The sequence below is a fragment of the Elgaria multicarinata genome, chromosome 8, assembly GCF_023053635.1.
Source record: "Elgaria multicarinata webbii isolate HBS135686 ecotype San Diego chromosome 8, rElgMul1.1.pri, whole genome shotgun sequence".
Taxonomy (NCBI): domain Eukaryota; kingdom Metazoa; phylum Chordata; class Lepidosauria; order Squamata; family Anguidae; genus Elgaria; species Elgaria multicarinata.
Window position 1 is genome coordinate 62,565,183 of NC_086178.1, and position 72,089 is coordinate 62,637,271.

General features: G+C 43.3%; 1 protein-coding gene across 2 annotated transcripts; it reads right to left on the bottom strand.

The window, feature by feature from the left end:
• Positions 1–6,120: 6,120 nt before the first annotated feature.
• Positions 6,121–56,514, bottom strand: XPNPEP1 (X-prolyl aminopeptidase 1). 2 transcript variants are annotated; one of them, XM_063132619.1, is made up of 21 exons: positions 56,437–56,514; positions 50,122–50,221; positions 44,593–44,713; positions 38,656–38,719; positions 34,918–35,022; positions 32,275–32,367; positions 30,074–30,217; positions 29,687–29,782; positions 27,463–27,544; positions 24,198–24,408; positions 23,461–23,550; positions 23,119–23,169; positions 20,494–20,552; positions 19,329–19,406; positions 16,759–16,830; positions 12,246–12,306; positions 11,964–12,033; positions 10,738–10,911; positions 10,205–10,281; positions 9,411–9,509; positions 6,121–7,327 (listed from the first exon to the last, which is right to left on the bottom strand). In XM_063132619.1, exons 3-21 carry the CDS (start codon positions 44,707–44,709, stop codon positions 7,199–7,201), a joined length of 1,872 nt encoding a protein of 623 aa, XP_062988689.1. In that variant the 5' UTR covers positions 44,710–44,713; positions 50,122–50,221; positions 56,437–56,514; the 3' UTR covers positions 6,121–7,198. The 2 variants fall into 2 exon arrangements, with proteins under 2 accessions (XP_062988689.1, XP_062988690.1); XM_063132620.1 differs by lacking the exon at positions 50,122–50,221 and having other exon boundaries at positions 56,437–56,512.
• Between the last annotated feature and the right edge of the window lie 15,575 nt (positions 56,515–72,089).

Consider the following 72,089-nt stretch of genomic DNA (forward strand, 5'->3'; position numbering starts at 1 on the left):
GGCCGGTGGCTAATATCCCTTTCCTGGGCAAGGTGCTTGAGCGGGTGGTTGCAGGACAACTCCAGGCACTCTTGAATGAAACGGATTATCTAGATCCATTTCAATCGGGCTTCAGGCCTGGTTTTGGAACAGAAACTGCCTTGGTCGCCCTGTGGGATGACCTCTGTCGGGAGAGAGACAGGGGGAGTGCGACCCTGTTGGTTCTCCTGGACCTCTCAGCAGCCTTCGATACCATCGACCATGGTATCCTTCTGGATAGGTTGTCTGAGCTGGGAGTTGGAGGTACTGCGTTGCAGTGGTTCCGCTCCTACTTGGATGGCCGATTCCAGAAGGTGGTGCTGGGGGATTATTGCTCTGTGCCGTGGCACCTAAGCCATGGGGTTCCACAGGGCTCTATCTTATCCCCTATGCTGTTTAACATATACATGAAGCCGCTGGGGGAGGTTATCCGGAGATGTGGACTGAGGTGTCATCAATATGCGGATGATACCCAGCTCTACCTTTCCTTTTCATCAAACCCAGGTGAGGCAGTGGCTGTTCTGAACCAGTGCCTGGGCACGGTAATGGACTGGATGAGGGCTAACAAACTGAAACTCAATCCAGACAAGACGGAGGTACTGTTAGCGGGTGGTTCTTCTGTCCGGCGAGGTGATGTTTGCCCTGTCCTGGACGGGGTTGCACTCCCCCTAAAGGATCGGGTCCGTAGTTTGGGGGTGCTCTTCGATCCAGAACTGTCACTTGAGGCACAGGTGAACTCAGTGGCAAAGAGCACCTTTTATCAGCTCAGGCTGATATACCAGCTGCGCCCTTATCTGGACAGAGATAGCTTAGCTACAGTTATCCATGCTCTGATAACCTCTCGTTTGGATTACTGCAATGCGTTATACGTGGGGCTGCCTTTGAAAACGGTCCGGAAACTTCAACTGGTGCAAAACAGGGCAGCAAGGTTATTAACAGGGACTGGCCGGCGAGATCACATTACGCCAGTCCTTTTACAACTTCATTGGCTGCCAGTCCAGGTCCGGGCCCAATTCAAAGTGCTGGTATTGACATTTAAAGCCCTAAACGGTTTGGGGCCAGGTTATCTGAAGGAACGCCTCCTCCCATATGTACCTACCCGGACCTTAAGATCATCTACAGGGGGCCTTCTCCGTGAGCCCCTGCCAAAGGAAGTGAGGCAGGTGGCTACTAGGAGGAGGGCTTTCTCCGCTGTGGCACCCCGGTTGTGGAACGAGCTCCCCAGAGAGGTCCGCTTGGCGCCTACACTGTACTGCTTTCGTCGCCAGCTGAAGACCTTTTTATTCACTCAGTATTTTAACACTTAATTTTAACTTAAATTTAAATTTTACTGTTTTAACTCTGTATTTTAATCCTATATCAACTTTGCTGTGTGGTTTTATCCTGGTTGCGCTTTTTATACTGTATTTCGTAATTGTGTTTTAAACTGTTGGGTGTTTTACTGTGGTTTTAATTTTTGTGAACCGCCCAGAGAGCTTCGGCTATTGGGCGGTATAAAAATGTAATAAATAAATAAATAAAATAAATAAATTGAGAGCCTTATCCACCGTGAATTATTTATTCATTTACTGACAATATTTGTGTACCACTCCTCATCCAAAGATTTCAGCGTGCTGAACAGCAGAATAAAAACAATTAACACACACACACCCTTAAAAGTTTTCTGAGAAGTAAATCTTGCCAATTACACTAACACACAAGTGCAGTTAGGACCACCCATGATTTGTTGCATGGGTATCCAAGTGAAAAATCCCTGTCATCATACAGTATGCTGGCAGAAGTTTCTCTCTGAACTGAAATTTGGCAGACACAACAAGTGAAGTTCTTATCTCAGTGCCCAGGGAAGTTATGCAAGTTAAGCTGATGGCACTGAAATGAGGAAAACACACCCTGGGGAAATGAATCATTGATAGAAGACCCTAAATATTAATAAGATACAAGAAGAGAGGATTCTTCATTCAACTTTGCACTTAGCTCAAATGCCTGGGTAGATTGAGACTCTTGCCTGCTGGATGAGCTGTTCAAAGCTATTCCAGCATAGCTTTGTGTATTGAATAAATGCAGATCTTTCCAAATGCCGAGTGGATTATTTATTCAAATCACAAACACAGCAACAGTGCTTTAGCCAAAGTAAAATATATATCGTTCAGAATGCACTCTGGCTCACTCAAAGCTTGCTAAGGCGAAGGGGCCTATATGAGCGGGGTCAAAATAAAATCAGAAATAATTGCAAAGCATCTTAGGATTCCTCATCACCAGCTGTTCTTCGATATTCAGAGCCATATCAAATGCGCTTTGATGCAAATCCAACCTCTGTGGTCCAGAGCCATTGAGCTGTTTTTCAGCCTACATTTGTCCCACACTCTGTTTCTCTGCTGATGAGGTCAAAGGAGGCGATTTCTCAAAGCCACTAGAAGCAACGTTAGCCTAGGGCTGTCCCACTACATTGTTCCACAATTATTATTTTTTAGAAGTTTTGAAAATGACAGAGAAAGACACAAACAAAAAGAAAACAAAGAGAATAAAGTCACACAAAATAGAGGGGAACCACCTCTTTTTTTGGTTAAATACGTAAATGTATACTTTGACTTCAAATAGTCAATAGAGGAAGGTTTTGTTTTTTTTTCAAATCCATTTTAACTGCGAAACAAATAGGAGAAAATGTGCCAGATTCCAGAATTTCACTTTTACATTCAATATACCTTTAGAATACAGCTTTATTTGCTATACAAATTATATAAAGAGAAAGGGGGAGCATACTTTTTTTAAAAAAAAGAGATGTAAATAATCAAGAGCATCTCATGGGCTTTCATGATGCAATGATCCTTTCTTGCTACTCCTTTTTATGGTCAGAAAAAAAATTAAGCGAGAAAGTACTATCTCCCATTGTCCTAATAGTGCTGTTCGCATGACACAACAGCCCACCGTGGGTTATTTAACTCATAGTGAGGCTATGGTGCATATGGGATCCATGCAGCTGGAATTTTGAATATGCAATCCCCGCTCAAGGGTTATCGTGTCATGGAACCCAGCGAGCGTGGCTTATCTGACAGCTAAACAAATTTCTATAACTGTCTGGAAGTCTAGGGACACTGCTTCCTTTCTACACCCATGCATTCTGACAGGTACTGGCAGGGTACTTAACAACTCTTGTATAATCCTAAAACAGACCATGTTTAACCCTTGCATAACCCATGCTCACGGAGTTTGCATGACATGACAAGCCCCAAGTGGGGGTTCCATATGCAACCTGGTGTCTGCAGATACCATAGCTCATCATAGATTAAATACCCACTATATTTTGTCTGGCAGAACACGTAGGTGAAGAAAAGAGGCAGCGACTCTAGTCTTCCAGAAGGTTTAGAAGGTTCTTCCTGTTGCATGGAGAGAGATATTTCCGCAGGTTCATAACTAGAAGAATTTCCACTGAGCCAAGGTTATGTGTGGCACCCCTGGCCATGCAATTATAAAATAAATAAGCCAATGTTTTTATAGCACTTTTATAGTTCTTTTTGTGCATAAATCTATATGATAAATTAGCAAAAACAAAGTCCTTCCACCCCCACCCTCACCCCAGAACTCCTTCTCCTCACCCACCCTCACCATTATATCAGTATGCATCAATTGCAACAACCCAAATTTTGAAAACTTTTAATGAGAGAAGAAAAGCGAAGTGAATTTTTCAATCTGAACTGCTTTCAGTGCCTCTGGAAATTCCCAGAGGACATAGAACAGCGAGGAGATAGGCCCTGGTTTTAATTGTTGTATTAAAATTCTTCCAAGCTAGTACACAACCATTAAAAAGGCAAGTTAATTAAAATGCCAACAGAGTTCCTTTCATACACTGTGAAGGCTCCTATTATGTTTTCCTCATATTGCTACCGTAACTTCAGTTGGACACAGAAGTCTCCCAAAAACTTGTGCATATGACATTCTCTTCTTTCTCCCATAACAATGATTGGCTTCCAATGGTTTCCAAGGTGCTACACTGAGTGACACCACTGAGGTGGAAGGAACACCTGCTCCCCTCCCACAGAAACTGTGAGAATCAGAGAATGTCTCGTACCCAAATCCCTCCCACCTATGGAGGAAAATAGAGGATGCTCCATCATGAACATTCTGAGGTGGGGACAAATCCTGCCCTATCCAGGCATTGGTGACCCATGTTTGAAGGCAGATTTTGCCCTATTTCAGCATTGTTCCTCATTTCAACCTCCTTTACTTTCTCCCATAGAGGGTAATGGATGAGATTCATCTTATGGGTTTTTCCAATAAGAATTTCATTTTTATCACCATCTGAGATAGTTACAATTGTACAATAAAGCTGCTTCCAGATGGAGTGCTCCTAACCCTACCAATCAAAGACATTGGGCCAGTTCACACAACAAAGTAAGTCATCATGTCTAATTTAAGCCACAGTGGCTTATTTAAATTGCAGCTTGTGCCTGGAGTGATTTCCATAATCACCACCCAGGCAGAGTTTGTCATATCATCCAAATGACATGGCAGTACGGCTTGTTGGAGAAGGAAACAACTCTCCCAATAACCCATGGGAAGTGGGTTTCAAATGGACGACCATGTCATCTGAACCCCATGTAAAATTCCAGGAATTAAGGGGGGGCAATGGGCTTGTTGGGAAGTACCCTAAAACCATCTGCTTTAAGTGCCTGTCTCAGTCTGATTATGAGCTTTCTTCGCACAAAGTGACTGAGCCCTTTTTAATCATGCGGCAACTCTTCTTTCATATTCCACAATCCAGTCTGGATTCTGCCTTAGAAAGTGATGAGTTTAATATTTGTGTATACCAATATGGATATTACTCTTTCAGGAGAACTATCGTTCCTTTCTGCTTAAAAATCACAAACGTGTTACCACCGCTGGGGGCAATTAAAATTTATTTATTTGTATAGCGCGGAATAGAATAGAATCTCTCAGCCGTGATTTCCAAGGATGGAAGATGATTTCCAAAGACCAAAATGGGACAAGATTTAGCATGGGACAACTTCTTAATGACTGCTATAGCCTTTTCTATTTTTTATTAATGGCACTGAACCTTGAGTAGTTTGTCTGGAAAATCTTGTGTTAGGTGCATGTTTTATTAAGAGCTCATGAAAAATATTGTTTGGTTGAAAGAAGAGGGATATTTGATTCACCGCTAGCTCAACAATATAGGAAACCCGTGGCCACATGGAGCACAAAAGGAGCAGTGGTGCACTGGTTTGAATGTCAAGGTAGATGGGTGACCTTGGGTCTCAACTTAACATCCTTCAGAGTTATTATGAGGATAAAATGGAAAGAAAAGGCAATCACACAATCTCTTTGGAGAATAGTGAAGTAGCCATGTTTGGAAGAACAGCTGTCTTACATTTTTGTATTTAAGTTTTAGATAAGGAAGGGAGGATATTAGGAGGTTAAAATTTGCCTTCTCCAATTTATGGAGAAGAATGGGCAGGGAGATATTGGTGCCGAACTGTGATAATTGAGGCTGCAGGCTTGCACTTACTGCTTTGGCAATGCAACCCTATGCTGTTTGCTCAGAAGTCAGTGTCTCGTTGCATTCAATAGAGGAAAGGGGGCAAATTATGGCCCTCCCTTTAAACCTACTAAAATGGTAGCTAAGAGCCCCATCACTCTCAGGTAAATAGGTTATGTGCATAGGATTTCAACCCTAATTACTCTTATGAACCCTAAGGAGACTTTTCTCTGACACACCTACACGCTATCCCATGCATCATTTTGAATAAGAAAATCTTCTCTGCCCCCTTCCTTCCAATTTTGCAGACAGAATACATTCAAATTTGTCCAAAATGCCAAAGCCTGCTCCAATTGTAGGAATTTGGGATAGTTTCCCCCCACCCCACCCTTATCAGAGAAACTAGGGAATGAACACAAAAGAAGTATATTTATTTGCCCTTAAGACTCTTGCTTATGTGAAAAGCAGAAGTGGTGGTGGGGGAGGGGTGCAGACATGGGCCAAGCTATGTAAAAGCTTCACTCAAACCTTCAAGTCTCCTTCACATTTTCCATTTTCCCCCACCCAGCACCAGCACTCATGTTTGCTTAATGCACACTTCCAGAAGCACACGCACACCCTTGACGGGCTCATTTTGTGTTACATTGCACGCTTTAATAAGGCAGGTATTCATACATAGGTCCAAAACAATTTCACAAGAAGCAAGTTACGAAGTCAGGGCCAGTGCACAGAAACAAGCACCCCTTTCCGTGACTTATTGCTCTTTGACACACAGCTGCACTTGTGAACTGCATCCATTGAAAATCATTTTGTCTAAGGGTGAGAAGTAGAAATGACACGAGGCAATCTGAATGCTCTTCGCTGTGGCTGCAATCCTTTTGGGAGTAAGACCCATTGAACACAGTGGGACTTACTTCAAAGTAGACATGCACAGGACTGTGCCGTGTGGGTGTTTGATGTGTGATGGATGTTTCAGAGATGCAAGGTACCACTTGATGGTGCAGTCTCCAAATGATAAACACGCCCACGTGAACTCACTCCCAGCTGCATTTCTTAAACAGCGTGGAATGCAAAAAAGCAAGTCTTCGAAACCTCTCAATGGATGGTCGTGATGACACCTAGATTCCATACGGATGACTATTTTACCACACATCTGCACCCTATGCACAGAAACACTCTTCTGTTATCACTTGGCAGGATCAACTTATACCATAATAGGTTCTCCAACTCCCAGCTAGTTTGGTCAGGCGTGAAGTTCGCATAAAACAATGGAATCCAATCACCTGAATCAGTGAATTTGAACGGTGACCAGGTGTCCTTCCCCACTGACCCACCCTCTCTCCATAAAGCAGCTTTCCCAAACCTGGCCATGCTGGCTGGGGCAGATGGGAATTGTAGTCCAAAACATCTGGCGGGTGCCAGGTTGGGGAAGGCTGATGTAAATACGTCGTTTTCATAGCTCTGATTTTATTTTTGTTCATTATCGAGAAAGAGTCCCGAGGGAAGAAATCCTCCCTCGAAATTTCTCCCCCTCCCCTGGCCCTACTGTCTCTTCTATTTCTCCAGATCGTTATGAAAGTATTTTCACATTCTCCCCCAGCCCTGCACCCTCCGGCATGGTACCAAGTATAATATTGTAAAGCTGAACCAGTCCTGTGCTTGCAATTTCAAAAAGGAATTACTTAAAAAGAGACCCGAACACTGCTGTTAATGTATTTTGGAGATTGGCTCCGTTTCCCTAATGAGCCACTGGAGAGCTTCATGGCGTCCTTGTCGTTCGAGTTCTGCCCCGACCACTTCTCTGCATTTTCTGTGGTAGTCATTCACCCAGTCGCACTAAAGGGGTGGGGGAGAAACGGAAAGGAAGAAAAAGGGATGCACCTTCATCTCCAGCCATCACAAATGTCATGTGGAAAGGAAAAGGGATGTATCTCACACCATGCAGGGGCCTTTTATATAAACCTCAAATAGCTGAAGTGCAGAGCAAATGCTTGAGGCCTTTGTTATATGTTGCCAATGAAGGGGGGCATTCAAAAGCAGCTGGGGACAACATTGGGTCTGGTCCAATGGCGTGCTAAAGGACAAGTGGGACCGGCAACAAAATGCTGCAGTGCAGAGCACTCCTGTTCACAGTTCCAGTCAGGCAACCCATCCTCCATGACAGTTTTTTCCCCAGCAAAGTCTCAAGAGACACGGGTTGCTGCTGTTCCACCGAATTTCTAAACACAGCCTTCCCATAAAATATAGGAATGTCAGAACTTATTTAGTGCTAAAGAGGTCGCATGAATCTGAGTTCATCAGTTGAAAAATATTCTGCTGTTCGAGTCACACTACCTGTGAACAAGTGGTTCTGATGGTCATTCGGCTTTGATGACAAAACTTACAGAAATTGGATATTTATATGTCAGGGAGCAATGTCCAGAAAGCTTTGAGAAACTCTGGACTCTATTTGTTCTATGTCTCACTATTTTAACATGCCCCCCCAACACACGCACGGCATACATAAAAGCAGTAAAAAGAACATTTTAATTATATAAAAGCAGTGACAGATACTTTCCACTGCTCACATAAAGAATTAGATCTATGATTTACACCTGAACTACAGAAAGACTGATTTGTTAGGATGAATTTTGTGTCTGCTATGTATTTTGTTTTGAATGGAAAACTTGTCAGTGTTGTATCTTTGCTGTGTCTTGTAACAAAAGGGACTTGTAAAAAAATATTGTAAAAAATATTGCAGTGTGAAGCTCTCCTGCAAGCCATACCGTCCTCCAAGGTACTCCATTCCATTCCTTCACCACCACCAGCCACAAGTTTTTCATTTTTTTTATGCCCTAACAGTCAGTCAGCATTCTGCATCCACTGAGCATGCTCAGTAATCATTGGACTGTTGCAAATTTTGGAATTTTTGTATGTTCACCACTTTGATACCTCTGTGAAAAATGGTATATAAATTTGAGCAATAAAAATAAAAAAAATAAAGCTACTCTAGCCCTGCCACTCTGAACGAGGTAATTTCAGCCAAGCTGAATTTCAAAGCTTGGATGAGATGGCTTCAGAATTCCACTTGACATATATTCAACTAGTCTGACACGCACAGAGAGCATCTGCACACTAGTATTTTATTACTCAGTATCATGAATTTCTTTATACACACAAAGGTGGCTGCTGTGGTTTTCTGGGCACGAGGACAATGAGGAGTCCATTGGTCTCCCCCCTCCCAGCTGGCTCCCCCCTCCCTCCCAGCCTCTGCCCCCCCCCCCCCCACACACACACACTCGCCTGCCTGCCAACTTGCGGGACTTACCTGAGATGCCTGCACGTGCCAGCGAGCTGCCTGGCCTCCTCTACACTAAACTTCCTTTACAACACTAAGTGTACGGCAGCCCAGAAAGGCGGCCGGGTGGCTCGGCAGCACACATGGAAGCCTCGGGTAAGTCCCACGAGTGGGCAGGGGGCAGCATCTGGCCATTGGGCAGAAGCAATTCGGCTGCTACAGCAATATGTTTCAAAGCCAGCTGTATCAGTTGTGTTTATCGTGTTGCTTAGCAACACAGCACAAAGTTCTTCTCATAGCTTGGAACCTCCAGCATGCCACGCATTGCCATAGCGTTTCATAGAGAGAGAGATTCCGGAAAGGTCTATAAATCTGGAATTCTCCTATTCATGCAGCTTGCACTCTACCCCGAAATAACCATTGTGTTACTTGCACCAGCTTCCATCCAAGTTTGATAAGACATGATTATAGCATTTCCAGATATATGTAAGGACTGAGATGGTTCCTGTCTGGAGAGCTTTGGCTAGTGGGCAATACAGAACTGTAATAACTAACATGAGAGGGCAAAAACCAAGCCCTCTGGATTTCAAAACTTGTGGTAAAGGCTGAATAAGACACAGTGCCATTTATTATCCCTCTTACCTCTTTTTGAGTCAGCAAAGGAACATGTATCATTTTGGTCTGGATCGGAACCAGGGTCAAAGGTTCAAAAGTCAAACTCCCTCTGTTACTGAAGTTATACTGTGAGGGAGAAAGTATCCTGGTCATTGGAGAAAGTTGATAGCTGAGCAAGAATTTCCTATAGGCTTCACATAAAGGGTACATTTTGGGAGAAATTTATTAAGCATATCTTATGCGTCATTCATGCCCTTACAGAATTGCCCTTGGGGCATAGGATTTAATTTAGAATTCCCCTCCCCACCTTTAAAAAAAACTTCCCAGCTGAGTAAAGCAACATGAAAGTAAGGAGATGGGTTGATTTGGGCCATGCTGCATAAAAGCTTTGTGCAGCTGTGACTAAGTTTCCATTAAGGCCATGCATAAAAGTCCCTTTTGACAGCAACCAGGTAAGCTAATGTGAAGATTAAAAAATACTTTTAGAAGTTGTGCTTCATTTCCAAAGAAACAACCACCAGTATCATCTGGGAGAGTAGGAGAATGTCAGGAAATGAAGTATATCTACAAGTATATCTTCCTGCTAGCATAAGGCCTTTCACATTCTGTTTAGATGCAAGGAGCATGGCTTGTACCCTCTCGGGTCCATTTACAAGGGGAGCCCCTCAGGAGAAGTGCCAACTAAATTATTTTTCACATCCTATACTATTACCAATCTTTTGGTTTTAGCTTTTTAAATGCAGCGTTTGAAAGACGTCACACCCAAAGTCACCGCAAGATGGCAGCACTGCTCTTTTTGGGCAGGCTAAGAAACCACTCACCTTCGTTTTAGCAGGAATTACAATGACAACGTTTTCTATTCGGATCCCAAAAGAGCCATCCTCATAATAACCAGGTTCTGCAGAGACAACATGATCAGGAAACACATCCAGAAAACAAAATTCCTACAAAAAGCCAACTTCTTAACACAGCCTTAAGAAATGGCTGGCAAAGTCTAGCTCTAGACTTTCAACCATCATCCACCACCAACTGACTTAGCCTTTCATCTGCAATATGACAATAATACAGAGGTACCTTATAGGGCTGTTACAAGTAACATTGAGATATTGTGCGCAAAGGGCTTTGAACACTCATAAGCACCCTATAAATGCTAAGTATATTACTGAGATTTCATTTGTGTGGAAGTAGTACTGAGCTTCCTGTTGTTGCCTGTCAACAAACTGAGTCAAAGTATCACAATGCCTAAAGTTCTTGTATCAAGAAATAATCCAAAAGTCAAAAAGAAGCACGAGACAGTTACTGAAAGAATCCCCATACTGGTTCATGAAACAGTCAAAAAGGATGAATAATTTACCATCAGAAACTATCATCCCAGCTTCCAGAGGTTCATCTGCAAAGGTTTTATAGCTAATGCCACATGGACCTTCATGGACATTTAGGAAAGCGCCAACTCCATGTCCTGTGCCATGCAGGTAATCTAGGCCTTGATCCCACAGTGCAGACCGGGCAAACGAGTCCAGGAGGTGACCTACAGTTCACAAGAGAAAGGCACAGATTCACAACAGATAAATAACCTGAATAGGTTATCTGGGTTCTTACTGCACCACAATCAAGAAAATGAATCAATGAGGAAAAGAATGGTGCTACAAATACAAACCATTTTTCATTTTTTATTTTTTAAAAAAAGTAACACCCACCCCCAACCACTTTCTTCCCTGTACTCCTGAAGTCTTCTAATACAACCCTGAGAAAAATAGTCACACTTAACTTAATTCGTTGTAACAAACTTGTCCCACTAATTGATTGATTCTTCTAAAAAATATTTTAAGGTACCCTCCAAGGCAACTTATATAATAAAATTCAATACAATAAAAGTTTTTTATATATATATATATATATATATATATATATATATATCAGTAAACACCAGTGATAGCAATGGGCAAACATATCATTGCAGCTAAAACCCAATAAGAAAAAAGCCACAGAAAACAAATGGGTCTTCAGAGCTTTCTTAATGCCCTGCAATGACGGGGCCTGGCAGACCCGAGATGGCAACATGAGATTCGAAAGGGGGAGGGGAGGCGCTTGCCCTCATCTGCCAAGGCTAATCCATGTCTCACCTCACCCTGGAAATGGATATTTTTCAATTGAATTAATAATAATTGGGGGCAAACATGTCTGGTATTTTGTCACAAAGCTATTGCATAAGGGCATTTTTAAGAGTTCCTCATTGACATTCTAAGTCAAGGTCAACCAAGTAGTGATTGCTGCTTCCTCTGGCTCTCTTCTTTTGTCTGTTGCTGACCAGTACACAATCTTTATTAAACACCCTGGAACTCATTTTCAGATGTGCAAGGGGGGTCTCCTCCCTCCTCCCTTGCATGCGATGCTAGTTGAGAAAGCTTACAAAAAACAACAAAAAAGACATTTCATCTCCAGAATATTAAGCCACATCCCAAAAACATCTACCCAATAATGATCACCATAAGAAGGACAACAAGTGAACAGCAGAGGCCATTACAGCATTATTTTCGATGCTCACTTCAACAGAAAATGAGGAAAGTGAAAGCTACCCACCTTTGGTCCCATTGGGGAATACCGCTGCACTGACAGCTATGTGGCCCTTCAGCACATAGGTAAAACACTCCTGTAAAGTAATGCAATCAATAAATAAAACTCTACTCTGTTAAAAACTAATTGCCAAAACAATCCATTGATGATGTGAAAGAAACAAGAAACTGGATACTTGATCATCTCACAGCCCGTAATATTAAGTGAAATTTGAAAACACACCCACCTACTGCACTTACTACCTTCTTTCAAAAGCTGTTCTCTCTAGAGGTATGAATTATTGCATACCTTTTCATATGCTGATGGGGCGCCAAAATGCATAGTCCTTGTCACATCTGTGGTTCCATCTCTGAGAGAGAGAGAGAGAGAGAGAGAGAGAGAGAGAGAGAGAGAGAGAGAGAGAGAGAGAGAGATGAGAACAAAACACACTAAAGAAAAGAGAAGGTGGAAACATCAAAAAGGTGAACATGTGTGTCAAGCTCTGCTCTGCTTGGAAACCCCCATCATCCTTGACCATTGGCCAGAGCTGATGGGAGTTGTAAATTTCTTAAGAACATCTGGACAGCCACAGGTTTCCCAGCCCTGGCATAGCCTAATGAAAGGAGGTACTCTGCGAACTTCTTCAAACAGTGATATGCAATGGATAAGACTCAACAGGAATGGACATGAGAATCACAAGCACCTACAGTATTCCTGAAGTACAGGGTTGCCTTTGCAATGCTGAAAAAGAGTACTGGGCCATAAGATTATCTCATGGAGACACACAGCAACCTTTGTGCCTTTACTAAAGTTTGCAGAAGGGTGCACCACTTAACCCAGCAAGGAACTCTGGGCTTCCCCTTCTTTTTGAACCTAAGGTGCAGAAATTCAATGGGCGAATGAAGTAACAGTCCACTGGGAAGCTGGCTTTGTGATGGTTTTATGCTGGTTATATACTGATACTGATATACATGTTTGCATTTTATCCATTCATAACTTTTGTGAATTGCCCAGAGGACCTTGTTAATAAGCAGTACAAAAATACTGTAACTAAAGACAAGGAAATAGAAGTTTTATGGACAAATGGGCTATTTTAATTATGTTTTGAAACAACAAAGTTCAGTGTAAGGTGAAAGTTTTAGAGTTGTTAGGATTATTGTAAAACGGGTTATGCAAAGAAAATGGATTAAGTTATCAGAGAAGATGGAAGTCAATGTTTTAAATGGAAGGAAGTTGGAAGGAGGATTTATATTATATAATCTTATTTGCAATATAAATAGCAGTAATTTTTGTGAACTGCCCAGAGAGCTTCAACTATTGGGCAGAATAGAAATATAATAAATGAAATGAAATATATTATATTAATTTTGTTCATTATTTGAAGATGTTAATTGGAAAGCATATATGTGATTCATAATTATAATACAGAGCCGACTTCTACAGTATAGTACCCTCCAGATGTTTTGAACTTCAATTCCCATCAGCCCAGCCAGCATGAACAATGGTCAGGAATGCTGGGAGTTGCAGCCAAAACCTCCAGGGGGCCCAACTGAGGAAGCCAGATAAAGATGGAGGAGCAGGATAGGGGGCAGTGGTTGTAGTAGCTGTGCCGTCCACACTGTTCACAAGAGCTCTCCAGGGTAGTGACTCCCAAATCTCTAGCACACATTGTTTTATCACCCTTCAGAGATAAGGTATCAGCTGGACTATGGACTCCCAAACACCACCCAAATCAGGGTAGGTATATTTCCTGCCACAACTTGATATAGAAATAGTTTTGCTAATTCATTTTAAACATGCTTGGGACTTCAGCTTTTTTAAATATCAGTTTCCAAAACCTGGCTGCAGTCCTGCTCTAACTTGCCTGCCTAAAATAAGTGTTCACACACTGCAAGGCCACCAGAGAAAAATCAAGTAGAACTGGCAACTCCACTTCAGAGGAAATGAAGTGTATTCGAACAAATCTATTTTGTCTCCCTCTGGCGTTTCTGGCATCGGCGTCCCCGAGTTCCTCCTGCGCTCTGCTTGTGGAACATTCCAATCTGGATAACTGTCTGCATTTTGTTACTGGGCAGGCCAGGCCGCTTGGAAAGTTTAGGTACAAAGGATCTGGCTTCAACGCAAGAGATTGTACGGAGTGACCTTCAGCTCCCTGCTGGCTCTGCAGTTGTAAGCAATGAAGTCTTTGTATGTGAGAATCAAGGAATGTGAGACTCTCTGGAATGTTATAGTTCAGAAACGATACATTATTTGGAAGTAAGAATATGATGGATTTTCTAAAGGATGAGAAAAGCAGGTTTCCTTATGTTGAACCAACAGAAACTGGGGGAACAGTTCCTGTCAGACCAGAAAAAAACCAAAACAAAAACAGGACAATGTGCCTTGTATAATTCTGTGCAAGCAGCACAAGCCCAGAACTCAACATTCCCAGTACGACAGTGAAGAAGGCTGGGCTGAGGGCATTTTGGGCAATGGCTGGTGAAATCTCCAAAACCACGGGGTAGCCAAGTAGTATTTCTACTGATCCATCAGCACTCCTGTATAACCCCACCCTTCTTCCATGTCAAAAAGAACTGAGGAAACATTCACGTTTTCCAGAATTCAAGTTCTTCAGGCTGGATGTTAAGCAAAACAACAAAAGAGAAGAAAAGAGAAGAAAAGAGAAAGCTGGGCCCAATCGGGGGGAAACCTCAAAGTCTGCAAGATTTGTGAACTGCCCAGAGAGCCTCAGCTATTGAGCAGTATAAAAATGTAATAAATAAATAAAAGAGATGGAGTTGAGGCAGTGTTTATGCAAACTAACAGTGCAATCCTGTGTCTGTCTACTAAGACCCAAGCTTCACTGAGTTCAGCTTACACTGTATGTGGTGAAAAATTGAGGGATCTGGATGTCGTGCGAATCCCCAGATTATTCCATGCTTTGGAAAATGAAAAAAACGCAATATACTCAGAAGCTCCATTGACATTAAGAACGTAAGAAGAGTCATACTAGATCAGACCAAAGGCCTATCTAGTCCAACATTCTGTTGACACATTGGCCAAACAGTTGTCTAAGGAAAGCCCACAAGTAGGACATGAATACAATAGCACCCTCCCACTCATGTTCCCTGGCAACTGGCACACAGAGGCATACTGCCTCCAATACTGGAGACAGCATATAGCCATCATGACTAGTAGCCACTAATAACCTTGTCCTCCATGAATTTGTCTACCCCCTTTTAAAGCCATCCAAGTTGGAGGCCATCGCTACATCTTGTGGTAGTTTAACTATGCACTATGTGAAGAAGTACTTCCCTTTGTGAGTCTGCAATCTCCCATCACTTATTTTCATGAGATGACTTCTGGGTTCTTGTATAAACCTGCTTACTTTCTCTACACCATGCATAATTTTGTACATTAACGGAAGTTGGCAAGAGCAGGAGAACTTCCCAGGCGGATTATGAGCAAAGCCCTTCCTCTGGAGTCCAGGCACTCTGCCCTAGCACATGACATTAAAAGTACACAAATTAACTTTGCAACATCAGCCAGTTTAGTCCCACTGTCCCCACAAGTCTGGAAAATATCATGGATGGCTAACTCATTATACTCAAGTGGCTGCTTCTCATTGTGACACGGAGGAAGCCGATAATTAGGCTACCCAGGAAGAAGGATCTCATTGTACAAGTCTTATCAAAGAACGTTCACTATGTTCATATTCAAAGGGCCTATTACGAATGCTGGCTAACAGAAATCTCTGAAGAAACAATTCCCTTCCAAAGGGCAGATCAGGTCTGCTACATTCCTTGCTGAACAAAATGCTTTAAATCTGAAGGCTGGTGGAAGTGCAGCGCCTAAGAGACCGAGCTGCAAATCCGGACGTCCCCAGTTCAATCTTCCCTCTGCCATGAATTCATTAGGCAGCCTCAGGCAAGCCACACCCTCTCAGTCTCAGTCTCCTCCCCCTGCAAGTTGGTTACCTTACGGGGGTTTTGTAAGGTCTATGACTAGGTAAGTCATGTGAAGTTCTCTGAACTTCACAAGAAGTTCAGGGCAGGGCCATGGCTCAGTGGTAGAGCACCTGCTTCGCATGCAGAATGGAACAAGTTCAATCCCTGGCATCTGCAGGAAGGGCTGGAAAAATTCTTGCCTGAAATCCTGGAGAGCTGCTGATAAATCACTGTCAACAATTAGAGGAACCAAGGGTTTGACTCAGAGATACGATTCACACTATCAAACAACCCATGGTTAACAAACCATGGATTATATGTGAGCACGAACAAGTGAACGTACTGCCTCTTTCGCTTTACTAAACATGGCATGATGTGCGAATCCCGCACTCTGAGTTGCTTAGGGTTAAACAACCCAGTGTTTGAACCCTTCCATACCATGGAACTATCGAATGTGCTTGACTAAAACTTCCATCATCCTCAGCCAGCTTCATTCTAGCCCTTAAGCAGGACAATGATGACAGCACTCTACTGCCTTGCCCGAATTCTTGCAATTATCTTAAGCATTCCTTACTTGCAAGACACATACACGCGAGAAAGAAGTGGGGTCTCTGTTGCTAGTTGGATACAACATTGCTGTGGCAAGACTGGATCACGTCACACACCATATACTTCAGCTCTCACCATGGAAACCCTCCTGTGAAATGCCCACTAACCACTTAAGCGATCTAGCTGCCTCGACCCTTGTGATATAGGGCGGGATACAAATGTTTTAATAATAAATAAATAAAAATAAGTTTCTCCATGTTTAGTACAGATCTGAGGTGGGATTTAATTTAGCACAGGTTTACTGATTTGAAGGAGACTGTAAGCAGTAGAAGTGATTGCCCACTTACTTGTACTGAGCACCAGAATCCAGGAGGTAGATCTCATGCAGGGACAAAGTCCTGTTTGTCTCAGGAGCAGGCCTGTTCAATAAAACAAAGTTATTGCTTCAGCTTTACACCACCTTTGCACCGAAACCAACAAGTGAAAACAAAACATCTTAACAAGATACAGCTTACATTATGTAATTAGATTGTTAACTTTGGGCCGAGAGCATCTGTCTTTAGCAAATGTTTGCGTGCTGAAGCAAATCAGCTGCCCAATTAGATTAATATCATGTGCTCGACAGATGTGTGCTTCGTACTTTTAAACATGTTGAGTTTTGCATGGCATCTCAATGTCTCTGGGTGGAGGAACATTACAGCAAAAAACCGGAACACTGGAAGGGCTTATTATGTCCATCAGTTTTCCCCAACCTGGTGCCCTCCAGATCTTTCAGACTTCTGATCAAGCCCAACCAACATGGCCAATGGAAAGGAATGCTGTGAATTGTAGCCCAAAACATCTAGAGGGCACCACATTTGGGGAAAGCTGATCAACATCACCATACTCATGTCTGACTCACAAGTACACACAGGGGTTGCTCATGAGGAATCCTATTCTTGAGGCATGTCTCCCATGTATGTTTTATGATCTGTATTAGCTGCCAGTCCATTCCCAGGCCCAATTCAAGGTGGTGGCATTAACCTACAAAGCCCTAAAAGGCTTGCGGCCAGGTTACCTGAAGGACTGTCTCCTTCCATATATAGAATCATAGAATAGCAGAGTTGGAAGGGGCCTACAAGGTCATCGAGTCCAACCCCCTGCTCAATGCAAGAATCCACCCTAAAGCAGCTTGGTTGTCCAGCTGCCTCTTGAAGGCCTCTAGTGTGGGAGAGTCCACAACCTCCCTAGGTAACTGATTCCATTGTCATATTGCTCTAACAGTCAGGAAGTTTATACCTGCCCAGACTCTATGGTCATGCTCGGAGGCCCTACTCAGAGTGAGACAGGTGGCTGCTAAGGAGAGGACCTTTTCAGTTATGGCACCCTGTTGTGAAATACACTCTCCAGAGAGGCTCACCTACGTTGTGGTCTTTTCAGCACCAGATAAAGCCCTTTTTGTTTCCCCAGACTTTTTAGCCCCTTAAAAAAGTGTTAGTGCAGTTTTTCATCTTTGCAATACTGCTGGCTTTAATCTTGGTTCCGACTTTGTTTTGATTCTGTTTTAAAAGCTATGATCTCGTTATTATATTTTACAAAGTTATTGTATGGTTCGTTTTGTGAAATGCCCAGAGAGCTCCAGTTAATCGGCAGCTCAGAAATGTAATAAATAAATAAAGGGTAGGATCTAACATGGGTGCTCTATGCATACCTCAGCATGCATACTGGCCTAGTTAGCGATGTCTGCACTCCCTCAGAAGGAACTAGCATGCATTTCCAGCCCTTACATGAGTTCTTTATATGTGCAGTAGTAGGGCAGAGCAAGAGGGATGCACCCACTCCCTCCTGCACTGCATATATCCCACACCAGGTGAGCAGCCACTACTGATATAGAGATCTTTCCACAGGAACTAGGTCTGTGGGCCTCTAGCAAGTATTCAACACTTCAGAGAAATCTGTAAATATGAAATAAGCTGCCTAGACGTCGTAGTTCCTTTTCCTTTATATTTAACTGTCATTTAAACTAGGGCTGGGCTAAATCTATGTGCTTTTCAGGTTTTGCACTGAGACATGCACTTTGAACAAAGTTCAATTATTCACAGAAGAATCAGTGAACAAGCTGAAACCTTTTCTTTCTTTTTAGGGCTCTTCCATGTGGGCAAATTTCCAGGCTCAAAACCATGCAACTCCTGAGGAAGTTCTAAACAAGATAAGCCCAAGTCCTCGGTGTTTTGTGACAAACAAATAACCTCACCCTCACTCCATCCCTGACACTTTCTCATTAGTAGCTTTGAAAATCCGGGAAGTGAGGAGAACAGGAACAACTAATCCCAGTGAAGCTACTCACTGAAGCTATGTGAATGTCTATGCAGCAAGAGATTTTGTTCTTTGCTGCTTCCACCACAAACAGGTCAGAAAAGACCTGATCTAATTCTCTTCATATCAGTACAAAGAGAGTATAGCCCGTAGTATGGAATAAAGCCAACCATCAATTAAGATAGCCATTTTTTTTTAGCTCTAGTTAGCCTGAAGCAGAATGGAGAACATATCTGAGTCATTGGGATCCTGGGGCAAAAGTTTTCTCATAGAAACAAATATGTAAACTGCCCAGAGAGTCTCAGCTATGGGGAGGTATGCAAATAATAATAATAATAATAATAATAATAATAATAATAATAATAATAATAATAATAATAATAGATTTTCCCCAATCTGGACTAAGCAGCTAGGCACTACTATGCTGATGCTTAGAGGCTATTCTAGGAACACTGGAAGCTGCCTAAGACTGAATCAGACCAATCATCTATATAGTCCAGTTCTAGGCAGGACTCCTTGCTAACCTTCTTTGGAGATGCTGGGGATGGAACCTGGGACCTTCTGCAAGCAAAGCGTGTTCTCTACCACTAAGCTACAGTCCCTCCCTTCTTGTTCCTCTTACTTGTAGTGAATGATAGCACCATTTGGGCCCGTACTTGAAATGGTCGCAAAGCTCAAGTCAACGAAGTTCTCTTGCTGGCTGAAAGAAAAAGACATTTCATGAAGAAAAACACCTGAGTCACCAGCAACAGACTAGAGTCTTCCTACCAGTTTTGTGTTGATCTGGACTTCATCTGGCCATTTTCTTCTCCCCAGCCTACGATGCTGAATCTCAATGGGGTAAGGTTTGAAGCATTACAGTCCTTTGCAACAAGGAGTTTCAATGCATAGGTCTGAATGCATAGAGATGGAGGCCAACCAAGGCCTTCATCTTTTGCTACTGCTCTTCAACAAAGGCAGGGCAGTAAACTACATATCATTCACAATTGGACATGATAAGTCTGCTGAGTTTGTGAACTGCCAGCAAGAACCATTTGGGCCAGCATTTGCTCACCAAACAATAAGTATGGAATCAACCAAGAACTGGAAAATGGGGGGAAGCTGTAGTGGTATTCTCAAAACACAGCAGGACCTATGTTCAGTGCTTAATCCGTCTAACACAGAACGTTAAGTGGAGTACTGAAACATACCAAGTTACTATACCTGTCCCCTTCATGCATCATAGACTCTCCAGCCACATTTACCAATCTCATCTTGGAAAAAGAGTTGAGTTGGAAGAGTGGGCCACATAGAATATTGTGTACTTGCCAAGTGTGAAGACCAAGAATGATGTCTTCTTAAGAACATAAGAACAAAGGTGCCATGCTGGATCAGACCAAGGGTCCATCAAGTCCAGCACTCCATTTACACAGTGGCCAATCAGCCATCAGTCAGGGATGAACAAGCAGGACATGGTACAACAGCACCCTCCCACCCATGTTCCCCAGCAACTGGTGCACACAGGCTTACTGCCTTGAATACTGGAGATAGCACACAACCATCAGGGCTAGTAGCCATTTCTTGTTCTCAGCCTTCTTAGACAGGCAGGAGACCAACCAGGCAAAATAAATAGGGAGAAGTAAAGGCAATCGACAGAGAAAGGTTTTCTCCTCTCTAAATTGCCGGGCTCTGAAGAGAGAACCCTGCTTTCGGTAGTGTCCCCCAAAAATAAATACACTCAGTTTTCCCATAGGTTTGTATAAAACAGAAGTGATTACAAATCCTTCACTTTGGTCTTTTTTTCTTACCTACGGAACTCCTCTGCTTTATCTGCAGCTGTTATTTCAGTAATGTTGCCTTTGGAAACCTAACATACAAAGTTATATTAAGTTACCATGATAAAGAGTAATGAAAACATAATACAATGGCCCATACACATGTAACCAGCATATTGTGAACAAGGCAACATGCTGGTGCACAGACTACCCAATTGCTCCCGCTGCAGGTAGGAGCAGCTAAACAAGCTAGGGACCTTCCACCTGTGGTTTGCTTACTGTGATGTGCAAGCCCAGAACTCTGGCTTGTCTCCCCACGACAATCCAACACAACAACAAACCATGCCTTAGGACACTAACATCTTGGGAGAGAGGCAAGCCAGAGTTCCAGGTCTGCACATCCCGGTAAACAAACCACAGACAGAAGGTCCATGGTTTGGTTTAGCCATTCCAATTGGGCAGTGTACACCAGAACACAGCGCGAAAATGCTAAGCCCACAGAACGCTGGCTTACTGTTACATGCAAATTCACCCAATATAGACTATGAGCCCCTCCACAATCAGGCCTAATTGCGACAGGTTCGGGGGCATTTTTGCCCACCGGACCCACCCCACAATGGGCTGCAACCCCCCTTTGGGCACCGAAAAATAAATAATTTTTAAAAGTGAAATGGAATCTGTAGTGGCTACAGAGCACTAAAAGAGTTAAAACTAACTTGCAAACAAGGTAATATTGACCCTTTTGGTGGTTCACAGCCACTACAGAAGCTATAAAAAATAATGTTATACAGAATTCAGGGAACAGCAGGGGCACATGCTGGGCTAGACCTATCTTTTCCCTTTTAGAGCACTATTGGCTTCTCAACCCTCCATGCTATTCTCGCATTTTCTTATCAGCAACCACTAATTTGTGTGCAATCTTCACATCAGCAGTAGCTGAACCAACAATGCTTCCTTTTTTCTGTCGGCTGGCAGCTTTCCTCAGGCTTTCTAAGTCCTACTAAGCAGTGACAAAATCATGTAATGTTACACCGTCACTCTTGGAATCCATAAATATTATCATGAGATACATATATATATATATACACATACACACACTATCTGTGTACTGATAGCATGGGGAGAAAAAGTAAGAGATTCTGCAGAGTGGGTAAGGGTTTCTATCAAGGGTAGAAACCCTGCCCCCTAGTAGAAAAATAGAGGAGGGTTGTGATGATACACTTGTGACTCTCAACCCCAAGACCTGCCAGAAGAAGGCTTTATGCAGAAGAAGGCTTTATTTATCAGCAGCAGTGGGAATGGTGTTGACTGATGCTAACTTCTCTGGATCCTTTTGCCCCTCATTTCCAGGGGATCATCAGGCAAGGGAACATTCTCCACCATTACTACTTCTGCTGTAGGAAGTGGCTAAGAGCGTCCTTCATAGAGCAGTAACGAGCTGGGTGGAAGGGAGCCATCAAGACAGGTGAGGAGCACACCAGCCAACCCGCCTGTCCCCTGCTGCAATTTTTTGGAGTCCATAGTTGCACAGCATATTTTTAAATGAAGAAAAATGACTACAGGGTGATATTTCCCCTTTACTCCTGTTATGAATGTGTGTCTCCCAGCCCATATGTGAAAATAACCACAAGAAACACAATATTGCTTTTCAGCATCTGCAGTTGTAGCTCATTTTCACCAAGGAGTGACATTAGAACCATAGACAAACAAAGGGAAAATGTCACCTCATGGTGGTTGTTTCACAGTACTTGATCTTAGAGAAAAATGGTGTTACATCCAAACTGGACTAAACTACAGTTAAGTGTTCCATTAAGGTTCTTGGGCAAGCCACGCAGTGGAGTGGCCCTCCACACCTCCACCTGCTTCCTCTGTTGCAGCCACAAGGAGGCAGTGGAAACTTTCCCTTCCATTTTCAGTTAGTCATAGTTTAGTGTTACATCTGAACCCTAAACTATGGTTAATATTAACTAAGGTTTATTGAAACATGCTAACTTTATAAAGATAGGTTCAGTGTTGTTTGGTTTTAGTAAATCATAGTTTAGACTAACCGCAGTTTGTCCAGATTTGGTCATAGCACTAAATTATGGTTAGTTATAACTAGAAGCAAAAGATTCCAAACTCCTTTTGTCCATGCCTGAGAGAAGGGGGGCTGTGCAAGTGCAAGGCTCATCCAGGCTTGTTCACATTAACACTAAACTATGATTTAGCATTATGTCTGAATGAGGTTATTATGACACATGAAAAACAGAAAGAAATTTAGTACCGCGGTAACCTTTGCTACCTTTCTTCCCACATTTACCTATAGTTCACCATTCCTCCTTTGATCACATCTCATAAGTCTCGATTGCTTTTTTCCTCCTGCCTGCTCTTCCTCCAACACATATTTATATTTATTTATTTTATTTATTACATTTATATACCGCCCCCATAGCCGAAGCTCTCTGGGCAGTTTACAAAAGTTAAAAACAGTAAAGATTAAAAAAGTATACAAAATTTAAAATCGTCAAAAACATAAAAACAACAGTATAAAAACAACAGTATCCATTTACAGCTGCAGCAACATATTTGTGACTGCTATTAGCCTTATATTTATGCAAGCTTTTACTATGCAGGAACAAGCATTTCTCTCTCTTTTAATAAAACTCTGTAAAGCCATACCTCCTTCTCCAGCCAATTAAATAGTTCACACAGAGCGACAGCATCCTTAATCTGTTATTAAAAGGAGAAGAAGAGGGGGGGGAGTTAAAAGGGTCACAGAATACACACCTTTGGCATTATCCATCTGACAGTTTTGAAAATTTGACCACAAATATGTGAAGGAGGAAATATATCAACTGCCAGTAACAAAGTTAATGAAAATATTTTTTACCTACAACCAGAAACTTCTCCACTTCAGCAGCAAGGTTTGTAAGAAACACTTACTTCAGAGATAAGAAACTCATAAGCTGCAGCTCTTTAAACAGAAGACCATTAAGCTACTAAACTCAGCAAATCACTTACATGAGCCTTCCTCATGCCATCTGCCTCCGACGCATTCTTCACAGCTTTTGCAATACAGATGGGAGTGTAAGGGCTGAGGTAACGGTGGTCCTAAGGCAAGAGAGGGGGGGGAAACAGATTTTAACAAGAACCCAAACAACCAGATGGGCCTAAAGGTGTCTGGCCACTATATTTAAAGAGCTGACTATCATTTTCAGAGCCCTCCAAGCCTCCTGGGTCAGACAGAATAGGACTTGTAGTCCAACACAGCTGGAAGGCATCAGATTGATGACAGCTGTTCTAGCTAATGTGGGTTTTACATTCACATAATAAATGCATCAAATAAAAAGGGTGGAGGGAAGCCTCACACGTAACAAGTCACACACACCCCCCAAAATGCCAGAAGGGGACGCAGAGATTCTTCCCCCTCACAACTGAAGGAAAAGGTCACTTTATTCCTCTGCACTGAAGTATTTCCCATTTATACCCGCACCAAGATGCTTCTTTTGCTGCAAAGGCAGCAAAATAGTCAAATTCCTGCCTTATTCTAATTTGACTACCTTTTGAATCCAGTCTCATCCATGAGCCAGTCATCTCCTCCAGTGCTAGTGATCATGAAGATCCCACTGAGAGAGGAGCCTGGCTCAAGTTTGCAGCAGAGGATAAGGCCTGCACAGCACCCACACAGAAAGAAACCCAGAAGCATCCAGACAAGGCAAAAATGCCCCCTCCCAAAGAAAGCTCACCACGTTACAAACCTTGGGGATAGCCTGGGTCAGGGCATAGCTGGCTTTGTCACTGAGCCAAACCTTCTCGTGAGGAGACAGGCTGTCGCAGATGGATTTCAGAACCGTCAGGATGGAGTCGTATGGCAGCACTTGGATGCTCGAGTCAGTGTCCTGAGCAGAATCCAGCGACAGATGTGCTCTCACTTCGGGGTCTGCCATGCGATTGCCGTCGATAAACAACCTGGGAGAATACGTTGAGGCAGAAAGCAAGGATGAGGCTGGTGGGGTGCCCCAGGCCCATGTAATGAAGAGTGGATCATGAGTGAACGAGGGCCTTCAGGAGAAGGTCAGAGCAGCAGGCTATTAGCACTTTGGACCAAGACCAATCGAACACATAAAAAACATACGGCGTTGTATCTATTAGCAGCTTTGTGCTACCAGAAAGCACTTCCACTAACGCAAAGCAGGCCACCGAATTTCTGACACTGCTGCAAAGTCACCACTGGATGCAACCAGTGGCGTAGTGGAGCCTAGGCTCACAGGGACAGACTGCTGGTGCTTTTTATATTAGTAGGGATGCTGATGTAATCCAGCCACCCACCTCAGGCTTCCCTGTTCCTTCGGAGCCCAGCTGCAATCCTCAGCTCGGCGGGAGGGGAGGGGGAATGGGGTTTTTGCCAGCAACAATATACTGTCCCATGTTTAACGGGCAATTCAGTCCCATTAGCTTTACAAAAGACTTGCTCCTGGTGGAGATGAAAACTGCTAGAACTGATTCGCTGATAGGGATCGACACAGCTGCCTGATTTTTTGGACTCTCATTCGGGGCAGGGCCATGGCACCTACACTTCAAAAATTTACCACTACACTACCATTGTGCCATATCCTACAATGGTCCCACTACGATGGGACCTAGAAACAGGGTAGTAGCAGCCCCTTTTCCATGGCTAGACTTCCACATTCATTTCGGTGTTGGAAAGGTCATTGAGAAGACTTTAACTCACCCTTAATCATCATGGAGCTCTACCTTGTGAACTCCAAAATTTATCATCCCCTAAGAAAGTATGTACATTAGGGAGTTCATAATATAGCAAAAAAGGCAATCTTCTTTTAGACACTGACGTATGCTTTAGAGAGCTGTGTCATGCCACAAATAATGAAAGCTAAATGACTTCAGGCTTATTTAACTGATTTGTTGTTTATTTCATGAATTTCTAAGCTGCCTTTCAGGCTACACATTGTCCTCACAAGGCAGTTACAAAGAGATTTAAGATACAGAAAATATTCGAAAAACAACAAATACAATAAAATTACACTTCAACCCCCATTTGTTAAAACCAGGAACAGTATCTGCCCGGACCCTAAGGTCATCCTCAGGGGTCCTTCTCCGCGAGCCCCTGCCAAAGGAAGTGAGGCAGGTGGCTACCAGGAGGAGGGCCTTCTCTGCTATGGCACCCCGGCTGTGGAATGAGCTCCCTAAGGAGGTTCGCTTGGCACCTACATTATTTGCTTTTAGACGCCAGGTGAAGACCTTTTTATTCTCCCAGCATTTTAACAGTCTATAAATAAATTTTAACTTGGTGTTTTATTTATTTACTTATTTATTTATTTATTAAACTTATATACCGCTCCCATAGCCAGGGCTCTCTGGGCGGTTCACAGAAATTCTAAAATTGAGGTAAAAACAAGTATACAAAATTTAAAACTCTAAAACACAGAACATACACACATAAAGCATTAAAAACCGATTAAAAACTAAACATGTGGGTAATTAGGATTTTAAATTTGTAATTTTGCATTGCTGCTGTTTTTATGTGGTTGCGCTTTTATATTGTATTTTATATTATGGTTTTATACTGTTGTTTTATACTTTGAATGTTTTTAATTTTTGTGAACCGCCCAGAGAGCTCTGGCTATTGGGCGGTATAGAAATGCATTAATAAATAAATAAATAAATAAATGCTTGTAAGCATGGTGTTTGATGAATGTGGTGTTTTAGACTGGAATAAGTACCAGAGCTAACCATGAGGGCAGGCTGAGGGAGGGGGAGAGAGAAGAGACTGCATTCTCATCACAGAAACTTTATGGGCAGAAATCATCTTGATAATGTTTAAGTGGTAAGATTTCCGACGTTATGGACTCCACATGGAGGCTGTTCAAAATCCCTCTTTCAAAGCAGGGATACAAACAGTGGCTGTAACATTTGAAAACTCCTAACTAAAATGGTTCAGTCCCTTGGAGACTATCCCTTCAGGCATGAGCAGGTGCCAGAGCTGTATGCACTGAAACCATGTTCAGCAGCTCTTCTCCTTCAGCAGGTTGCAACAGGGCGATGCACAAGGACTTCATTTCGCCCGCACTTTGAAGCAAGCGAACCAGATCAGCATCCCCCGAACTACACAGTTATCTTTCAGATTTCCTAAATTCAGCTCAAAAATATATTGAAAGATGCATTTTAGGATATAAGACACATGCAGAAGTGTGTCCTTTCTGGGAAACATGATTACAAATGCATATTTTGTGAAACATCAATTAATATTTTTTAAAATGCAATTTTTTTGTGGATTTTTTAAACTTGCAGATTAGTGCGGAAATGGGACAGAACAGACTTATGAATGAAGAGGTGCAAAACTGACAAGGGACCAGAAATAGACTCATCTGTCCATCCCCAGCAGAACATTTCCGCTATCCATAATAAACGCAAGCAGGTGGGAAAGAGAAGAAATACCACCAGTAAAAAGGAGATCTCTAAGGTTTTGCACCCTGATACACGGATCATTTTTTAGGATACAACATGGCAAATTTACTAGTTAATCCAGCCCTGCAGCCAGTTAGACAAAGTTTGTAGTGCATCTTATAGAATCATAGAATAGCAGAGTTGGAAGGGGCCTGCAAGGCCATCGAGTCCAACCCCCCTGCTCAATGCAGGAATCCACCCTAAAGCATCCCTGAGAGATGCTAAAATAACATGGTGGTATCTGAGTTTTCCTCAGGAAAACCAGAGCACAGAAGAGTACAGGATATTTTGCAGAGCTTGGACTTAAATCAGCTCTCCCCTTCCATTGTTTTTCCTGCCACTGAATGTAGCAAATTGGTACAAGAAGCAGAAACTGTCACGGGAAATAAATCAAGAACTTTAAAAATCAAAAAGCTAGAAATTGCTCCTGCTTAACTGGCCTTAAAGATCCCTCCCCAACACCCCTGAATATCAGTTCCTGGAAGTAAAAAAATGCATATATGACAACCATCAGAGCCAATGTTATCAAAAGCACAAGAAAGCCATAGTTCACATTACCTGATCGTATTGGTCCCTATGATGGCATACGCAAAAAACACTGGATTGTATTCAACGTCAGAGCCTCTGAGATTAAAGAGCCCTGTAAAACAATGACAACCCCAGCATTACAACCATGATTACAACACAACATGGCTTTTAAGGGTGGGAGGCTACATCCTCATCCAGCTGCAATGCAATCTGGTGAAGTTATAGCACTTAACTGGGCAATAAGGGCTTTTTACCACAAGATGGTGCTAGAAGTCCGGCTTACAAAATACGAGATGGGAGGCCTTTCAATTACACGAAAAACTGGGCCGGCTCACATGCGTTTCTTCAGGTTTGTTCAGCTTTGTTTCTCCGTACAATAAAAAAAAAATGCACTTGTGCACATAATGACAAAAATAAGGTAACAGATGAACCGGTTGTCCATCAGTATCATGTAAATACACATATCACTGATATACATGATTGCAGCATTTCCAAAAAGCTGCCGCAGTTTCTAAAACAGTTGCCAAGTTTATAGGAGTAGGACTTATGTAATAACAGTGTACAAGTTATGTTACTCCACACAACCATCGGGCAATTGTGTGAAAATAAAAATTCTATTGGTCTACAGAATAAGCAAGTCTTCCTTTACCTGCTGTAAACTTCTCCATTTGTGTGGCCAATATTTGCATAATATGTTGAACCAACTATATGGAGGACTATAACCTAACACAGGGCTGGGGAACCTCCAGCCCATGCTCCAGATATGGCCCAAGGAGGCTGCTCATCTGGCCTGCCAACTTCTTCTGCAGGCCCTGCAAACCTCTCCTAGGGGATTCTAAAAGTTGGATCCTCTTGGAAATGCAGGAAGGCTAGAATGGCAAAGACTTGGGGGGGAAACTTGCCTATCAAGGATGAAAGGAAGTCATCCTTCCCATGCTAGAGAAGAAAAACAAAATGCAAGTGCTCTCCTGACGAAGGAGGAAACTGAGGAAGAGCAGAATTCGGGGCAAGGTTCTCAGCTTTGGACGTGGGAACCTGTGGGAACCCACAGCTCTCAGGGACAGCTCATAAATAAAGATTTCTCAACATAAAGATTAACTTCCTTCTCCCAGTCGAGAAGCGCTGTGTACTTTGTAACCGATGAACTACATCAAGTGCAGAGTCAGGGGGTGGTTCTGCCATAGGAACAGGAAATGGGCAGCAGATAGAACAACTGCCTTATCTGTGCAGGAATTAATCTCCTTGGAGAAAGAAAGCGAGAGAGACAGACAGACAGACGGCCCCAGGAGCCAGGCTACACAAATCGGGCTACCCCTTCACTAATCAACATGCCTAAGATCAAAAACTAGCTTATACTTTTCTGACTTCTTCTAATGAGAGTCATTTTATAGACTGAGCACAGAAGCTAACAGGATGTGAAATGCTAAAGGTCACTGGCTGAGGACTCTGCTCAGGACAGTCTCCAAACCAAATCCAACACATTCTCTATTGGATCACACATTGGCTCCCTTTGTCCAGGTAAGGTTGAACCTCTTTCAGCCCAGGAACCAAATTCCATTTCGGAAAAGCTCTTGGGGGCCACTTTCCAGTAGTGGGTGGGGCCAAAGGCAGAAGGGGGCTGGGCCAGAAACACCACCATATTCTAGCTTAAAGCTCTTACTGTCAGCCATTAAGCCTTAGGAGAGGAAAGGGGGGGGGGGAAACCCGGCAAAAACTGAAAAACGATCAGATGATATGCACTCGGGGGGTGGGGGTGGGGGTGGAAGGGGGGCAAAGGGAAGGGAGTGTGGCCATCTGGGGAAGCCTGGAGGGCTGGACTGGAATCCCAGGCAGGCTGGATTTGGCCCACAGCCTAAGGTTGAACACCCTGCTTTTGGCAGGCTACCACTTGCTCCTTTGTACTTTAAAAGAGCTAAATGGTGGCTGACTGTAAGTAGGCAGTGGTTACCCAGAACACATGGTAGTGGGTGGTTTTTCCACCACCCTCGGGCAAAGAACATCGCAGCTAGTGATATTGGGACCACCAGTATTCCTGCCTTCACTAATATAGTCCAGGGTTGATACTCAACAGCCAACTCCTGATATCCCTGCATTTGAAAGAGGACACCTGCACAGGCTTCTACTGCAGAATAGACTCGTCCTCTTAACAGGCTGTGAGGTCTCTCATTTCCACCTGCACGGAGATCACGGACCAGAGAGTGAATGTGACAACAGAATAAGGTTGAAAGAAACCAGATTGACGGTGGGAACTCACAAGCCACTTCGTCCAAGGCTGTCACCACAAACCAGGGAGCCTTCCTCTCAGCCATTTTCCCCCGCAGAGCGGTGATCTTGTCTTTCCAGCTTACCCCTGTGACAAGCAATGAAAATTAAGAGCGCAATCCAGCTGAACACTCTGGAACCAAATGTTAAAAATCATTTCTCGCTACACCCAGGGGCTGCTGACTTTTATTTAACATAGAATGCCTAACAGATTTTATATACACTTTTACAAATGCTAAGGAATTACGATTAGTAGCCTCGTGCTTCCCCGCCTTCTTTCTCACACCTCTGGCCAAGACAAAACTGAACAGGGAGCCTGCCGAGGCCAGTCAGCCCTTCTCAACGACATGCCTACGGACATGATTGGGATCTTGCTCACCTGTGTAGCTCAGGCCCAGTGTCATCAGGGGTTTGCAAGGCCGTGGCAGTCGAGCCGCCCATACGGCATCGATGAGATTGTCTTTGACCGGCACAAGAGCATGGCCAGCACTTTTCAGCACTTTGGACATCCTCTTCCATTGATCTGAGAAAGACAGAGAGAGCGCCTTAGGCCAGTAGTAGGCAAATCTCAGGCTTGAGCCCCAAGATCTATCAACCACAGCCAGTCCAGAAGACATGGATAGAATTAGGGATTACGTGCGGCACAGTTATAGACTATTTTACAGTGCAAACCTATGCAAGTTTAAACAGAAAAAGTCCTACAACTGCCAGCATGCCCCAGCCAGCAAGGTATGCTGGGAGTTATAGGACCTATTTCTGTCTAAACATACATAGAATTGCACTCTTGTTTGTTCAGATGTTTTAATAATTTTTCAGGAGCTTTTGTGGGTTACAACCCCACTTTATTGGATGCTATGTGAAACTGGGGGGTATCTATACGACACTGTTTTGTAGTTGATTCCCTCAAAAAAATGCAACATCACTGCTGCGAGGTGAGAACGATAAATTTAGATGGCAGGAGGAATCGCAGGCTCTCTGGTCAGGAAAATCACATCACCGATAACCATTTGGCTCGTAAAACTCGCCCTGTACCCTGTTCCCGCACGCTTACCTTGGACTTGCATCCACCTCAAGCAACACACATGGGGTTAACCCAGACCAAAGCCACCACTGACAAACGGAGAAACAATGTGGAGACCTCGGAGCAACTTAAAAAATCATGGGAAAATGGCACCACAAAAAAAGCACAGATTTGGGGGGTAAAAGGCCGATGTGGCTGCGAGTTGGCAGCTGCGTCATATAAACAACACTGTGCCACTGCGCAGCCATGACGGAGTAAATAAGCCACATAGACACACACACAAACACACCCTTAGAGAACTAAAGAAAGAATTCTGAACTCAGGAATTTGTTTTGAGAACAGAACAGAGTTCACAGCCCTTCCACACAAAAATCCACTCCCATTTCAGCAGGATAATTTAAGACAGAGGTGGGGGAGTGGGGGAGTCCATTTGTTCCTGCTGTTTGTAAATAATTGGGAGTAAGAAATCCTTTCCAGTTACCCAGAGATCTACCAGTACATCCAGATTTACCTACTTTTGCTAAAGGCTCACAAACCACAGTAGGGTGATAGAGGGGGAAAGAGTAGTAAAACAGACTGTATTAACTAGATTTGGGGAAAACAGATCCCCATGAACTTCCTCTGATTCCGTCTGAACAGGCCATACATGTCAGTTAGATTTATTTGCAGGTGCAGCTGGCCAAGATAATGGATTTGTCTCCTTCCTGATAAGTCGGGGTTTCCTGCTGCCTCCCCAGAAAAGCATTTCTATCATCTTCCAACCCCACAAAGATACTTTGCGATGCAGCGTAATTTTAATGACACTTTTCCCTAGCGTCACAAGCTAAATAATGGAGGATTTTCTGGTCTTTAACTCTCCCTCCAAATCTCCTTTGTCCTTTGTGCTAGAATGGCTAGTCATGAGGAGTGGGGTACACTATATGATCCCATCCCCCTTTTTCCCTTGCCCCTACATAACAATTGCCTCCCATCTATCTATAGCATTACGCAACTAATAACAGGGAGGATCCCAATATTTTAAAACATTGCAAACCTATAGTTAATAAAAGCAAGCCTAGGCAAACTTCACCACCAGATGCATTGCAGAAGTGTATTTTGAAGCTGCGGAATGTGGGAATTGTTTCAGTGCAATTCTGGATACCCTGGGATGGATCCAAACTGACATGTCTACTCAAAAATAAGCCCCACTTGAGTACAATGGGGCTTACTCCTATGTAAGTATTTGTAGGATTGCAGCCTTATGTTAGTTGAACTTGGTTCCCACAAAATCAATGGGAGAAATTACTAATAGTTTAAGTCCCACTAATTTCAATGTGAACGAAGTTCAACTAACTTGGTTTGGATCCAACCACCTACATTGGTCCACCAGACTGAATGGTAGAGCAATGCAGGCCAGGAAAATCTAAGCCATGCTGCTCTCCAGATGATTGAGGTTGCAAGTCCCATCTTCCCGATCACTGGTCAGGTCGGCTGGGGCTGATGGGCATTGCAGTCCAAACCAGGTTGGGGAAGACCAGTCTAGCCATTCACACAAAGAAGACAGCAGAGGAACAACTAACCTGCTGGAATGATGAATGGATCCACTCCAACTTTGGAACCCTCGGGGAGAACACTCACAAGCCAGTCCTCCTGCGTGGGAGTGTCCTTTAGACCTGAGGGCAGGACAGCATATGCAAGAAGGATGGCAAAGATTAGAGAAAGGGACGAAAGCATGGAGATCTTGATAGGAAAGTGAATTAGACAAGACAGGTATCAGTTACATTATCAACACAGAGTGCAGAAAAACATGTTGAAACCCAAAGACATCTGTAGTGCCAGGGTCGGAACATGGTCATATTTGGTGATGGTAGTGATGATGGGAAACCAATCATACAGAAAATCCTTGGAAGAGATGCTCTAAAACCATGACTCCACAATGACCCATCCTTCCACCAACACAAAAAGCCTCTAAGGGCACAATCCTATGCATGTTCAGACAGAAAAAAACGTGTATGTGTGTAAATAGAATAATGACACGTGGTTGTGCTCCCCATTTCTCTTCTTTCTCTGCTGATTAGGACTGTAATTTTAAATGAGATGCTAAAAATCTGTTGATTGGAAGACTAATAAGAGGATAAGTAGGGGTGCCAACAGAAAATTACGGTTTCTCTGCAATTGTGATACAATGGACTTAGGGCACAATCCTATGCATGTTTAGACAGAAAAATGTTGTACAACTCCCAGCATTCCTGGGTCCCTCCAATGAGGGAATTGTGGGACTTTCTGCCATCTAAACAGGCATAGAATTGCACCCTACCTTGCTCCCATTGCTCCAAAACCAAACACCAACTGCAGTCTCCTTTTCTCACTCCTGAAAACAAAACAGATTTTCAGCAAAAATAAATTACTCTAAGCTTGGTACAGTGCAGTGTGGTCTAAAATAATGTCACTTCTAATAGCCCTATCTACACCTAACTGGTTTGTCTGGGAAAGGAGTGTGAGAGCAGCCCACATCTGAACATATAACATCTGAGGGAGACTGGAGCAGGCAGGGACCATCAGAGCCTGCTTCAGTTGGACCCCCGCCCCAGGGCTAACATCGTCACCTTGTGGGGGAGAAGGAGCTGTTGGTTTGCCCCTCCATTGGGAGATGAGAGGACGGAGCAGGGCCTTCCCACCAACCTAAACAGTCTCCTTAATTTCTTTTTATTTTCTCCCTCTTCCCTCCCCATCCACTTTTCCTTGTGTGTCATGTCTTTTTTTAGAATGTAAGCCTGAGGGTAGGGACTGTCTTCTTTATTGATACATTGTAAGCCACTCCGAGAGCCTTTTGGCTGAGGTGCGGGATAAAAATACTCTAAATAAAGAAAATAAATAAAAATAAATAATATAAATCTGCCTCACATGGAGTCAAATCATGAGCTAGACTGGCCGATATTATCTAGTCTCGACTAACAGTGACTCTTCAAGGTCTCAGATGTTTGCCAGCTTTGCTAACTAATAACCTTGAACCCAGGAGCTTGTGTATGCAAAACACACACTCCACCACTGAACTAGAAGCACTGCTACGCCCAGGAGCAAAGCATTCGGGAATCAGGCCATTAGAACATGCTCCCTTCCACCAATTCCAGTACAACTGAAAATGCAGAAGGGGCGGCCAAGAGCACCCTTGTCATGGCTCAGATGCCTCTCCTCCAGCTCTCTTCCCTCACTGGCTATTCCACTTTCGCAGTGAGTATGAGATGCAACTGCCTCCATACTGCAACTGCCAATGCTAGCAGCAAGTTGAGGGATGGGAGCTACAGTGTTAGAGGAAGTGGTGGTGAGTCAAGGAAGCTCACTGTTAGGAGAATCCAATTCATGGAAGTCAATGGGGGAGGCCAAACCAGGAACGAAGAGATACATTTTTGGTCCTGCTGCATCCAGCGCTAGCTTTTGGTAGCTCAAAACATCTCTGACGCAGAATAAGCTGAAAACAATAGTAGTAACTTTGGCATTTGATGCCTCCACCCATCCTACTTTCAAATCTTCAGCCTTTCCCCACATACACACTCTGATATGAAAAGACATTTCTGCAGCAAGAATGATACCATTTTTTTTTAAAGTTTTCTGAATTTTGAGTTATCAGATCTGGTCTTTCCACATGCACAATATGCCTCTCTTAAGAGTGACTTTTGGAATGTTTGGTGCAGAGTTCAGAGGACCTCAACTGCAGGCCAACGTCAGTCAGTCTCAAACTCCTCAGACCTCACACAAAGCAGCTTTTACTTTTGAAAAGGAAAAGCTACGGCAGGAAGTCACAAAGCTTCCACAACACCTTTACTGGGTGGCCATCGATCTCAGTCAGGCTGCATTCAAATGAAGACCACTAGATACTTCTGCAGGATTCAGACAGGAAGGTGGGATGTATATTTGTACTATATAACAAAGTTTTAAGAAAAAGGCATATATAATGCTATGATTTTCCATAGGAGGATCACATTCAGTAAAGTGTACAGATTAACATAAGGTTATTCTTTGCTTTGTTGCCCTATCCTGCAACATTCTCAAATGTTACAGGATAGCATTGAATGACTGAATGAACAGTGCAGAGTTCCTTGAGAAAATAACATCCTCCAACTTACAACAGGAGAGAGAGAGAGCAGGCCAATGAGTTAAGAAGCACAACTGTTCAACTAAAGTAACTGTACAGCTGAGAACTACTAGTCTGGAGTCGCACATACCCATTTTCATGAGTGTCCAGTTGGGATCCATTTGCTGAGCAGCCTGCAGAAAATAGCGTCCGTCTGTCCACATGGCTGCATCTTGCTCCGTTACAATGGCGGTTCCTGAAAGGCAGCATTGCAGACAGACAAGGTTATGATTCTATTCACACATGGTTAGTGTTGTCATTGAAAGTCATACAAGAAAAGATTAAGCAGATGGGAATTCATTGGCTTCAATTGTCTCAAGCCCAGGCTAGACCTCTGGAGTTCCCCTTGAAAAGGGCCAAGCAGGAGGAAACCTCGGTCAGTCGTTCACCACCAGTTGTATCATGAAGCAGCATAGTCCGCATCAGCTCAGTACCTGCAGTTGCTTTTGCTTCCTCTTCTCCATTTCAAACCACTTCTTGCACTTTAAGCCATCTGTATACAGCTGGAAGATTCCTGTCCTCTAATGCAGGAAAGGGCAACTTATGGCCCTCCAGATGTTTTGGTCTAACATGCCCACGAGCCCTAAGCCAGAATAGCTGAGGGGGAGGGGAGGGGAGCTGTAGGCCAAAACATCTGGAGGGTCACAAGTTGCACACCCCTGCTCTAACATGTCACCAAAGCTCACCCCCTTCATCCTGCCTGATCTCTGTGCCCAGCTAACCAACCTGAGCCATGTTAACGTTCATGTAAGCCAGGCTGCACCAACCTGGCACCTTCCAGATGTGTTGGACTGCAACTCCCATAATTCCCAACACATCTAGAGGGCAACAGGTTGGTGCAGCCTGGCCTACATCATGCCTACATTTCCAGAAGATGTCACTCAGCGTAACAGAGACCCAGTTTGCACATCATGACAACAAGCCATGGGCAATTGTTGGGTTAATTCTAGGCTGTTTATACCCCCCGAGTTAACCCAACTTGTTCAGATGTCAGAATAAGGGAGCGTTCCTTGGTTGCTGACTGAAACCAAGAGAGATGAGTGCACATGAGGCAGTGCACTTGCTTGCTGCTGCTCAGACCCAACAATTCTTGGGTTAAACTGCCCAGAAGTTGTCACAATGTGCAAACTGCGTCATAGCCTCTCATTTTGGCCCCATTTCCTGTCTAGGAACACAGAAGCTCTTGCAATGTTCTCATTTGTTAATGCATAAAACATTACAATAGGTTTTCATGCAGGCCAGTGATAGAGATGCCAACCAAACCTCTTTCAGCCCTGCGTAGTAACAATTGATGCTAGCTTATTTCTCTCATTCAAAAAAATTAAATCGCAAATACTTTTGTTTAAAAACGCCTTCCATGCGTCTACCCTAATTTTTTTAAAAATATATATATTGATACCTTTAAATATAGTTTCTTAATAATAGATATTTGAAAAGAAATAAAAATGTATCAGTGCCTGCGTGTGTGTTGCAGCAGACGAAGGGTATTATACACAGGCAAGGAAGCAAACGTTCTGATCAAAAGGATCCAGGAGGTCAAAACAGAAGAAGAAGAGGCCACAGCGTGATACCTCTGCAGCACAAGGGCAAGTGCCGTTTTGAGACATCAGGACAAGTGCATGTGTTTAAGGCATGGGGACTAATCGGAGGACTTGGTGCTTAGGCAGCCCCCGGAAACCCGGCTGCCTGCTCACCGTCATTTTACAGTCAGAGGCAAACAGGGCTCCATGGAATAGGTAACTTGACAATGCTTGCATTGCTCGTTAAACAGCGGGACAGCTTGAAAGGAAATCTAGATCTCATGGCTGCCGTTCAATGCTTGAAGCCGTAGGACTTGCTGCCAAACAGAACATGTTGTTCCCATGCAAGATAAGCAAGGGTTTCCACTGCACGCACGCACACATTAACTGAGTTTCAACGCCCAGCCAGATCAGCCGCAAAATAATGTTTTTTAAGAAGAAGACTGAACTTGGCTAACCAACATTGTTTATTGCTAATCCCCAATCTGCCAGACGACAAGCAATCTGTTTTGATTGGCCTCGCAGGGGGAGAAAGAAAAGAGAGCTGCAATCAATGCACGAAATGGTTAACAGGATTTTTACTTTATTGGAGGGTCATCTGGGGGTTGACAAAGGCTCATTACTACACTGGTATTACATCACCATTCCAGCTGGTGTAGATGCTGAAAAGGGAAGGGACAATTCAGACCTTTCTCTTTCTACCCAGCATGCAAACTGCGAAGCAAAACAGCTTTCCAGAAGTGACCTAAACAATCTCTCTCTCTCACTCACACACACACTTGGGGGGGAGAGAGAGAGAGAGAGAGAGAGAGAAGCAAAATTCATTAGAAATGTTGCTATGGACTTATGTGCAGAAATATATCAAGTCTGCACTAAATGTGGTTGAGCCATCTATCCATGCTATCTGAAGGGACAGGCTTCACCCCCTTAAAAGGTGAAGCAGCAGCAGTCAGGTTGCTTAGATTGTAACTCCCACTCCCCAGTACATAAAAGCATGAGGAAGCATCTGTCCCTGAAGACGTTTTTTAAGAGAGAACTGAACACACCACAGAGGCCACGCTGAAATGACATCTAACGCTACATACCTACCCACATTTACCTGTAGTCCCATTGAAGTTAAGGTGGTTTACTTCTGAGTCAGGGATGGGCAACTTGTGACTAGGGCTGTTGCGAGCAGCCAACTGGGTCTCTGAGGGCAGTAGACACCCTCCGCCCTCGTGGACCTAGCGAGATGGGCTCAGCGCGAGCGGGACCCACACCCGAGCACTCACAAGCCCCCCACGAGCGCTCAGCAGATGCGTGCCCTGGCTCCCAGCATCGTGACTTTTCCCCTCCTGCATTTATGGCAGCCGCCATGAATGCCGTGTGGGAAGTGCGCAGTTTCCAGAGGTTCCAGAAATTATGCACTTCCCCCCTTCGCTTGAATGGCAGCTAGCATGAGCCTGAAAGGGGGAAATGCTTGGTTTCCAGAGCCTTGGGAAATCGCACATCCTTGTCCCCACCAAAGCAAGGGGGGCTTAAAGGGGCCTATTTACCCTTGCATTAATAGGGCCTTTAATGCTCCCATCGGTGCGGGGGGGGGGGGGACACAATTCCCAGGCGCGATTCCCAGAGGCTCCAGAAATTGCATACTTCCCCCCACTGTGTTAATGATGGCTGCCATTAACGCACGGGGGGACGGCACAATGCCAGAAGCCAGGGCGAGCAGTTGCCAAGTGCTTGCAAGACTCACAAATGCTTAGCGGAGGCTTACGCAGCCTTGCTCACAGGGGCGGGCCACAGCAGTGGCACAAGCGCTCGCCAATTTTACCCACCCCTACTTGTGACCCTCCAGATGATTGGCCTACAGATCCCATCAGCCCTTGCCAGCACATAGTGAAAGATGATGGGAGCTGTAGGTCAAAACATTTGGAGGGCACCAGGTTGGGGGAGGCTGGTGAAGAGTATTTTACATGGAGAGCATAGAAGCCTTTGATCCCCCACCTGCGGATTGAAATGGAACCAACCCAGAAAAGGATACACAGCACATGGAGTTTCTGCTCATGTATTTCAGCTCTAGCTGCTGTTTTTCTGAGCGACTCTCTACAAGCTTCTATGCAGAGATAAGCTCCATGCAGGAAGAAACAAAGAAATGTGTTAAAATAGTCCTATCCAGACCCGATGTAAAAACAATGCCGTAGAGCAGTCCAGCAAGTTTCCATAGCTGCAGAAGTTCACATTAGGGGCCCTGATCACCTGCGAAGGGGCCTGGCATTCAAAGCTAAAGTAGTGTCAAATGTGTTGGGTCAAACACAGTTCGGGAAACATACCTGCTGAGCCATCAAACCCACAGATGAACTCTCTTCGGCAATCACAAGGTGCAATGTACTCACTCTGGGGAAGAGGGGATAAAAAAAAAGCAATGAACAACAACAAAGGGGCATCAAAGCACAGCGTAAGTTAGATTGAGTCTAGCTTTGATCTTGTACTCGGTAGGACTGGGGGGAACATACTGAAAAATCTTAAGTTCTTCATCAGAAGTCCTTAATATCATTAAGAATGTAGTTCCTCCAATAAGGCATTTATTCGTCATTTGTTTATTTTAGATCTACAGAACTTTTTCCTCCAACGTTCCCCTGAGTACTGTTGTTTATTTCACTCGTGGTCACGCCAACTAGCCAGTCAAAAAGCCAGGCCTTTGATGTGGCAACGTGGGCGGAAGAAACTCCCTAGTGTCTTCTGATCTTGGAAGCTGTAATATGCGATGTCTTCAATCTGTAAACTTTGCGTGGTTTACAGACATCCTCTAACTGGGTTTTACAAGTAGTGCTTGAAGAGATGCATCCCTTAAACACTTCCCATTAAGAATTTCAGCCACTCTTAATGAGCTGTTCTAGCCTTTTCGATGAGACGACCTAGAAAACTTCATTGACCTGTACGCTCTGTACAACTCAAAACCTAATGAGCTAGGGCAAAATCTATTTTTTTAAAAAAATAGTAGCAGCAGCTTTACTGCTGTGTTCACAAAGAAACACTTGGTAACACAGATTCAGCACAGCTGTAATACTGGCTCCCTGCAAATCATAGTTTGCAAATAGTGGGCAACCTTGGAACAGTTATGCTTCCTTTCTGCTCTCATTAATGGCATGAATTCATCCTTCCCATGGTTTAGCGTCATATCTTGATCCACACTAGCCACAATTACAGCTAATCATGTGCCTTCATAAGAAAAGTTTACAAACCAGCTTCAAAACTTGGTTTAGATGGAAATGGAAGCTCTGGTTAGCATCAACCAAGGTTCACACTGGTGCAGATTTAATTTTCAATACATAAGGCAGAATTAGATCATCATCCGCTCCCTTCTAGCCTCATAAAAAGTCAAGCAAATATTGCTTTGCTTTAGATAAGTGCTACCTTAAAAATTCAAATAAAATAGTAGCTAGTACTAACCCCTGCTTGAAGCCACAAAAAGCTGCATTGGAAGAAAATCTGATAATTTATCAATCCCTTCTATCTATTGAACTCATTATTGCATCTTAATCTCATTTTTCTTCCAAAGACGTCAGGTGACCTACATCATCAGTCCCACCCTTTTATCCTCACAATAACCCTGTGAGGTGGGTTATGCCAGAGATCGTGTCTAGCCGAAGGTCTCCCAATGAGCTTCACAGCCAAAGTGGGGATTTGAACGAGGTGTCTCTAATCAAACTCTGACACCATGTATCTACCATATATATGCCAAAGCCTGCACTGGTATTATTATTTATTACATTTGTATATTGCCCCATAGCCGAGGCTCTCTGGGCAGTTTACATAGGACAAAAACTTAAAAACAATATACAAAAATTTAAAATCACAAAAACATACAAAAACAAACCCAGGCTAATTACATATTGCTAAATGCCTGGGAGAAGAGAAAAGACTTGACCTTGTGCCGAAAAGATAACAATGTTGGGGCCAGGTGGGCCTTATCAGGGAGATTGTTCCACAATCCGGGGGGGGGGGGGCACCACAGAAAAGGCCCTCTCTCTTGTTGCCGTCCTCTGAGCTTCCCTCGGAGTAGGCACCCGGAGTAGGACCTTGGATGTTGAGCACAGTGTACAGGTAGGTTCATGTCGGGAGAGGTGTTCCATCAGGTATTGAGGTCCCAAGCCGTGTAAGGCTTTATAGGTTAAAACCAGCACCTTGAATCGGGCTCAGAAACATATAGGCAGCCAATGCAAACAGGCCAGAGTGGGTCTTATTGTTGAGTTATGGCTTTAGAAGCTGATTAGTTATGGCACAGACTGGGTTTCTGGCACATAACCTTTTCTGTTAAGTCTCTGTCTGGGCCTTCCAGAGACTAGCAGAGGTTGCAGCGGTTCTCAGCCAAGTCAGCAAAGATGTGAATTAAGACAGAGATTTTTGTAGGTTAAAACAAACCTATTACTGGCAAATAAATATATAATTTAGTTATGGCAATACAGATACAAATACTTACAAACGGTCAGTCAATACAGCTCACATCAAGTTGGGTAAGGGACATGGAAGTAAGTAACATGAAAACACATTTACTTTTATAGACAACCTGTACAATGATGCAACTCCTTGCAAACCCTTAATTGAAGACAATCAGTTAGACAATTATTCAATTATGACACTCAATGTCCAGGTGTAGAGTTGACCTTTAAGTTTCTGCTGAGTCTTCTGTTCTTCCAGATCCTCAGCAATTAACAAATCGATGGAAAACATAACCAGGATACAACACTTATATGTTCAAACCTTCTGGTTCCTGTTATCACTCTGGCTGCTGCATTTTGCACAAGATGCAGCTTCTGAACCATCTTCAAAGGCAGTCCCACATAGAGTGCATTGCAGGAATCTAATTTGGAGGTTACCAGGGCATAGACAACTGAAGCCAGGTTATCCCTGTCCAGATAGGGGCATAGCTGGGCCACTAACCAAAGCTGGTAGAAGGCACTCTGTGCCACTGAGGCCACCTGAGCGTCAAGGGACAGATATGGTTCTAGAACCCCCAAGCTATGAACCTGCTCCTTCAGGGGGAGTGCAACCCCATCCAGAACAGGTTTACCACCCTCCATCCAGTCAGCAGAACCATCCACTAACAGCATCTCAGTGTATCTCAGTGCTTTTTATACTGTATTTTGTATTTGTGTTTTTAACCTGTTGGTTGTTTTATGATGGTTTTAATTTTTGTGAACCGCCCAGAGAGCTTTGGCTATTGGGAGGTATAAAAATGTAATAAATAAATAAATAAATAATAAATATTGTCTGGATTGAACTTCAGTTTATTAGCCCTCATCCAGTCCATTGTCGCAGCCAGGCACTGGTTCAGCACATCCACAGCCTCACCTGATGAAGATGAAAAGAAGAAATAGAGCTGCGTGTCATCAGCATACTGATGACAACACACTCCAAAACTCTGGATGACCACACTCGACAGTTTCCTGTAGATGTTGAACAGCATGGGGGACAAGACTGACCCCTGCGGAACCCCATACTGGAGAATCCATGGGGCCAAGCAGCGTCCCCCAAGCACCACCTTCTGGAGCCGACCCATCAAGTAGGAGGGGAACCATTGCAATGCAGTACCTCCCACTCCCAACTCAGACAGTCATCTCAGAAGGATACCATGGCCAATAGTATTGAAAGCCACCAAGAGGTCAAGGAGAATCAACAGAGTCACACTCCCCCTGTCTTTCTCCCAACATAGGCCATCATACAGGGTGACCAAGGATGTTTCTGTACCAAAACCAGGCTTGAAAACCGACTGAAATGGATCCAGATAATCCGTCTCATCCAAGAGTGCCTTGAGCTGGCTCGCAACTACCCGCTGAAGGACCTTGCCCAGGAATTGAACATTTGCTACTGGCCTATAGTTATTAAGATTGTCCAGGGAAGATTTCTTCAGGAGTGGTCTCACTACCGCCTCTTTCAGGCAGCCCAGGACCACTCCCTCTCGCAAAGAGGCATTAATCACTTCTCTGGCCCAGCCAGTTGTTCCATCCCTGCTAGCTTTTATTATCCAAGAGGGGCAAGGATCCAATGTAGAGGTGGTTGCACAATAGCAATCATGGTGTAAACCCTGTAAATATGGGATGAGGCCTTGCTGAAATAGATACCTAACAAGCAGGTTTTATGTCCATTCAGCTCTCTGCACAGAAATAACTTGATAAACTCGCCCAGCAGGAAAAGCATAATGCAAGGTGTTTGCATTACTGCATTCCCCAAAGACACACAAAGGAATAAAGAATCTTGCAGGTCATATTCCAGAATTCACAGAAGCTTGTTAAAAAGCCTAGCAAATGGAACCACAGCTACAGACAAGCAGCCTCAGGCAGGAAAAGAGGAATCTGTATCTGCTGTGAAAGAAAAGAACAAACTCAACGGAGAGTGGAAAAAGTATGCATGAATGTTTGTTCTGGCAAATGGTACCACTGTTGTTCTTTGCATAAATCCCTTTGCATGGGCACAGACACTATGAAAAACCAGCTTTTTAGACCCTGATTAGTGCCAAGCAAGCAGACGGCAAATAATCAATGCCCCATCGAGTGTGTTGTGCGAACCCAGTCAATGCGGTCATCTGAGCTGTCCATCATGGGCAATCATGGCTGAACGTTCTAATTTAGAATGCTTCTAACTGAACATTCTACCATCAGGAAACCTTTTTATTTAACCATTTGCAGCCGTGTGTAAAAACAGAAGCTGGGCTGTAGTGGAAAGTGTGTATGAACTGTTTCAAGAACTCTGTTTTCTGCCCATGGTCACAATAGAAGAGGCCACCACAAATGGAAAATAAAATTTTAAAAAACCAAGTGGCAGCTTCATTCATGTGCTTTGGTATTTGCACATTCCCTTCCTTCCCATCCCTATTCCCACTTCTCCATTTCCAATTCCCTTTTTGTCTTAGCTGTCTATATCCCTCCCAGTATACCGCTTCTAGCAATTTCAATAAAAAGTGTCAGCGTGTGTCTACTTCATTTGCTTCTCATTCTTTCAGTGCCAAAGCATAAGAAGTTGCCATCTGGACACACCTGTTCATGTAAAGCACGGGCTTAGGGACCAAGACCAGCCCTCCTGAGGTACCCCCAGATGCCCACGCTCCCCCCTTCCTTCCCCCCTTCCACCTATTGTTTGCTGCTCTCCTGGCTTTCCTGCAGCTTCCCCCCATTCTCAGAGCTTGAAATGCCTCTCCTAAGGCTTAGTTACTGGCCAAAACAGTGTTAGGGTGCAATCCTATGCATGTTTAGACAGAAAAAAAAAGCCCTACAACTCCCAGCATTCCCCAGCCAGCAGTAGGGCTTTTTCTGTCTAAACATGCATAGGATCACATGTTTAAGCTAAAACATGCTGGTATTTTTAGTATTTTGGCCCCACCTACCACTGGAATGTTGCAACCCAACACATCTGGAAAACACCAGGTTGGTGAATACAGATATATAGAAATTAACATCTGAAAACAGGGGAGGGCTAGCATGCATTAATAAACAAGCTCAGATTGTAATTCATCCTGAATAACCTGCCACCAAGGCCCTTTACCCCAGGCAAATGGAGGGAATGCCCCTGCCTGGTCCTGGGATCCACTGTGTGTCATTTGGATACACAGGGATGATTCCTGGGACAATCCTGGGGGGAAAGGTAGGTATACAAATGGTCCCAAGTTTCCTTCAGCATGATGCAAGAGCTAGAAGATCATTCTTAGAATCATAGTAGAGTTGGAAGGGGCCTATAAGGCCATCGAGTCCAACCCCCCTCATGCTGGCTGAGGAATGCTGAGAGTTATAGGACTTTTTTCTGTATAAACATGCACAGGATTGCACTCTAATTCTCCTTTCCTGCCAATAGAAGACAGATATCTCGATCCTGAAACTCTGGATGGAGATATCTGTTCAGGATCAAGATAACTCCTAGCATTCTTCAGCCAGCATGACTGGCTGGGGAATGCTGGGAGTAGTAGGGCTTTTTTCTTCTGAATATGCATAAGATTTCATGTTTAAGCTAAAACATGCTAGTATTTCTAGTATTTTGGCCCCTACCTACCACTGGAATGCATGTACACATGCACGCACACATCCCTCAAGAACTTCTCCAAAATGGAGTTCAGCCCTTATCCTGGAAGAGGCCTCATGTCCCTGACATAAAGCCATTCTTGGTTATAATGTGCTGTTTTGGCTTCCTTCCATATTCCAGAAATTAAACACTCCTGGCTGGTTCTTTTGAAAGGGGCATTCCATTAGCAAGAAAAGAGTTCTAGCAAAGTCCAGTACCTGATGCGCATCTCCCGAGGGCACGATGTAGGCCTGGATTGGCTCTGGCACATATGTGGAGTTCCTCATTGCCTGCCGAAGCTGCCGAAGCAGTTCTGTAGTGATCTTCGGAGCCATACTCCTACCAAGCATAAATAAAGATTAAACGTCTTAGTTACAATCCTGCAGATTTTGTACCCAAATAACTGAAATTCCAGGAGGAAATCCCAAGGTCTTCAACCAGAATCTGCAAATGAAAATGCTTGCTTGAGCCATCTCTCTCTCTCTCTCTCTCTCTCTCTCTCTCTCTCTCTCTCTCTCTCTCTCCTCCTCATGCTACAGGGGGACCTGAAGAAGGGGCATCTTGGTTCCCATCAGCTCTCTGCTGGCTGCACATGGCTTCCATGACAAGGGCTTACAGCCCTTGCATTTCTAATTTTGAATTGTTTGGCAGGGGATGGTTAATGGATGGCAGACTGGAGGAAGTACTGTGTAAAGGAAGCACTGGGAGATAAAGAGCAACAGATGCTTTGAGGCATGAGGGAAGAAGGGCAAGGACATAGAACAGGAAGGAAGCCATTCACAAGCTGCTGCTTGTGCTTTCAGCCATGGAGAATGTTCCTGGAGCCAGTCACTGCTTCCTATCTTCCATCCTATTGCAGCTTCTTTCCAGGAACAGCCAGGAGGTCCTACAACCCTCCTCCCCGTTGACTTTTCAATAACTTTTCTCTGACCGCCACCGCCCCCTGCAAAAAGAAAACATTTTCATTTTTGCACTTTGGATCTAGCAACCCCAGCCTTGCCACATTCCATATTCCCTTCCTGAAACCAAGTAAATGAGGTGTAGTGGTTAGAGTGCTGGACAAGGACTGGGCTAAATCCTCATTTAGCCATGAAGCTCACTAGGTAACCTTGAGTGAGCCACCATTTCTCAGCCTAACTTACCTCACAAGTTTGCTGTGAGGATAAAATGAAGTGTGGGGAGAGACTCATTAATGCGGCTATGAGCGCCTTGGATGAAAGGCAGGATATAAATAAATAAGTACGTAAATATTTCACTTGTTTTATTTATTTTAACAATTCGGGGTGGACAACTTGTAGGCCAAAACATCTGGAAGGCTGCAAACTGCCTACCCCTATTTTAAAGGAAAGCAGGAGACACTGCTCCAGAGGAAAGAACAGTAGGATTTTTTAAAAGCCTATTAGTTAAAAACAACAACAATTTAATTCTGCTTTTCACCACATCCATGTGTGCACCAAGTTGAAACATAGGACAGAGACTGCCAAATACTTCCAGCTTCACCCTTCTCACTTAAAGAGGTTATGTATCACAGGACCCATGTCATAGAGAAATTAAATCTCTAAAATTGACAAGTTATTCTCATTCTGGTTTAAACCAGGTAAAACCTTGACGACAAAGGTTACCAAGAGAAGATTTCCGGGGTGTAAATATCAGGGGGGTGGGGGAGAGAGGGAGAGAAGTAAGAACTACTTTTAGCAATTCAAATGTCACAGAAACCTACAGAGCTGCCATTTTATTGGAAAAGAGTTAAGAAATTAACAGTGCAGCCCTATGCATGTCTACTCAGAAGTAAACCCCACTGAGTTCAAAGGGAATTATTCCCAGGTAGTTTTTGTAACTCTCGAAGTGGAGAGAGTTTAATGGCACAGGGTTTTATACAAATTCAGTGTGTGCCTTAAGCAGCAGTACCGAAATCGTTTGCTCAAGAAGCATAACACTGGAATATGTCTGTCTTGTCACTGGGCGCCTCCAGTCTGGAAGGTGCAAACGTCCTCTTTATAGTTGTCATGCATTCTTTATTCCATTACACAACTCTACAAAGCACACATTACGGGCATAACCCTATGCACGTTTAGACAGAAAATAGTCCTAGAATTCCTGCATTGGAGGAACCCAGGAATGCTGGGAGTTGTATGACTTTTTTCTGTCTAAACATGCACAGGATTGTGCCTTAAGTCATTATATGACAATTGCAAAGAAACCCTTATTTTCTGTCTGGCAATCCTACTTATCCCCTTATTAGTCTTCCAACAAACAGTGTTTATAGCATCCTATTTAGAAATTACAGCCCTAATCAGCAGAGAAAGAAAAGAAACAGTAAGCACAACTAAGTGTTATTATTCTTTTTTCACACACAGAGACCTCAGCCATCTGAAAACTTAAAAGCCCAGTTCCTCTAAAGCAGTGCTCTTCAACCTTTTCAGAACTGGGGCCCATCTTTCACCAAATATACATTTTGGGTTCCACTTTTTATTTATTTGTACTTGTATATGTATGGCAGCAGTGCTCCTGGTGTGACCCACCTAAAGTGGCCCTTTGTGGGGCAAATTTGGTTCGTGCTCATAAATATTGCTTCCACATCAATAACTCAGGGTTATAATGAGGAGGCTTTGACACCAATTGTGCATTCTCAAACTCCTTCATTCCCTGGAAAACAGGTGTCATATTGGACCAATCCAGTACTCAAGTGACGAACTAGAATATCTGCTACACACAGTTGTGCTGACACATCAGCATGATTAATTTGGCATTCATAAAGGATGGTGATTGTACAATCAGACATATCAGTCTTTCTCAACGTGGTGCCCTCCAGATGTGATGGACTGAAACTCCCATAATTCCCCTAGCCATTTGGCTGGGATTTATGGGAATTGCAATCCAACACATCTGGAAGACACCAGATTGGTGAATACAGATACATATCAATTAACATCTGAAAGCAGGGGAGGGCTAGCATGTATAATAAACAAGCTCAGATTGTAATTCATCCTGAATAAACTTCCACCAAATTTCATTCAGCGTGATGCTAGAGCTAGAAGATCATTCTTCTTATGATAACATACCATCTGGTCAGAATAACCATATTCCAGAGGAGAGAATGTTTGTGTCCTTTGACGAATGATGCTGCATTCAGTAAGTGAAGTTGTTTACACCAACAGTGCAATGAGAGAAATTGAGCCAGTGGAAATTCTTTCTTCCTCAGACCATTTAAAGGCTGGGTTCAAACAACACACTAACCCACATTCAGTGGTTGAGTGTGGTTTGTTGTTCAACCTTTTGTTGTTCATTGAACGGTAAGTTAGCGTATTGTCCAATCCCAGGACATTCCAATAGGGTGGCTTATTAATTATGCAGTGTGGCTTATTTTTCTCAAACAAGCCACTTTGAGAACCCATGTTTTGTTGTTGGGTTGTTCAGGGTGTTTAACAAGCCATGTTGCACGATTAACAAGCCACCCTGTGGAAAATGTCCTGGATTCGGATAACATACTAACCCACAGTTTAACAAAGCCATGGTTCAAGAACAACCCACACTCATCCACTCAGTGTGGGTTAACATGCTGTGTGAAACCAGCCAATGAAATGTAAGCCTTTCTGTGGGTTCCCTTTAGCTGTATCCATTGCCAAGACTCTATCCGAACATTCAGCTATGCATTGATAAGCATAAGGCCAACTGAGGCAACTGCTGCGTGACAGACATTCAATTGCTGATGGATTCGCGTGCCAGTCACCACCCCACCATCTACGATGGCTATTGATTGGGTAATGGAGTAGAAATTACTTCTGGCAGGCAAAATCCAATATAAAACATGGGTCATACTATATACTAGCCAAGCCTCAGCAAGAGAGTATCACGTTGCCAATAAATGTGACTGAAACATGGTTTCAGGATTGAGATATCTGTCTCCTATTGGCAGGAAAGGAATTAGAGCACAATCCTGCACGTTTAGATAGAAAAAAGTTCTATAACTCCCAGCACTCCCCAGCCAGCATGGCTGGCTGGGGAATGCTGGGAGTAGTAGGACTTTTTTCTTCTGAATACACATAGGATTGCGCCCTTAAGAATCTGATTAAGAAAAACTTTGGAACAGCGATGTAACTCTGCAACCCCTAGAACTTGGTAACATATAAACATATTACAAAGCTCAGGGTGGTGGAAAGAGGGAGAGGGATGCTTTAATAGTGCACAAGCAACTAATCTGCTCTATTGTGTTTGTTTGTTTGTTTTTAAAAGCAAGTTTGCTTTGAGGGAATTATTCCGTTAAAAATTATGGGCAAGTGCCACCAGGCTGCACATAGCTCTTACCAGCCAATGCATCCACTTACAAGATTTCAGAAATATAATTCATGTTACAAACACATCTGTGGAGGGGCTTATTTTTAAGGGCCAAATTGGCTGTGACATGGGGAGGGCTGCGTGCAGAGCTCCTGTGAGGTTTTTCCCAATGGTACAAGCAGCCACATAGGTGAGTGGGGGGCAAAATGGGATTGTGGCCTCATCAATGGGAAAAAGAAATTAGCCCCTGCCCTCCCTCCGCACACATACACCTTTTCCCACTTTCTCCCAAGGGGCAAAAAGCTTTGGACAAGGCCATTCAGATCAGGAAACGCTCCCTTCCTCCAGCATTGTGACCCCAATGCAATTCTCTCCTCCTCCACTTCACTGATTCTACTGCCGTGTCACACATCTAGTTGGACCCCAGAGCCAGATCTACACCAAACAGGACATGACACTTTGAAAACGGTTTGAAAACTGTCTATGAAGTCTGTCCTGGGCCGCAACAGTTGTCACTACTGTCATAAAACGTTTTAAAGCAGTAGCGTAGATCCTGCCTAGGTCTACTCAGCTTTCCATCATCTCTACAAGATAGGGCACTACCATGCTCCCTTCTGCCTCAAAACTTCCTGAAGAGCCTTTGATCGGCTGTCTAGACAAAACTGGACTATTGTTCTCACTGTTCTAAAGCAGCTCCTTATATCCTTATTGCAAAGGCAACATTCTACTGCCAAAGACCCCTTAGTAACAACAACTCCATAATGAGGACTAGATACTGCTTCTTTAAGATTCTTGGACTTCTAACAGGGTTCTAGATGCCTCCTTGCGCATAAATCACTCTCCCACTTTTCTGCCGAGTGTAATAAGATTCACTGATTTGTTCCCTACTGGACCTTTAATCCTTAACTACTCTTATAAGAATATGTCCCACTGAGCTCAGGGAAATGTATCTCACAGTAAATAAAGCTGTGAGTTTCACTTTGAATAAAGCTGTAGAAATTTCATTTTTCTCATGAATGACTAAGTACCATTTTAAAAAACAAAACACAAATTATTCACTCTCATTTCCATTATTGTTTCCTTTATATTATCTGCCCCGCCCCACCTGACTCCTGCCTTGAGAGGACAAGCCTTGAGAGGACAATTTGAACTTCAAATTGTGGGTCTCCAAGGCCTTTGGCACAGTGCTATTCAACCTCTAACAAAGCGCTGCCGTTTTTCTTCCTTCCATTTTCCTTGGGTGGTCATTTAACCCAATTCCACTGCATTCCCATGGGTACAGATTACCTCCTGCACTTCAGCAGCACTATTTATATACAGGCAGTAAGTTTGATACCGCCTCTGCTATCATTTGCCCCTTTGGTATTTAAAGCCAAACAAAGCGGAAATTAAATGAATTTTCCCATCAGCGAAAAAGGAAAGCACTCTTCTAAGTGTCTCCGAAACCACGATCTATGCATTGCCCCCATTACCTGTCCTGGGTAGTCTTCCTTCAGAACCCCAAATTTCCCAGCCTTGGAGAGCACAAACACTATTCTGCTCTTCTCTTGCTCTTCATTAACTTGGTAGTGCCTGACAAAGCAAAGAGCAAAACTTCAAAGGTACAGAGAGACTTTGGCCACAATAACCTCTCTCCTCCCCCACAATGGCTAATTGCAAGTAACGATTGCTGCAGCGATAGGATTGTGTTAATTCACAATAGCAGGACAGAAGGCAGAATGTCCTAGTGGAGAGAGGACTGGACCGAGGCCCGGACTCGAATCACTTCTCAGCCAGGAGTCCCAGGGCCATGTCAAACTCTCTTGGTCTATCTTGACATCAACTTCGCGAGGTACAATAAACACGTATGCTACTGCCACGTATGCTGCTCTGAACTCCTTATGGAAAGAATAGCCATGTCATAAATTTCAGAAGGGGTCCAGACCATTTATAGTCACCTCAGACCACAGGTGGGCAATCCTCAGACACTTTCTGTATGGCCTGTGGTATAGACTTTAATAGCAGAATGCCAAGTAACTAGAAAACACACTAGCGAGAAAGAAAAAAGGGAGGCAAAGTACATTCAAGGGGGGCAATGTGCATGTGTGAGAGGGAGAGAAAGAGTGAAAGTGCAGTCGCTCATTCAGCAGCTGCAGCTCCTGGAAAAAGAACTTGCCAATGGACCCATGACATGCTTCATATGGGAAGAAGTCCAAAATGTTGAAATGGTTCATGGGCAGCACATGCACCCATGCCTCCCACATCATAGCCACATTTACATGACCCCAAGGAGAATGAATTCCCCTTTGCCTGTTATATACTATTTTCTTCCTTCCTCCATGGAGCTATGGGCAATTTACAAGCTTCTCTCTCGCGCGCGCGCGCTCTCTCTCTCTCTCTCTCTCTCTCTCTCTCTCTCTCTCGCGCGCTCTCTCTCTCTCTCTCTCTCTCTCTCTCTCTCTCTCACACACACACACACACACACACACACACACACACACACACTCCTCATAGAAAGCTGCCTTAGTTAGAGCATTGGCCTATCTAGCTCAGTACCAACTACACTGACAGGCAGTGATTCTACAGGGCTTCAGACAACAGCCTTTCCCAGGTTACATGTTTCTGCATACAAATCATGTGCTTGAACGTTGAGCCACTGCTCTTATCCTCACAACAATAACCTTGTCATGTAGGGAAGGCCGAAAGAGAATGGCTGGTCCAAGCTTACCAAGTGAGTTTCACGGCTAAATGGGAACTTGAACCTGCATCTCCTAACCCTAAGGTGGGAAACTTGTGGGCCTACAGATGCTTTAGCCTGCAAGTCCCATCAGTCCTTACCATTGGCTAGGCTGAGTAGGGCTGACAGGACTTGTAGGCCAAAACATCTGCAGAGCCCCAAATTGCCCAACCGTGCTCTAACTACTATGCCACAAGAGGGCTATACTAATTTATACCCTGCTTTTCTATGAAAAATTATCAAAGCAACTTCCAACAAAATACAATATACAATAGAAACAAAACAGTAGGATTACATAATCAGTTAAAAACATAGAAATATACAATCCATATATATAAAATGCTTAGGTATGTTTCCGTACAGGCATCAGCTGATACAGGTTGCTAAGCAACAGTAACAACGTGTAATGTCAACTGATACAGGTTGCTAAGCCCCTCGCTCGACTCCTCCGGGCTTTCCAAGGCAATCCTACCCCCCTTTCTGCCTCTTCACTCCCCACCCACCCACGAAGGGGGCAGCACCATGGTCCGGAGCATGAGCGAGGCACGGCCGGGGCCCTTGGTGGCCGGGTGCGAGGCCACTCACCTGCTGTGAACCCAGGCCCCGGCCTAATCTCATGCAAGCTGAGTGGGCGGCCCAAGGCTGACAGGAACCCCGGGAAGAGGGAGACACCTGCTCCCCCTCCCCCTGACCTCCCTGCCCCCCAGGTCTGCCAGACGGCACTGTATCGGCAGACTCCAAGCAGCCTGCGCCCCCACGATGATATTTAATTAATAAACTTTAAGATATGCTACAACGGCGTCGGTGTATTTTACGCCAGGTACAGCTAGTACTAGAATAAAAAGCAGCTAAAAATACCACTACAAGCAACACACTAATATTTGTTCATTTAAATTATTTACTTACTGCATACTGCCCTTTTGCTAAGCAATTCAAAGTGGTTTGCAACTTAGAATACTAAAAATAAAAATTTGGAAGTTCAAAAGACAAAAGAATAAAGGATAACCTCAAAAAGGATGTAATAGAGCAGGAAAGGGTGCAGAAAGGGCAGTCAAACTATTCAAGGGTCTAGAGCAACTCCCTTACAAGGAAAAGTTACAAGATTTGGGGCTTTTTAGCTTACAAGTGGGGTGAGACATAAAAGACATGTATAAAATTATACATCATATGAAGGAAGTGAATAGGGATACATTCCCCCCTTTTTTAACCTGTTACAGGGTTGTTTTTTTTTAAAAAAACATGTTTTAAATTTTACTGTAGGTTTAATTCTATTTTAACTTTTGTAATTTATATTTATATGTTTTAATTGTACATGTTTTAATCTTGTAAACCGCCTTGAGTCCCAGTACTGGGGAAAAGGCGGGATATAAATAAATATAATAATAATAATTTCTCTCTCTTTCATACTAGAAACAAGGGTCATCCAATAACTAAATGGAGACTGAGGCCAAACAAAAAGAAGTACGTCTTCACACAGCACATAGTTATACTATAGAATTCACTTGGAATTCATAGAAGATAACTAGTGAGGATGGCTATATCAGAAGCAGTATGCAAGAGGGTGCTATTACGCTCAGGTCCTGCTTATGGGCATCTGGCTGGCCACTGCAGGAACAGAATGCCAGGCCAGATCTACACCAAGCAGGATAAAACACTTTGAAAACATTTTGAAAACTGCATATGAAGTGTGTCATGAGCCCCAACAGTTGTTAAAACCGTTATAAACGATTTTAAAACAGTCGTGTAGATTCTGCCCTAGACTCAATAGGCCTTTGTTCAGATCTAGCACAGCTCTTATGTTCTCAGACTAATGGAAGTATCTTCAGAAGCTGTTGGCTTGAGCTCCCTGGCCCCTCAGGGCCTAGAGGTAAAATCCAAGCTCAGTGCTACATACATTAAAATGAATGGGACTTAAGTTAGGCAGGATCTACACTATTGTTTTATAATGGTTTATAATAGTATTGACAACTGTTGGGGCCCAGGACACATTCCATATACCATTTTCAAGCCACTTTCAAAGTGTTATAAACTGCTAGGTGTTGATCTGGCCATCGTCACAACTAACTTAAGTCCCATTCATTTCAATTGGTCTACTCTACATAGGACTAGCATTGGCTTCTATCCCAGGTTTTTAAAGCTGTCCCTAGAAAGGTGAGTGCCTCATGAAATATAGAGAATATGTAAAACAGCTTTTTATCCCTATACTGCATCTGGGCAAGGTGCTTGAGCGGGTGGTTGCAGGACAACTCCAGGCACTCTTGAATGAAACGGATTATCTAGATTTCAATCGGGTTTCAGGCCTGGTTTTGGAACGGAAACTGCCTTGGTCGCCCTGTGGGATGACCTCTGTCGGGAGAAAGACAGGGGGAGTTCGACCCTGTTGGTTCTCCTGGACCTCTCAGCGGCTTTTGATACCATCGACCATGGTATCCTTCTGGATAGGTTGTCTGAGCTGGGAGTTTGAGGTACTGCGTTGCAGTGGTTCCGCTCCTATTTGGATGGCTGATTCCAGAAGGTGGTGCTGGGGGATTATTGCTCTGTACCGTGGCACTTATGCCACAGGGTTCCACAGGGCTCTATTTTATCCCCTATGCTGTTCAACATATACATGAAACCGTTGGGGGAGGTTATCCGGAGATGTGGACTGAGGTGTCATCAATATGGAGATGATACCCAGCTCTACCTCTCCTTTTCATCAAACCCAGGTGAGGCAGTGGCTGTTCTGAACCAGTGCTTGGGCATGGTAATGGACTGGATGTGGGCTAACAAACTGAGACTCAATCCAGACAAGACGGAGGTACTGTTAGCGGGTGGTTCATCTGTCCGGCAAGGTGATGTTTGCCCTATCCTGGACGGGGTTGCACTCTCCCTAAAGGATCGGGTCTGTAGTTTGGGGGTGCTCTTGGATCCAGAACTGTCACTTTAGGCACAGGTAAACTCAGTGGCAAAGAGCACCTTTTATCAGCTTAGGCTGATATACCAACTATGCCCTTATCTGGACAGAGATAGTCTAGCTACAGTTATCCATGCTCTGATAACCTCTCATTTGGATTACTGCAATGCATTATACGTGGGGCTGCCTTTGAGAATGGTCCGGAAGCTTCAGCTGGTACAAAACAGGGCAGCCCGTTTACTAACACGGACTGGCCGGCGAGATCACATCACGCCAGTCCTTTTACAACTTCATTGGCTGCCAGTCCAAGTCCGGGCCCAATTCAAAGTGCTGGTACTAACATACAAAGCCCTAAATGGCTTGGGGCCAGGTTATTTGAAGGAACGCCTCCTCCCATATGTACCTGCCCAGACATTAAGATCATCCACAGGGGTCCTTCTCCGTGAGCCCCTGCCAAAGGAAGTGAGGCAGGTGGCTACTAGGAGGGCTTTCTCCGCTGTGGCACTCCGGCTGTGGAACGAGCTCCCCAGAGAGGTCCACCTGGCGCCTACACTGTATACTTTTCGTCGCCAGCTGAAGACTTTTTTATTTTCTCAGTATTTTAACACCTAAATTTAACTTTGCTGTTTTAATACTGTATTTTAATCCTATATCAATTTCTGCTGTGTGGTTTTATCCTGGTTGTGCTTTTTATATTGTATTTTGTATTTAGGTTTTTAGATTATTGGATATTTTATTATGTTCTTAATGGTTTTAATTTTTGTGAACCGCCCGGACAGCTTCGGCTGTTGGGTGGTATAAAAATGTAATAAATAAATAAAATTATGTATCTCTATGGCTACTATATGAGCAGTATAGGAATGAGAGAGGAAGAGCATCTTGCCATGAATTTATAGCCCAATTTTAACTCAGAAGTACATCCCACTACATTCAATATGGCTTGTTCTCAAATAGATAGGCACAGGATTTCATTCTGAGGTGTAGAGCTGATGAAATAGTTCCTTTCATTTAACGTTGTGCCATTTTTCCCATTTCCATTTCACAGATCTTGGTGAATCCTTGAAGTTAAGAAGTACAGATTCTAGTCAAGTCTTTTTCTTGCTGGAAGGCTTTTTTAGGGTGGAATCCTATGCATATTTAAATTGGAAAAAAGTCCTAAAACTAGCACAACTGGCTGGGGAATGATGGGAGTTGTAAGAGTTTTTTTCTTTCTAGAAATGCATAAGATTGCACCCTTAAGTATTCAAATCAACATAAGAACAGATTGCATTCCATTTGCTTCTCAGATGCGATCACATCTGGGACCTTTTTCCAGAAGTCTAAACTATTTGTACTATTTCTTTAAAAAAATACACTCATTATCAATAGCCTTGGCAGTAACCTGTTTATCTTTTAAAGATTTTTGATCTGAAGTATCTAAACAGAAACATGTTGCACCCAAACTCACTTCATATATTTAAGGACTGATCGCTCGTTGCTGTTTTTTTTAAAAAAACGTATTTGCTCTATACCATTCAAGGCAGTTTCACTTTAATAAAAAATGCAATTGCGTTTTCAAAAAGAATCTCATTTATTCTCAGAACCATCTGAGGCTTCTAAAGTTTTCCCAGAAGTGGGAGTGAATCAGCAAAGATGAGAGCAATCGTTTAGGAAACCCATTCCTATATAGCCAAAGTTCAATTCATATGTTTAAACCTGGAATCCTATGGATATAGAGCAGGGCATAAGCCCCACTAAACCTAGCGGGATTTACTTCTGTATGAATATACAGAATGCACACTACCTGGGACTCTTGAATACACACATATAACAGGCTCTCTTAAGAGGAAACTGAAAGCTCTGCCGTTTCTTTGCAAACTCAGAGCTTGCAGCGGTTTGTATTTTATTATTTTCTTGTATTTTGTTGTTGTTGATGATGATGATGATGATGATGATGTAGTTGACCCGGATCCTTCAGTCCAGCTACTGTGAATGTGCTTTATCTTAGCGTTATCCCTATACTGCATCTGGCTACCATTGTTTAGTTAGCCCCCCAAACCCACGTGGTGTTCCCTCCCCCCACCCAGGAACTCCGAGGCCGCCCAGCGCGCCCCTCTCCACGGACACCCACCCCCCATATGCGCGCCGCAGCGCTTGTGCGAGCAGCCTCCTTCCATTCGAAACCTCTGAACCTCTCACCTGATCCTTCCCTGCCCCGCTCGCACCTCAGCGCTTCCTGGAGGCTGCCATGCAAAGCTGACGTCTCAGCCCCGTGAGCCACCGAGGCCGGGGAAGGGGCGGAGCCTGTCGGCAGCGATGAGCTCACGGAAGCCGCCCGAGAGGCTTCGCCGCCGAGTGACGTCACCGCGGCTCCCATTCATGCGCTCCGCGGAAGAGGGCTTGGATCCGGCTCGGGCAGCCTCGCTGCTTGGGCGGTGGAACAGCCGAGGAGGGCGCAGCTGCCACGGCCGGCTCCTTAATAATATCCGCTTGCTGGGTATGCCGGTGCTTTGTCTTTTCCTTCAAGCAGTCTGGTTACATTCTTAGCAGGTTATATATCCAAGCTAGATGAGGGAGGTTTAAAAAAAGGGGGGGGGGATGCGGAGAGATGAGATTGAGTAAACCCCAACATAAATCCTGCTTAGAGTAGATCCATTGAAAATGAATGGGACTTGAATGAGTCATGAGTAACTTTAAGACCCATTCATTTCAGCTTAGAGTAAACCCATAGAAATGAATGGGACTTGAATTAGTCAGGGGTACTACCTTAAGACCCATTCATTTCAAGAGTAGAATCATGGAGTTGAAAGTGACCACAATGATCAACCCTCTGCAATGTGCAGGAAAATCAATTAAACCATCCATGAGAGGTGGCTGTCCAGAACCCACAACCTCCATAGACTGTTGTACAGATCTTACCATCAGGAAGTTTTTTCTTCTTATATTTAATAGAAATTTAAGTAGCTATAACTTATGCCCATTATTTTGGTTCCTAACTTCTGTGGCAATGGAAAATAGTTCTTGACCATCTTCCTTGTGGCAATCTTTTATGTACCTGAACACTGTTAACATGGCCCCCTCAGTCTTCTTTTGTCCAGACTGAACATCCCAAGTTTCTTCAGCCTGTCTTCACAGAGCATGTCCTCAAAGTCCCTGTATCATCTTTGTTGCCCTCCTCTGAGCCTGTTCAAACCTGTCAATGTCCTTCTAGAAATGTGCCCAGAATCATACACCGTGTGGTCTCACTAGTGCCCAGTAGAGAGGTATAAGTGTGAAGAAAGGCTGGGGTCCACCCAACCCCCCTGCAAGGTAGGCTCTGGACCAAACACCAGCTAACCCTGATCTTCACCTTCCTAACCCCGTACCAAGATGGTATTAGCCAGCCCTTCGAAGAATAACCACACACACCACAAGCTAAGGACTGAAGCTGTTATTTACACACACTAACTCTAACACGTAAGGCCCCAGTCAGAAGCACAAGCAAGAAAGGAGAAGGAAAGGAGAAGGGGGTGGTAATGGAGAAAGAGGGTTTGAGGAAGAAGTTAGCAGCAATTGAACACCAATCAACTACTTAAAACATTAACCAACCATAAATCAAGCCACAATGGTGTCTAGCCTTCCCTGGAGTGTCCAGGCACTTAAAACACAACAAAACTTTCTAAAACTGAGCCGTAACCCAGTTTGCTGGGGACCTCCCATTCCACATGCATGTAGTTCCAGGGAAGATAGCTGGCCCCTAGCTACCCTCTCCTTTATCCCTTTTTGGATGTGGTAGTACCATGACCCGCGTCAACCAATCCCAAGCTGCACTTGGGCCTCCGGCTCCCCCCTCCCTTGCGAAGGGGCCCCTCCCCACCAGGCCATTTTCTCACAGCTGAAATGAGTCAACTCCCAATTCCCTAACCTTGAGCCAGTCTGATAACTTCCCAGGTGTTGTTGTCAGGGGGAGACAAGCTGTTTCCCCAGAGTTAGACCTTGAGAGCTGTTCTCACCAACTTCTCCCCTCCCTCCCCACTTAAGAAGCCTGGCCAAATCTGAGCAAGACCACAGCCATCTTGGCCTGTCTTCACAATAAGGACTTCACCGGTCTTTGATATAATACTTCTTCTAATGCAGCCCAGAATTGCATTAGCCCTTATTGTGGTTATCTTGCACTGCTGACTTATGTTCATGACTGCACCCAAATCCTTCTCCCATGTAGTGCTTCCAAGCCATTACTCCCCCATCTTGTATGTGCACCCTATATTTTTCCTCCCTAAGCGTAATACTTTACATTTTTCTCTGTTAAAGGACCTCTTGTTCCTTTGACTTAAATGAGTCATATCTAACTAAGAGTCATTCCTTTCAATGGGTCTATGCTACATAGGACTTATGTTGGATTTTACCCATTGATCCTATATTGATCTTATATATAAAACACAGTTTGACTGCTGATGGAGGCAGAATGAACACCACTGCGGTTTTGTAAAAAATATCTAGAAGGTTTTAAGTTTATAATTACTTCAAAAAGTAATTTATTTCGTTCCCTGACGAAGGATCTCCGGATCTGAAACATTGAGCGTTGTACAAGTTTGACTGAAAATTGTTTTGAACATTTTAAAAATTTTATATTTCGGATAAAAATAAAGAAATTTCTTTTGTCTATGCTACATAGGACTTATGTTGGATTTTACCCATTGATCCTATATATAAAACACACAATTGAACTGTTTACAGTCCACACCAGCTTTTCCCAACTGAGAGCCCTCCCAATGTGTTGTACTTGGCATGCAAGCTGGAATGATGGAAGTTGCAGTCTACATCCAGAGGATACCAGGTTGGGGAAGGGTGGTCCACATTCCTCCTCCCCACCTCCAACCTCCTGTTTCTTTAACAATGGTGTGACAGATAAAGATTTAGGTGGGAAGCCTTTTCCATCACTGACTCTGCATGTTGCCACATTTGAATTTCTGCCTGTCATACAAGAATAAAAGCTGATACCGGACCACTACCATTTCTGAAACAAGGAGTTTTATGTAACATTATTTGCCAAATAAGGTTACGAGGGGTAGCAGGGGAGAGAGAAATCCAAATAGGGCTCATTAAATTGGACTTTTGTTGCAATTGAAAGAAATGGGAGCAATTTATTTGTATTTTATCTTTTAGCTGAAAAGCTAATGCAGCATAATAGATTAATAAGAGAAATAATGGGAAAGGACAGGTTCATGGAAATGTGGCTTCCCTTTATAATGTTTCTTAATACAAGCTACACAGGCTGACATCCACCAAAGATTCTGCCATATTTCTGGAAGGGAACAATACCTAGGAAGACTGGCCATTGAAACAGGAACATCGCTGGTAGCAGAAGAAAGTGAACCTTAATTTACAACCATATAGCTCATCTCAAAGTATCTACTAGCATATCTGACAAACAATGTAAGACAAACTGTATGTATTGTGTACTGTTGATGTTCTTATTCTTCATTATTATGTTTCTGTGTTTAAATTGCTCTGTGCTTAGTATATTTGGAGCCTCGATCCAAAGAACAGCACAACTAGCCTCACAGAGCTAGGCTTGTTCTAGACTTGTACTTCTCAGACTTGTACTTTCAAAAACAAATTGTGGTACAGCATGGGGGCAGGGTGCGGGTTGTATCTGCTGTTCATAAGGAAAAAGTTTAAACTACCGCTGTATGTTTCCAAACTGTTGGGCATACCTGAAGTAACACTTTGAAGGGGAGATCCGCGGCTCCAAACACACATTGGGCACATGCTAGGGCAGGGCTGGGCAGAAAGTAGATCTCCAAATGTTTTGGACGTCTAGCATTCCTGACCACTGGACATGCTAGTAGGGGCTTCTGGGAGTTGAAGTCTAAAACATCTGGAGAACTACCTTCTACCTATTCCTCCATGGTAGCCAAAGCCAAACTCCGCTCCTTGGTGTTTGGAGATATATGTCAGTGTTTACTGCAGCAAACTCTTACATAGTAGTCCATGACTGCAAAATGTGAATGAGAACTTGCTAAGAGCTCAAAATCAGGTAAACAGCATATAACTGATATCCTTTTGATGGCAGACAATGTCAGTAAATTATTCATATTCAACACCTGATTATTAATGCTATGTAATCTCATTTTTTGTATTTTGTTGTTGATACTTCTTTTAAAAAGCATAAAAATCCTATAACTTTCCCTTGCATCTCAGCAGACATGATAATGGGCCCTTCAAAATAAATGGATATCATTTTCAATTACAGTCCCCTCCTTCTATTCAAACCCATAAAGCATAAAAATGACAGGAATAATTACTGCAAAATCTGATGTTTTTTCCTCAGTTGTTCCCTCAAGTGTAACAGCCTGCCAGCTTATTTAGCCTTGAGCAAATTTTCACAGGTGGCTTTTTGCTTAGCCCCTTTAAAAAGAGGAGTTTGCTGTAGATGACCACTGCTATAGAATTGCAAAGAGAACTCTGCTATAACTGAAGGCGAAAGGATTTGTGGTGAGGTGTTTGTGTGTGTTTAGTTTTTTAGTTTTTTAGTAATTGCTTCCAGGTTAGAGCGAGTTTGCTACGCTCTGGGGTTACCCACAGGACTTATAGTGTGGCTTGTACAGTAATATAATCATGAGGCTTGCAGCAGCCCTCAGTTTATAACTGCCAAGGGACGGCACAGCAGATCATCTGCTTGGTTTTATTGCTAACAGGCTAAATCTGGGAGGAATTTCCCGTCATCCATCAACTAAGCAGCAAGTGCAAGAGAATTCTGAGGTTGTGTGATTGTAAAGTTTGATCCATTGATGCCTAGGGGATGGTTTGTTTGTGTTTAATTTTGACTTCCCCTGAAGTCACAACTAAACGCTAAGGATGTTTTCTAAGTGTATGAACCACTTTTCCAGATTACTGTAGTAGCAGAAATGTATAGGACTCACAATGTACACATATTTGTTGCATTGTTGATGTTTTTAACAATTTCACTGTTAATAATGTCAGTGGCTAGTATTAATTTCAGAGCTGCTTAAGTGGGGTAAAGTTAGTGCCTCAATTTCCAGGAAAGGTACTTGGGTATGTTGGAGTTCATACAGAATCAAGTTAGAGGACAAGCCACATATCCCTAAATAGGAGCTGTATTTATTTTATTTTATTTTATTTTATTTTATTTATTTATTTATTGCATTTCTATACTGCCCAATAGCCGAAGTTCTCTAGGCAGTTCACAAAAATTAAAGCAATTCAAAGTATAAAACAACATCATAAAACCATAATACAATATAAAATAATACAATATAAAAGCTGTACAGGTAAGCTATGAGTTCAAGCTAAGATTTAAACCAGGCGATCTGTTTGAAGAAAGGAGGGGAAAGAATGAATGCTAGATCTAATGAAGAACAAGTTGTTAGATGCATTGCTGCAAGCACCTTGTCTACATCGTCAGGCTACAACAACTGGAACTGAGCCTACAAAATCGGGCAGATGGTGGCATCAGACATCTCAACTGGAGCTGCACTAATAACAGTGTCAAACTTGCTGCGAAGACAAGCAATTTTGTCCTCACAGTGTGATCCAAAAAGGTCACAGCGGGTCCTTGATGGGGCCAGGGCCCCATTTGGTGGGGAGGGTGTTTAAAGCCCCCAGACCTCCCAGAAGAACTCCGCTGACGTATACTTGAGGATGCAATGGAGGCAGCAAAATACACCTTCTTTGCTGCCCGCACTGCCATGCAATTTTTGTACCTACAAACATTTTATTTTATTTATTGTACCTACAAACATTAGAACTCAAAATACTGATAGTTCCCCAGGAGAAAAGAAATCCAACCTTCAGTTTAAGAGGTGCAGAGCTTTTTATCTAGTGGAAATAAACCAAGGATGCAATTCTATGGACACATTGGGTTGTATCCAATGTCAGTCTGACTTAAGTCTCATTCATTTCAATTGGTCTATTATAAGTAGGATTAATTTTGGATACAACCCTTACTAATTCCCATTGAAAAAAGTGAGTAAAGAGAGGACTTGTGTTGCAAGTACCCTTAAATTACATTGTGTGTGGATATTAACTAATAACTGGAGAGGAAGTCCCAATAAGGCATTCAAGCAGTACTTCTCACATTTTGGGGTTTTAACATTTTTCATAGAATCATAGAATAGCAGAGTTGGAAGGGCGTACAAGGCCATGGAGTCCGACCCCCTGCTCAATGCAGGGATCCACCCTAAAGCATCCCTGACAGATGGTTGTCCAGCTGCCTCTTGAATGCCTCTATTGTAGGAGAGCCCACAACCTCCCTAGGTAACTGATTCCATTGCCGTACTGCTCTAACAGTCAGGAAGTTTTTCCTGATGTCCACCTGGAATCTGGCTTCCTTTAACTTGAGCCCATTATTCCATGTCCTGCATTCTGGGAGGATCGAGAAGAGATCCTGACCCTCCTCTGTGTGACAACCTTTTAAGTATTTGAAGAGTGCTATCATGTCTTCCTTCAATCTTCTCTTCTCCAGGCTAAACATGCCCAGTTCTTTCAGTCTCTCTTCATAGGGCTTTGTTTTCAGACCCCTGATCATCCTGGTTGCCCTCCTCTGAAAACACTCCAGCTTGTCTGCATCCTTGAATTGTGGAGCCCAGAACTGGAAGCAGTACTCTAGATGAGCCCTAACCAGGGCCAAATAGAGAGGAACCAGTACCTCACGTGATTTGGAATCTATACTTCTATTAATGCAGCCCAAAATAGCATTTGCCTTTCTTGCAGCCATATCGCACTGTTGGCTCATATTCACCTTGTGATCTACAACAATTCCAAGATCTTTCTCGTTTGTAGTATTGCTGAGCCAAGTATCCCCCATCTTGTAACTGTGCATTTGGTTTCTATTTCCTAGATGTAGAACTTGGCATTTATCCCTATTAAATTTCATTCTGTTGTTTTCAGCCCAGCACTCCAGGCTATCAAGATCGCTTTGAAGTTTGTTTCTGTCTTCCAGGGTATTAGCTATCCCATCCAATTTTGTGTCATCTGCAAATTTGATACGCGTTCCCTGCACCTCCTCGTCCAAATCATTAATAAAAATGTTGAAGAGCACTGGGACCAGGACTGAGCCCTGCGGCACCCCACTCGTTGCCTCTCCCCAGTTTGAGAAGGTTCCATTGATAAGTACTCTTTGAGTCCAATTCTGTAGCCAACTGTGAATCCACCTAATAGTTGTTCCATCTAGCCCACTTTTAGCTAGTTTGTTAATCAGAATGTCATGGGGTACTTTGTCAAAAGCTTTGCTGAAGTCAAGATATATGACGTCCACATATGACGTCCTTGCACTGCTCTTCTTGCAATGAAAATAATGAGAGACAGATGCAAAAAGCTATTTACAACATCCATAGGCAGTTTCAAAGGTGATCCATCTTCTATATGGACAGCACTTCTGTTGATGGAAATAGAATAGCATGCAAGCCCATTTCCTTGGAATAGTCAGGGAATCTGGCTCTGAGTTCAAGGCTGAGAGAGAGAACATGAAGCTCATGCTCTGCATGCAAACATAGACCCCCTCCTCCCAAAAAGGGCAAATATTTAATACAATTACTATAAATAATGCAAGCAGGAATTTATTTAATAGCCTGTTGGGCATTCAAAGTGTTTGGATACTCAGATCTAACTGCTCAGATAAACGGAAATGCTATTTACACAAGGCTACAGTTACACTGAGAAGGTCACAAGCTGGTTAGCATAAATGGGAGATCTGAGTCTTCTGATTCGTTTCTATCAGGCAGGAAGCTTAGATAGGGGAACTGCCCTGTGGGTTAGCTTAAGCCGAGAGTGGCCACATCCATCCAGCCACTCACCCCATGAGGTTTATGACTGAGCAAGGATTTTGACCCTGGTCCTCAACATCCAAACTCAACGGTTCTGCCCACTCTGCCACACCAAAACAACATAATAGGAGAGGGGAACTACACCCACTCTATCAGCACTCCTGCAAGATCAGGCTCCTCCCTCAACTGACACCGTCGAACACTATTGCATTCAAGCTGCAGCAAAGAGATGAAAAACTGAGCCGTTCCATCAGCCCTGCTGAAAGACCAGCTCTATAGGGCATCTGTTCTCTCTGAGCAGCTTCTAGCTGATCGTTAAAAACTACTAATATTTAATTTTAAGAACGGATGCCTGAGTTTGCGTTTGATTCCCTTCACCCACCCTCCTACTTCCTCCCTATCTCTTTTCCCTTTGTGCCTACCTTTTCAACTATAAGCCAGCAAGCAGGTACTGCCTTTTTTATTGATTATATGTAAGCCACATTGTAGAAATGCTATACATACATAAATATAAAATAATACAAAAGCACCATGTCTCCTACTTCTGCTTGCAAATGGCAGGATCTTAGTTTTTTAACCTCCAACACAGCTGCAAAAGGCAAGTTACAGAGTGGGGTTCTTGCACTAAATGCCAGATCATCATCATCATCTATTTATTTCCCGCCTCTCCCTCTGGATCGAGGCAAGGAACAACATTAAATACAATATAATGCATAAAACTAGTTAAAAGAGCATATAAAACCAATACAATATTAAAATAACAATCACAACATCTTAAAATTCTTAGGTTTAAAATTCATCTGGGTAGTTGTCAAGGAGACTTGCTAAAAACCTGTGGTTCCATAATTGGGGTGGAGATACTTCTGGGGAATAGAGGGGGAGCCCATGGTTTTCCTTGAGGTATCCTCCGGATCAGTTTTTGTGATGGTCTAGTCAGGAGGTTGAGAATGCATGAGTGGCCCTATTCTACTATTGCAATGTTGAATGGTGTTGGACAGGTGAAGCACAAAAATCATCCGTTTCTGACAGGTTTTTTCCCTTCCTTGCCTGAGATCCATCAAAATAGATATTCAAGCATTCCTGCCAGACATGTAACAGGAAGCTCTTCTGCATTAAACTTTGTACTATATTATAATATACTGTAGACTTAAGCCCTCTCTAAATGTAAGTCTTAACTACACATTTTATTATTATTTTAATATATATCCCATCTTTTCAACAGAATATTGCTCAAGGTGGGTAACAATAAAAAGAAAATTTATTTAAACACAAACTAAACCATGTTTAAAAATACACGATTAAAAGCACACAGCAAAGAAATGAACAGCACTGAAAACAAAGACAGAACTAATTGTATCTATAAGAATGCAGGAAACAAGATGCAAACAGGGAAAAGCAACTGAGGGGAAGAGTATGGAGAGTAACAGCTTCACCTAACATCTCTCCTCTCTAATTTCCCTTTCCCAAAATGCTTTTCCCTGGGAAAATCAGCCATCTGGCTTTTGTTACATGCATATATGCAAGCGACGTGCAGTTCCACCTTTTATATCAACATTGCATTACTGTCACTTAAAATAAATGTTACCTAAACCCCTCCACACACACACCCTTTTGCGTTGTAACTCATCATTATTCCAAGTCTTCTTCTGACATTTTGCTTGTGACCTTGATTCAGGGAAGGAAATTCTGGATCTCCACGTTCCAAGAAAATGTTGAGGGTGGCTGGGCAAATCAGATTTTATCAAAGCTTTCTACATCATTGCAGGATTGTAGCAACCATTATGATTAAATAACTGTGTACACTCCTTAAAGTTATATAGTTTCTTCAAAATATCTGCATTGTCCATTGTTTGAAAGAAAATTGGAATGACACTAGTGCATCAAATGCTGTGAAAGAAAGCTATTTGTTCTCCTCTGACCAAAGCAGTTTAAAATGAAAAATTGGTATTCTATGAGGCAAAAGGTTTTCTCTCATTTTGGAGGGGGGAGAAGTTGAGTGCAGAACAGACGTGGTTTATGACTGCTGGATCTAACCTGAGGCTGCTCTTTTCTCCTGCTGCAGATACGAAACACTCTGCACTGCCTAAGGGAGCTTCAGCTATTGGGCGGTATAAAAATGCAATAAATAAATAAATAAACAAGGCCTGAGCCCAAGGGCTTTTGGCCTTGGCTCTTAGCCTGTAGCTCGAAACCTGTAGCACCATGATCTTGGAGACTTTGTCAGAACCTGGCTTCCCAGAGATAAAGCCCAATTCACAGTAAAAACCATTTATTGCTGTAATTCCAGTCAATAGATGTAAACCTTTACAGCCCCAATAAAGATCCACAGATTACGGTTCTCACCAGAAGAGCACTAACAAGCTAGCAGAATAAATCCCAATAAGTTCAGAAAGTCCAACACCACATAAGGAAGCTTTGCAGATTATCCACTTGTTGTCTCTAGCAAAGACTACTGCTAAAGGCTCTGGCTTAAATAACAGGGGAGTGGCCAGTAAGGATCATAATCGGGCATTCGATCTTGAAAAGGGAACCTGCCTCTTAGGTGATTGCTGCACCTCACAGGACACCTTTGCTCCACCCCTTTAATTGATGCCGCTGTAAAGAAGACACCCCTGAACCACCCTCTCCCAGAGAGACCTCATCATGCAGCCCTATTCCCATAGAAGTTTCCTCTGGTCAAGAAGCAGGAGCCCCCATCTCAGTTGTGGAGATATATAGGCTATATCAGCATCTTGAATCTCTTGTGCTCTCGGCTGGCAAGCCAGTGGGAGGCCTGGTACAACTGAGTTCTCAAGTTGACTTCCCATGGCTGGGCCTAGTTTTGCAGAATCCCCTTCTGAGTGAGAGCCTATAGCTCCCCCTGAAGTGGGACAAGGCCTCACAGACGTTTGCTGCCCCCTTCTTGCTGTATTATTGCCTGCAAACCTTAAGCATTTCATACATGGGAGGGGGAAAGCAGTTGCAAAATCAGACTGGCTGGTCTTCATTACCAGAGCCCAAGTAATCAAGTACGGACTATTATCTAGAATTGCCTGAGGAGTAAACTGTGAAAGATATTGATTTAGTACCAGTGACAAACAGATATGCCAGCTTTACTCTGGATGACCATTGCCTGATGGAGCAGATTAAACCCAAGATTGATAGACAACAGAAGACAGAATAGTGGTAGACATATGTTCTTCAATTGCTGAAACGGTAAAGGTATTATGGATACCATACTAGATAATCAAAATATTTATTTATTTATTTATACACCGCCCCCATAGCCAGGGCTCTCTGGGCGGTTTTGCAGAAATTCTAAAATTGAGATAAAAACAAGTATACAAAATTTAAAATTCTAAAACACAGAACATACACTTTGCAAAATTAACAACAGAAAAAGGCAAAGCCTGTTTGCCTGAACAACAGGTGAACTGAAGGGAAACCTAAGAAGGGTGGTGATTCCAATTGTCTTGGTCTAATAAATGCAAGAGACAGAGTGAATTTGTCTGACAGCCCAAACAGAGAACTTTGAATATTGGCTCATATTATGGAAAGAGACCCTTTTGGGGTTCTCCCCATACCATTAAAATCTTATCATTTTTGTCACATTGTTCAAATGACCTGGTGTCAAAGTGTTAAAATAAAAAAAAATACTCCTGGCAGTTAGGCAGTGGGGAAAAAATACTTCCCTGTTACTGAGAAATGAAAATGTTTTACCAGGTTGTGAGACTTGTAGTCAGTTTGATGGGAAGTATAACATCTTTACTGGTGACAGTACCAGTTAAGCAGGTTAAGCAGAATTATGCAGAACAGGAGGAAGAAGATTTAATCTCATGGAACATCCCTTTGGTGGAACCAATGGAAACCCAGTCAGTATTTGAGTCAGCTGAGGATTGCAATAAACTATATATTCTGATGTAACTCTACAGTGCACCCTAGCATGTCTGATAAGTTGACACCATGCCAGGAAACCTCAAAAGGCCCATTCTCACTTTTTTGTTTCCCAATACACACCCAAAACTTAAGCTCTTTCCCACAATGGATTGTTTGCTTCAAGCAGGCTGGCTCTTTTATAATTCAGGTGCAGAGTTAAGGCTTCATCCCACTTACCTGTTTCCCTCAAATTAGTTGTTGTTGTTGCTAGCTAAATCACACCCTGGGCAGCAGCACTCCTAAGATCCTTTGCATACCAGGAAAAGGGTTTAAGGGGGGAAATGTAAAAAAATCATAAAAAATCAACGGATGACCCAATCTGATTCAAATTTGGTATGCTTAAAGCTCTCCTTAATATCTCTTACTGTGCCAGTTTTGATGTCTTTATCTTTAAAACTTACGCAAATGTAACCATTTGTTTAATTTGAAGTTTAAAAGTATCAAATCCTGCTCCTGTGCCCCCAGTGGCCACTCGGAAAACAACAAATGACAAATTAGGTTGGGTCTTTTGGCTTTATAGCACAATTAAAGCAGGATGCATGGGAGTACTTCACGGTCAAAGCAGGTTATAAACTGGAAAACTTCAGAGTCCTTTGCACACAATTCGCCGTGATTGCACAGTATAACACTGGTGTGATAAAGCTCTTATTATGAAGATGGGTCCAACCAAAAAATAATTTTCTGATTTGCTGGCTAGACCACACTACTGAACAAAACAACAGTTAGTGTCTGGTAAGGGGTCCATGAAAGTGAGAGTTTGTTCACTCCCTCTTGTCTTCTTAACATTTTATCAGGAAGTCCAAGATGCTTTCAGCAAGAAAATCCAAAGTGCTTTTTTCTCTGGAGGAACTTTGGCAGACGGGCTCAAAATTCCCCAAGCAGCTAGACAGACCAGGGTGTGTCAGGAGTTTCAACCTGATTAGTGGCAGCTTATCGGTAATTCTAATTTAGAGAATCCTTATAAAGAAGATGTCTACCTGTAGGGAAAGTCATCCCCCCACTCCAAGATCAATAATAAGAACCAATGAGAACTAAGAAATAATACTGTGACAAACTTGTTTCTGCTGAAGTCGCAAGTTCCACAGCCTGAAATTTTTTTTTGACAAATAGAGCATGAAGCCCCAGAACATTAGAAATCACCACACAAGGCATCTTTTGATTGGTTGACAGCTATGACCCTGGAGCCTAGACTCTCCTGAAAGTAGAAGTGTTATAAAACACCACATCTGCAATTGCAGTAATCTGATTGAGGTGCTCCAAAAGTATCTCTCTAGAATAGTGGTCGCAAGAAACTTCAGTGGATCAAAATATATGACTGTGAATTTTAATGATTCAAAATAGGTGACAGCTTGCTCTCCTTTAATAGTGCTCCAAAATCTGCCTTGTGAAACGGACTGCCTCAACTTACCTAATGGTAGTGGTAGCCCTGCAAATGGTGCTGCCTCCCTCAGTAAATCTACCTACTCACCACCATTGTCACCAACCGCTATTGCTCCTCATCCTCTTTCTTATCATTGCTACCACTTTTTTGCCTGAAAGGCAGAGACCCAGGGAGGAAGTAGCCAGTGGCATCTACTGTTTCTCCTGCTCACTACCACTGTTGTCTAGGGCAGAGTGAGAGGCAGCTGAACAAGCGGGTTGCAGTGGTGGACAGCAGGAACAACTCCAGGTTGTTTCTGCTAGGGTACGGACCCTTGGTAGATGCCCAACCATGACTACCCTAGACACTGGCCACACCTGCAAAGGCTTGTATTAAAATAGCTGTACCCTCCTCACTGCCACAACCTATGGTGTCCCTTGCATGAAACAATTATGCTATGGCACAAATAAACCCCCAGTACACCAGCTTTCATGGAACACTAGTGTTGGAGTTGGATTCTGATCCTGACATGAATACAGTGGTCCAGACACATTCTCATGGATGATAGGACCCTATCACCTGGTTCTACAAAACTGCTATGTTCACACAGATGCTTATAGGAATATATTATTAGCTGGCATAAATTGCTACTTATTTCCAACATTAACTACATGAATAATCATATTGGAGGCAGTAGATCCACAACCACCAACGTATGTGTAAATGAATATAAGAGACCATACATTCTACCTGCCTATTTAGAATGAGCAAAATTGACATGAATGATTAGCATGGCTGTAAATGAGAACTATGTGGAGCTTGCTGAGATTGTTCTTCCTGGCAGCCTTACTCTTTGCTATATTTGAATAATACATAGGGGATCATTTAAATAGCAGGGCATGGGATGAGATTTCCAACAAATCCAAGGACAATTTGATGCTAAATTCTGGACATTTAGGAGCCTTGATAATCCTAAAACAATCTAATGTCAACTATTTAATAATGTATTTATCAAACACATTATATTCAATTATTTAAGGTACAAAACTGCTACTTGAAGCTATTTGATCTTGATTATGCCTGCTGGCTCATTTTTAAATGATTGTGCATATGTGTGTGACAGTGAGTTTGTGTGCAGGTGTCAAAGACGTGCTTCCTGTACTTTGCAGCATGAGTCTAGAATCTGGTTGCACTTTTTCCATTCCATTTGGATCATATATTTTTTAAAAAGCAGGATGTGACATCAGAAGGTACTGATGTCTGTCATGTGACAGAGGATGTTACCCTTTTGTTATCCTATCTATATCAGGAAATAAACATGCTCTTATCTGTGCTCCTAAATGTCACACCGTTGTGACCACTCCAAATCACATTTCCCACATTTTCAAACATTTTTTTAAATACTATATCCTAATCCTATATCTGTATCTGGTGCAGCCTGCTTCCATACACCACCCTCCAAAATCAACACAGAGAGGAGGAAAAAATAAAAATTCCCAAATATTTTTAGACAAGTGCTGAGGAGGAAAATGACTTAGAGGATTTATTTTGTAAGCAAAGCTATATATCTATTTTACATATTTTGTATGGAGTTTGGCAACAGATACAGAATTTAACATCCCGAGAATCATCTTTCAGTTATTGTTGTTTTAAAAGCTTTTTATGGCTGTAAAGAGAGATCTAAACCCATGCAACCAATGATATCACTAGTAATGTTGGAATACAGAGTGAGGGCTGCACTGGCTTTCCCATGGCCAGAGGGTACAAAGCATCAATGCTCCACATAGCTCCTTGTCATGCTGTCTTAATTATTTATTACACTTGAACGCAGCGCTTCGTACACAGACCCCAGAACAGCTTTCCTAAGATTGCCAGGCTGTTTCCCATCCAGACAGTGCTCAAGGGCAGACTTCAACAGCCAGATGTAGTCATGTGCCTTCAGAATTCTCTCACAAGTAATCCAATGTGTCTGCCATCATAGCCAACATATTCCCAGTATCCATATCCTTTTTTCTTTCCTTTTTAAAACTGCTGCAACACCAACAGCTTGCACATCACATACAACATCTCATTCTACCAGAAAGGTGGGTCTGTATTATTATTTTCACGTAACAGATGGCGGCCTGAGGCTGAACTAAGACTAAAAATGAGGTGGAATATCATCTCCACTAATCATGGGTTCCCATGAGGACAAAAGCCCTTCTAGAACTGATCCAGGACTCAACACTTTCTGGAGGTTCTGGCCAATTCTAGAAGTAGCACGGGAAATAAATTCAGGACTACATAGGCCAGGGCCAGCACCAAACATCAATGGGCTGTCAGCATGCTGATGATGATAGGGCCCAGCAACATTCTGGGTCCCTGCCCAGAGATGCCACAAACTGTTGTATGCCACCGCCAGCAACCAGTCATTTCCCCACCCCAGATGAGTTTTCCCAGTGAGCAGCTACTGCTGCCAGGCTCTGAACCACAGCTGCCACATGTCATCCTGCACTACCCGAATCAGACCAGAGCCGAGTGAGAATCTTGCCCAGGAGGAGGACAGTGAGTGATTGGAAGCAGCACACAACAGCATGGGGTGGGCACTGGCAGCCATGATGGTGGCAGGGGGAGGGGGGCTGCAGGATTGGCAATAGGCCGTTCTCGATCCTGGGGGTCCTGGCAGGTGCCCAACCATGCTGACCTCTACTGCCAGTCCTGACATACATCATCTTCAGCTTCCCCTACACCCACCTCCCATTCCCTGAAGCTTCCAGGGTGACTGCTAGGGCTGTGTATGGACCCCCCGATCTGCAACTTCTGGATTGGGT

Excerpts from the sequence above, each read along its gene's own strand:
- XPNPEP1 (XM_063132619.1), bottom strand. The coding sequence starts at position 44,709 with ATGGCTCCGAAGATCACTACAGAACTGCTTCGGCAGCTTCGGCAGGCA. Across the intron at positions 29,783-30,073 it reads ACTGGGCCTGAGCTACACAG|GGGTAAGCTGGAAAGACAAG; the intron begins GTGAGCAAGATC and ends TGCTTGTCACAG. Across the intron at positions 23,551-24,197 it reads TGACCCAGGCTATCCCCAAG|GACCACCGTTACCTCAGCCC; the intron begins GTTTGTAACGTG and ends CTCTTGCCTTAG.